General features: G+C 39.6%; 2 protein-coding genes and 3 long non-coding RNA genes across 5 annotated transcripts in view; all 5 read right to left on the bottom strand.

Annotated features, from left to right (window-relative positions):
- The window catches only part of LOC102080463 (uncharacterized), a 9972-nt gene extending 8476 nt beyond the window's left edge, over positions 1-1496 (bottom strand). The window contains exon 1 of the mRNA XM_019354615.2: positions 1460-1496. The gene's annotated coding sequence lies outside the window, so the exon portion shown is untranslated. The remainder of the gene's footprint in view (positions 1-1459) is intronic.
- A 25015-nt stretch (positions 1497-26511) lies between these two features.
- LOC109199329 (low affinity immunoglobulin gamma Fc region receptor III) lies at positions 26512-31345 on the bottom strand. Its single transcript, XM_019354635.2, has 7 exons — positions 31217-31345; positions 31082-31110; positions 30642-30676; positions 30316-30579; positions 29991-30236; positions 26851-27045; positions 26512-26756 (listed from the first exon to the last, which is right to left on the bottom strand). Exons 1-7 carry the CDS (start codon positions 31343-31345, stop codon positions 26737-26739), a joined length of 918 nt encoding a protein of 305 aa, XP_019210180.2. The 3' UTR covers positions 26512-26736.
- A 297-nt stretch (positions 31346-31642) lies between these two features.
- LOC109199335 (uncharacterized) lies at positions 31643-32298 on the bottom strand. Its single transcript, XR_003219407.1, has 3 exons — positions 32203-32298; positions 32083-32118; positions 31643-31743 (listed from the first exon to the last, which is right to left on the bottom strand). It is a non-coding gene; the product is annotated as an uncharacterized LOC109199335 (long non-coding RNA).
- A 1939-nt stretch (positions 32299-34237) lies between these two features.
- On the bottom strand, positions 34238-35967 carry LOC106098964 (uncharacterized). Its single transcript, XR_001225288.3, has 2 exons — positions 35501-35967; positions 34238-34706 (listed from the first exon to the last, which is right to left on the bottom strand). It is a non-coding gene; the product is annotated as an uncharacterized LOC106098964 (long non-coding RNA).
- Positions 35968-36943: 976 nt separating this feature from the next.
- On the bottom strand, positions 36944-38828 carry LOC106098965 (uncharacterized). Its single transcript, XR_001225289.3, has 3 exons — positions 38692-38828; positions 38445-38546; positions 36944-37042 (listed from the first exon to the last, which is right to left on the bottom strand). It is a non-coding gene; the product is annotated as an uncharacterized LOC106098965 (long non-coding RNA).
- Between the last annotated feature and the right edge of the window lie 33261 nt (positions 38829-72089).

Here is a 72089-nt window from a genome sequence, read left to right as displayed (position 1 = left end):
TACAGTTTGGTGATTTGTCAATAATTAGTATACTTTATTAGGAATTCAGATTTTTTCCCCCATTTAAATAATTAGTCAGTGAATGACCACACATGCACTGAGCAGTTATTTGCACAGATAAAAAGGGAGGGTTGGGAGGTTAAGTACAATTTTTTTGCTAAATCAAACATGTGTATTAATACTTTGGCTGAAAGCAAGATTCACTTTTTGAAACCATGTGGAGCAACTATTAGGAAAATCAAACATGGAGATTTCATTTTTATATGGACACAAATAAGATCATTGTGCAATCTTCAGCTTTGCCTGTGCTTGACTATGATACTGTTTATATGCAGACTACTCCTAAGATTGCCCGTTCACCTCTGATCCTTGATTGAATTTAACCATAGTACTTAAAACATCACATCACAGGACACTTTAATAGTATTCATACCTCTTATTAATACTAAACCCGGAAAAACTTCCATCCATCCATTCACTTTCACTTATACTTTTACTTAAGTATTTTACTGCGTATGAATGGAATGAGCTACAAAAAAGCTTAAGCTACGTTTTCTGATTTCACTATAAAATTTTAAAATGTTATATTTATCTGGAACTATTCCTGCTCATGATTTCCTTCATTTTCATGATGTGTCTCACTATTATGGGTCTGTCTACAGTTTGTTAGTTGTTTTTACTAACAATTGGGACATGAATGTGTGGTTGAAGGAGGAAGCTTTCACTGTCGTGATGTCACCCCTGTTACATCTTGTCCACACTGTTGTTTGTATTGATTTATTTTTTCAAAATTAAAATTGCAGAATTTGGACAAGATGCTATTGCATAATATCCTGAGTTGGACCAACATATTTTGGACCAACTTTAAGAAGCGCTCTTTAATATAAAATAATAACATTGTAGAAAATGTAACATTTTTTAAATACATTGTTTCATTTTGAAACAGCTGAAATTAATAATCGGAATAACCCTGCCATACTCTGGGACAGCTAGTGGTATTGGGGAAAAAGGGGTATCAAAATGTGACATGTTGCAGAGTTAGCTTTAGAAATTTATGGGTCACATCATCACAGTTTAAAACTGTGACTGTAGAAGTGTTTCTGCCTATGCATTTCAGGTTTTGTCTTTTATTGTCAGTTTTCAAATTGACAGGATGGAATTACAGGTTTCTCAGCCCACAATTTAGACCTGGTCCTGCTGGAATGGGTTCAGCAAAAAGCCCGAGGCAGGTACAGACCTGGAATTTTGTTCTAACCGAATATTGCAAACAGCACAGTCAGAGGCAGCCTACCTAAAAAAATGAAGAGATGCTTTATCACAACTGCAGCTAGAAGCAGGGCAAAGGTGCTGTCTGATATGAGCTGAAAACAGCCAAGCAAACTGCACACAAAAGTACCAACGAATATAATACAGTGATCACTGTGTATGAGCAGGATTTGAGGAGAACAAGACAGCTTACCTTTTAGTTTCTTCAAAATCTCGACTGAAAACCAGCTTTAAATGCAGTGAAAGTTTGTTGCTAACAAGGACACCAGATCCCAGACAGAGAAAGGAGTGAACGAAAAAGAAAGAGAGAACCACCTGTTATATAGCAGAGAAGCACCGCCCAGATGTTAACACAGAGGTGAGGTACCTGCCAACAGCGCTACTTCTTCTTTATCGTTATGTCTTTGTATTTATAAAAGTGTTGTGTTCAAGTCACACACATTCACATTATAGATCCCCCTTCCCTTTTTTTTTTAGAAACCTTTGTGATTTTTCATGGTGTCCTGTTGATTGATACCATACTAGAATTTCACTTTTCTCCCTGCCTTCTCAAAACTGGAAGTTATTGGCAGTCATCAGTATTTATTCTGGTATACTTGTAATTACAGTGCACTTGTTGTATTCAGGCAATTAGGTATGAACTCGCTCCCACCTCCTTGATTCCATATCAGGAATTAATACCAAATACGCTGGGACATCTCAAAGCAAAACAAATCTCTCTTAGTCCCAGTATTCATATGGCTTCTTTTCCAAGTTCTTTATTAAAGTTTATTCTTTCTGTTTCGTGACAAAGAACAGGCAGAGTCCATGTGGGTTTCATATTTTCTTTTTGTTGTAGCTGTCTGATAAACTCACATTGTTATTGATGACACGTTTGCTAAGTCTGAAACAATTTCCATCCATTTTTCAGTGCTGGGCTCAATTAAGATTATTACATTATCCTTGGCATCATTTTAAGACAAAGGCTCCAATTAGTAGCACTGTGACTCATTGGATACCATATCTGCACATTATGTTTTTATGGAGAAAGTGTTAAAAAAACATAAAAACAAACAACACACTAACATTTAATTTGAAAACAATAATACATGCATGAAAATCTAATTTACAGCACTGACAAAGTGTTACGTATGCGCTTTATGTCTGTAGTGTTTTGGTTGCTTCTGCTGAAACAACTTCAGTAGAAGATATTCAATATGATTAACAAAGTTGGGTGTCCACACTGACTGTCCGTCTGGCTGGATGTTAATGGGGACTTTCCTTATGCAAATTTACTAGGCTAACACCAAATAAGGTTTATGTCACAGATGCCCTACAATCATTTTATTTTTACAACAAAGTAAAATAATCCTTGATGCTACATTAGAGTTGTTTCAATAAAAAATTGAAGGATTAAAGGTTACATTCAATTTTACCAAAGCAGATTAACAACAACAACAAGAAAAGCTACAAACAGTAGCTGTAAAGATTGGCACCGTCTCTGTGATGTTTTCATGAAGTACTGTGAGTTCTTTACAGCCCCATTACAAAGTGAAAATGTAACCAGTTTGAGTCTATATGGAAACAGAGGAATGCTGTGATGTCTTAAAACAAGTTATACAATTGGACTCGCTCCAGCAATGGTGTTAAATTCAGCTTTTGTCATGATCCGGGTAAGTGTCTGGTGGTTTTCCACTTGGGTCCTGTGTTTTTCTGTGCCTGCCACCTGTGGGCGGAGCCAAGGGCATTCATCTGTTTTTCCCATGTACAATCCATCGGAGGCAATCACCGAGGAGATACTTACACCAGCTCAGTTGTCTACTCACTGCAAGTTCATCAGCTGGTGGTAACTTGCCCTTTTTGTCTCTTGTGGCTCATGTTTTTGTCCGTGTACCCACCTTGATCTCCTTGTATCTCCACTTTACTCCCCAAAACTGATTTAATTCAACAACAACACAATTTTCTGGTTGCTAGTCGTTTCTGTAAGATTCACTGCATCACCCTTCAAAAAGACTCACTCTACGTCCCCACATCCCATTATCTTGTATGTCTGTGCACAGTAAAGGCTGTTAAAATTGTATTGTTGTATCCTTTGAGTCTGCTTTCGGGTCCACTCCCACATGCTGGTCCCTTGACAGCTTCACTCAGGACTACACTGAGACAAACAGACATATGTCAGTCTTTCTACATAGAGGAATCCTCTGTGTGATCAAAAAACCAGTCCATAGAGATGTTAGTCAGCCTTTGAAGGAAATCATGGTTTCTGAGCACAGCTCTTTTCTCTGAGGTTTTATTTCCTGTTCTTGTTTCAGGGTTCTGACTGTGTGGCGAGCTAAACTGAGTATAAACACATCAAATCACTTATTGTTGGTGACTTTTCATTTAACGGCTGTTACTCTTAGGTCTGAAATAAGTCAAAACAAAATGCTCAGGTTGACTTTTGAGCAAAGAAACGTTTACATATGTTTCTAAAGTGTATTCAGGGCTTTTGTTAGAGCAGCAGGAACTGAACATGGTACAGAAATGTGTGACTGAGGTGTGGAAATGTCATCAGTGCTGACACACGCACTCAGTGGAAAACAAGGCAGACAGGCAGGTTTTCATTGCAACACACTAAATATAATTCATAGGTTCACTAAAAAAGTTGTGAGACTTCTTATAACTTCAACAGTGTTCCCAAACTATTCTCAGATTGTTGCAGAAAAAATTCTCTATCTTAGTTTAACCTTACAGGAGCAGTTTTTGATCCACAGTGGGTACTGTGATGTTGAGGTTGGTGAGAGGAGGGTGGTGGCGTTTCTTCAAAAGTCCATCAATCTCATCAAGAGAGGAGAACTTTTTTCTTTTGTTTTTAACAAATATAGATGAGCAAAAACAAAAGTAGTGTCAGGTTTGAGACAGTAGCTCTGGAATTACACTATGGTATGAGAAAAGTATTGTACAGTCATTTAGATTTATTTATTGACCATAGAAACATAAATATATACCGCAATAAGTCAAATTAGATTGTGCCTATGCTTTAGTTGGTCTTTATTTTGTTATAGCCATCAGTCTGTGGCAGGGAAGAAGCTGCTCCAGGCATGAGAGATCTGTATTCTTTCACTGTGTTACAATGGATGTAAATGTGAATCTAAAAACAAAATAGAGCTTATAGACATGTATACATTCTCTTCTTACATACATATATTATTTGTGAGATTAAATGCATACTGAATGCATGTAAATGAGAGCAAAATGTAAAATGCATAAATGAAAATGCATGTATGTTAGAGTGAAAATGTGTAAATATGTACATTAAAATACATGTATAAGAGAGCACAATATTGCAATGTGTGTGTTAAATATGTGTAAACATGAGAATAAAAATATCTAAATATAAAAATTAAAATAAAACTATATGAGAGTGAAAGTATATGTATGTGAAAGAAAAATATATGTACGTGAGAGTGACAATACGTGTGTCTGACAGAAGAATGTATGTGTGTGAAAGTGACAATACGTGTCTGACAGAAGAATGTATGTATGTGAGAGTGAAAGTATATGTGTGTGAAAGAAGAATGTGTGTGAGAGTGAAAGAATGAATTTTGGCTTGTACGGCCCCTCATACAAGAACAAGGACGAGCACTGTCCATGAAATATACACACATTGTTACATTGTGCTACATTACGTGTATTTACACATTCATATTTTTTTATTCATGCCTGAGTTTCATTCATGCATTCCTACATACAAATGCATTCAATGTGCACTTAGTCTCCTAAATACTTTACGCATTTAATAAAAATATGTTCATTTATGAAAAAAACATATGCAGCCTGTAGCTGCAATGATCTTACAACTACATTTGTGTCCATATAACAATGAAATCTCCATGTTTAATTTTCTTAAAAGTTGCTCCACATGGTTACAAAAAAGTGAATCTTGCTTTCAGCCAAAGTATTAATACACATTTTTCATGGTTGTCTCGCTGTTTAGCCATGTGATAGATTGGCGACCTGTCTGAGTATAGCCTGCAGTCTGGGATAGGCACCAGCACAATGGCGGCCCTGACCCACTTTTTTCATCTAGTACTCAGTCTGACTTTATGCAGTCAAAGCTATAGGGACTGCCTATACAAAAGAGTTGGAAGCACAAGGAGGCTACACACAAAGAAAAATAATCTGGAGACAAAACTCTTCAAAACCTCTTCTGCCGTCTATATTTAATTTAACTTCTATTTGCTTCTTTTGCTACTTCTGCATTATCTATACAAAGTAGAACACCTGCTTTTCAAGTACTTTATCAATGTTTAGTCTTGCTGTTTCGTTGCAAAGAACAGGCAGAGTCCATGCATGTTTAATATTTTCTTTTTGTTGTTGCTGTCTGATAAACTCAGATTGTTATTGATGACACATTTGCTAAGTCTTCACATTATGTTTTTATGGAGAGAGTTAAAAAAAAAAACATAAAAACAAACAACTCACTAACATTTAATTTTAAAACAATAATACAAGCATGAAAATCTAATTTACAGCCCTCTGACAAAGTGTTACGTATGCGCTTTATGTCTGTAGTGTTTTGGTTCCTTCTACTGAAACCAACTTTTTAATATTCAATATGATTAAATAACATAAAAAATAAAATTTAAATAACATTTTTTATAGACTTGCTTGATAAACATTACAAAGAAATAACCAACTGGGACCTTGAATGACACAATTTACCAAACCAATGTTATAGATTAATATTCTTCACGTTTCAGCACAGTTGCTTGTGTAGTTTCCCACATTCTTTCAAAATAAAACATCTGTGGTGTTGCAAACAATAACTAGTTTCTTTTTTTCAACTAAATATGTGAGATTATTTACTCAAATCTTGAATTCAACAACTGAATCCTGTATTTCATTAGATTTTAAATAAATATTGCCACTATATCCCTGTTGAATGATAATAATAATAATAATGGATTGCATTTATATAGCACTTTTCAAGGCACCCAGAGCGCTTTACAATGCCACTATTCATTCACTCTCACGTTCACACACTGGTGGAGGCAAGCTACTGTTGTAGCCACAGCTGCCCTGGGGCAGACTGACAGAGGCGAGGCTGCCATATCGCACCATCGGCCCCTCTGGCCAACACCAGTAGGCAGTAGGGTAAAGTGTCAGTGAATCCGGTTGTAAAACATCTACAGGGAAAAGGTTTACAGCTGGATCACCTTCAACAAAATCAGGCTCATATTTTAATAAGAACAGTTTTAGAACAACAGGACTATTGCACTGGGTGAGCAGAAAACATATTTTTTTATATAAATAACAATTAGATTATTTCCATGAGCCACAAAGGCTGAACTAGATGCTTTCAATTCATCAGCTGTAACATGTGTCATAGCAAGGCTGCTTCCTTAAACAGAGACACAAACACTTTGTTTAACTGTTGTTGTAATTTACGTTTATCTTTCATCACATTTTCATCCTGTCTCACTCCACCTATCTGATACAAGTAAAGATGGTAATGACTAATTAAATGATTAAATGCATAAATAGCCTATTTCAAATCAAATCAAATCAAATCAAAGTTTATTTATATAGCACATATTAAAACAACAGTGTTGACCATAGTGCTTCACAGTCAGTCAAAACACAAGACAATTAAAACAAACAATAAAATAGGACAACAAACAATAGGTAACAACACAATAAGCTAAAATCAGCCAACTAGTTAGAATCAAAGGCCAAAGTAAACAGATAAGTTTTAAGACGAGATCTAAAAGACTGGATAGACTCGGCCATACGAATATGTACAGGGAGGTTATTCCAGAGTCTAGGTGCCACGATCGCAAAGGCCCGGTCTCCTCTCGACTTCATTCGAGACCTCGGTTGTGCAAGGAGCAAGTGATTGGATGATCTAAGCGCTCTGTTGGGATTATATAGGTGGAGTAGGTCAGAGAGATAGGTGGGCGCTAAATTATTCAGAATTTGAAAAGTGAACAAAAGAATTTTAAAATCTATGCGATATTTAACAGGGAGCCAATGTAGTTTGGCTAAAATTGGAGTTATGTGTTCATGGATTCTTGTACCTGTTAAAAGACGCGCAGCTGCATTTTGAATTAACTGAAGCCGATAAAGAGAAGAGTGTTGGAGGCCCGAGTAGAGGGCGTTACAGTAGTCCAATCTGGATGTGATAAATGCGTGAACAAGCTTTTCAAGTTCCTTTAAAGGAAGGAACGACTTTGCTTTGGAAATCTGACGCAACTGGTAAAAGCTGTTTTTCACCACAGTGGAGACCTGTTTCTCAAGTTTAAAAGAGCCATCCAGGAACACTCTGAGGTTTCTTACAGTGGGCGAGAGATGGCTAGTGAGAGGGCCTAGGGCATTAGTCAACTGGTCTAGCGGGGTATGACTACCAAAGACTATGATTTCGGTCTTATTCTCGTTTAATGTAAGAAAATTATGTGATAACCAAATTTTTACTTCATGCAAACAGTTGAACAGAGGTTGCAAAGAAGCAGACACATCGGATTTCAGAGGTGAATAAATCTGGATATCATCGGCATAACAGTGAAAGGAGATGTTGTATTTTCTAAAAATTAATCCCAACGGCAACATGTACAAAGAGAAAAGAGCAGGACCGAGCACGGACCCTTGAGGCACACCACAATAAATAGGGGCAGAAGCCGAGGAGTGTTGCCCCATAGCAACAGAGAACGACCTCTCTGAGAGGTAGGATTTAAACCAAGATAAAACCGTACCTTTGAGACCAACAACATGTTCCAATCTTGATAGAAGAATGTTGTGGTTAACCATGTCAAAAGCGGCAGTCAAGTCAAGTAAAACTAAAACCACGGAATAGCCAGAGTCAACAGTTAAGAGAAGATCATTAAAAACTCTAAGTAAGGCTGTCTCTGTGCTGTGGCGAGGTTTAAAACCAGACTGAAACTTTTCATTTATACCATTTGCATCTAAAAATGCCTGAAGTTGTTTTGGAACGACCTTTTCCAATATTTTGGAAATAAAAGGGAGTTTGGAGATCGGCCTGTAGTTAGTAAGACCATTAGGGTCAAGATTTTCTTTTCATAATAGGTTGCACAACAGCATGCTTAAAGACAGACGGTACACAACCTGATGACAATGATGCATTCAGCAGAGATAAGATACAAGGACCAATAACATGTAAAGCTTCCTTAAAGAAACGAGAAGGAAGAATATCGTGCGGGGAACCAGAGATTTCGAGATGATCAATTATATCTTTTAAAGCAGAATAAGACACTGGCTGAAACTGTTGAAAGACAGTCAAGCATTCAGAGGCTGGAACTGGGTCTAATACTAATGAAAAATGAGATGGATGAGAAGCCCTTAGAGCTGAGATTTTATCAGAGAAATACTTTAAGAATTTATCACAAAGAGCAGGGGAGGCATCCCTAAAAATGACAGTGCAAGGGTTTATCACAGAGTTAAAAGTATTAAAAAGGGCTCGGGGGTTGTGGCTATTAGTCATAATAATGCTAGACAAAAAGGCAGATTTGGCAGCTTTAACAGACTTTTGATACTTAGATAAACAATTATGGAGGATGTCCAGAGAGACGTGGAGTTTGTCTTTCCTCCATTTTCTTTCAGCACGACGACATTCGCGCCTAAGGGCGCGAGTAGTATCATTTAGCCAGGGTTGTGAGGGTTTGGCACGTTTGATCCTCAGAGGTGCTACAGAGTTAAGAATGTCAGCGCATGTAGTATAAAAGAGGTTAGCAAGTTCATCCGTTGATAAAACCCCATTACAGTTAGCATCAGAGAGGGGAGAGTCAAGGAAAGCATCAATGAAGTGGGCGACTGACTGAGAGTTAATCGTGCGCGTTTGCCGCACAGGACCATCACTGTTCAAATCCACATCGCTCACTACAGTATTAAACAAAACCGGGAAGTGATCAGAAATCCCAGAGTCCTTTATGTCCGTGATGCAAATATCCAAACCGTAAGAAAGTACCAAATCAAGTATATGACCTTTAGTGTGAGTTGGTTCACTTACCCACTGGGTGAAATTGAGGGTGCTGATAAGAGCGAGGAAATCCTTGGCTAGCGAATTGTCCTCACAGCAAACATGAATGTTGAAGTCACCAACAATTAGTATACGGTCATAACGTAGCACAAGGCTCCCCAGTAGATCGGCAAACTCTGGAAGAAAATCCTTGATATGTTTCGGGGGGCGATACACCACAGCGCAGAGGATGGAGGGGACACAGTTCACTTCCAATAACTGCACCTCGAAACTGGGGTACAGAACAGGTGGCAGCTGCCGATATCGAAGTTTGTCTTTAAAAACTGAAGCTAGCCCTCCACCTCTCCCAGTGGTCCGGGGTGAGCTAATAAAAGCATAGTCAGGTGGGAGCAGCTCCGAGAAGGGAAAAAGTTCGCCGGGGCGAAGCCAGGTTTCCGTCAGGAATAAGAAATCCAGTCCCGACGATAGAATAAGATCATTTAAAATAAAAGTCTTATTCGCCAGTGACCTTGTATTTAGCAAGGCCATACGGAGAGTGGTCACACTGTCACTGGTAGAAGAACGCCGCAGCAGGCGAAGGTTGCCGAGATTCGCACCTCCTCCTCTATTTAGAGTGAAAATGTGATTTGGGGAATAATATGTTAGATTTGTACCCTAAGATAGATTTGGTCAGACAGACAATAGATAAGGATAATCAACTTAACAAAGAGATAAATGCTTACACAGAATTCACACAGATTCACAAAACAAAAAACAGTATTCAGAAAACACGACCTCTGACTTCGAGGTTACTGTCATTCAAACATATCTGACATTGTTTAGGACTTTTAAGTGATGCAGCTATGCTGTCAGTTTGAAAAATCCTACATTACCACATTCTCAAGTTGTTGTGTTAACAAAGTTGGGTGTCCACACTAACTGCCCGTCTGGCTGGATGTTAATTAGGCCTTTCCCTATGACTTTTATTTTTACAACAAAGTAAAATAATCCTTGATGCTACATTAGAGTTGTTTAAATAAAAAATTGAAGGATTAAAGGTTACATTCAATTTTACCAAAGCAGATTAACAACAACAACAACAAGAAAAGCTACAAACAGTAGCTGTAAAGATTGGCACTGTGTCTGTGATGTTTTCATGAAGTACTGTGAGTTCTTTACAGCCCCATTACAAAGTGAAAATGTAACCAGTTTGAGTCTATATGGAAACAGAGGAATGCTGTGATGTCTTAAAACAAGTTATACAATTGGACTCGCTCCAGCAATGATGTTAAATTCAGCTTTTGTCATGATCCGGGTAAGTGTCTGGTGGTTTTCCACTTGGGTCCTGTGTTTTTCTGTGCCTGCCACCTGTGGGCGGAGCCAAGGGCATTCATCTGTTTTTCCCATGTACAATCCATCGGAGGCAATCACCAAGGAGATACTTACACCAGCTCAGTTGTCTACTCACTGCAAGTTCATCAGCTGGTGGTAACTTGCCCTTTTTGTCTCTTGTGGCTCATGTTTTTGTCCGTGTACCCACCTTGATCTCCTTGTATCTCCACTTTACTCCCCAAAACTGATTTAATTCAACAACAACACAATTTTCTGGTTGCTGGTCGTTTCTGTAAGATTCACTGCATCACCCTTCAAAAAGACTCACTCTACGTCCCCACATCCCATTATCTTGTATGTCTGTGCACAGTAAAGGCTGTTAAAATTGTATTGTTGTATCCTTTGAGTCTGCTTTCGGGTCCACTCCCACATGCTGGTCCCTTGACAGCTTCACTCAGGACTACACTGAGACAAACAGACATATGTCAGTCTTTCTACATAGAGGAATCCTCTGTGTGATCAAAAAACCAGTCCATAGAGATGTTAGTCAGCCTTTGAAGGAAATCATGGTTTCTGAGCACAGCTCTTTTCTCTGAGGTTTTATTTCCTGTTCTTGTTTCAGGGTTCTGACTGTGTGGCGAGCTAAACTGAGTATAAACACATCAAATCACTTATTGTTGGTGACTTTTCATTTAACGGCTGTTACTCTTAGGTCTGAAATAAGTCAAAACAAAATGCTCAGGTTGACTTTTGAGCAAAGAAATCTTTACATATGTTTCTAAAGTGTATTCAGGGCTTTGGTTAGAGCAGCAGGAACTGAACATGGTACAGAAATGTGTGACTGAGGCCACGTCCACACTAGCTCGGATAGATTTGAAAATCGAGTTTTTGTCTGAAAACGCTGCGCGTCCACATTATCGTTTTCAGTTGTTTTCACAGAGTTGTGCGTCCACATTGAAACAGCCGAAAACGCTTACGTTCCAGTACTGCGCGTGCGTGAAACGCAAGACGATTCGACCTGCCTCATTTCTTTCAGCTGGTTATTTACTTTCCAGCTCTTTGAAACACTGCGGCAAAATGTTGAGGAAAAGCACCGAGTTTTTAAAATGGACTAACAATCAAGTGGAGTTATTGCTGTGAGTAACACAAAAGTACAAAGTTGCAAAAGTGAGTGAGAATTAAAGAATTTGAAGAAAAGCTATCTGGAGCATGTACAGACTGATATTAATCTTTAATAGGACTGTCAAAATTGAAAGCAAACAAAACAACTGCTGTATAATGCCCTCCGCCATCTTAGTTGAATTGGTCACACGACTGCATCACATGACTAAAATGTGTCATCGTTTTCAAAAAGTCTCTGTTTGCTGACCACAATGCGACGCAAACGCACCGTCTTCAAATGTATGCGTTTTCGACATCGTTTACAAAACACTGCGTGTTCCTTCAGGGAAAACGCCATCTCAGTGTCTGGCGACACTCTCGATGGAGGACATTGAACGACATCTACCAATTCGGAACCACAGTAACAGAGTTCTGGCTGATTGGAGCTGGCTCTTATTGACCATAGAAACATAAATATATACCGCAATAAGTCAAATTAGATTGTGCCTATGCTTTAGTTGGTCTTTATTTTGTTATAGCCATCAGTCTGTGGCAGGGAAGAAGCTGCTCCAGGCATGAGAGATCTGTATTCTTTCACCATGTTACAATGAATGTAAATGTGAATCTATAAACAAAATAGAGCTTATAGACATGTTTCCTTTGAATTAGATTCTAATCATGTAGAGTTTGGTCCACACAGAGGTTTCAATCAGCCCACAAAAATGTTTATTACCTTCACTGAAAACACCAAATATATTGTGTGTCTAGATCATTGTGTAAAAATTCAGGACAAGTTCAGACATGACTGTATCTATAGAGTCCATAGGTAACATGTATACATTCCACCATGTGACGCAGCAGCATTTCATTCTACTAGAAATATTTGTTTTCGTGTTAACTGCGAGCCTGTCTGCTTCACTCTGCAGCTGCTCCTCTCTGTCCCACTGAGAGGCTGTTTGTACACAGTAATCAAAGTCTCTGTGGGCAAACTTTAATAAAGATGACACATGCTTATGTACAGATACTTTAACAGCACCCGTGGCCTCACACACACACACACACACACACACACACACACACACACACACACACACACAGCCCTTTCAGTCTCTGCTTGATTCGATGATGCTGTGCCACCCAGCCTCTCTGACTCTGTTGGGCGCCTCAGGAGTGGGTCATCTACAAACTTCCCTTAGGGAAGGCACTGAATCCAAGCAACCCTGATGTGTTCATCTGAGTGTGAATGGTTGATAAAAAGCAGCTTAGCTTAGAAAAAAAATTGCATGTGAATGAGCCATGTAGTCTAAAGTGCTTTGAGTGCTCAGAAGGAGTAAAGTGCTATATAAGAACCAGTCCATTCAACGTTTACATAGGACAAGACCTCTCAGGTGGATTGGACTCAAGCACAGGTTTAAGCATGTTTATGTACAGCAGACAAGTGGAACAATAGTTTTAATCACAAGGCAACAGGTACAGACAGACAGGCAATTCCACAAAGTAGTAATACGATGGCACTAGTCCAATATGGCGGGCAACCAAACCGGTTTCACAACCTGTTTGACCGGTTTCGTGCGTGTGCGTGTGCGCATGCGCGTTCAGGTGTACTGGGGGTATGCAATTTCATGTGTGGAAACACACAGGGCGTCAAAGGCGTTATATGAGTTCATGTGTTTTTAACTGGGTTTTAATTTAATCAAACCATAAGGTTTTTAATTAAACTATTTTTATCACTTTGGCATGTCTCAACATTCAGTTATGCAGACATGTGTGTTCTTAAAAGCAATTCTTTGTTTTGCAGGCTGAGTGGAAGCCGTTTTGCCTCGCAGTGCACCTCAACAAAGCGGGAATGCTTTTTATTTACATCTAGTCAAAAGTGTTGGTAATAGTGTTTTAATCACACTAATTTTGTGATTCTGACAATATCTCAGCTTGTAGTGATGCAAACATTCTATTTTAAAAATGGCACAAATGGGAATTTCTTCTGAATGGACAATGTCAGCCTGTTCACAAGCGTTTCATTTAATCAAACCACTAGTTTTAATCTAACTAGTTTTTACGCATCTACTGGGGTTGTGGGACCTAATCAGCCAGGGTTTCGGGTGAGCTCATTGTGAAACCTGGCCCCACCTTGTCATGTGAGTTCCTGAGGTCAGATGGCCCAGGATGTGAGTGGGCGTTAAGGCATCTGGGGAGGGAACTCAAAACTGGATTATAGATGGCAGACAGTTGGTGTCGTAAACCACCGCCTCCGTTCAAAGATGGTCGCTCACAGTGGACATAGATGGCTTCTTTCACTCCTCTTTCAAACCATCTGTCCTCTCTGTCACAAATGTGAACATTGGCATCCTTGAAAGAGTGACCTTTGTCCTTTAGATGCAGGTGGACTGCTGAGTCTTGTCCCGTGGAGGTGGCTCTTCTATGTTGTGCCATGCGCTTGTGAAGTGGCTGTTTGGTCTCTCCGATGTAGAGGTCTGGGCATTCCTCACTACACTGTACAGCATACACCACGTTGTTCAGTCTGTGTTTTGGAGTTTTGTCTTTCGGGTGAACCAGTTTTTGTCTGAGTGTGTTGCTGGGTCTGAAGTACACCGGGATGTCGTGCTTGGAGAAAACTCTCCTGAGTTTCTCTGATACACCTGCTACATAGGGGATGACAATGTTGTTGCGTCTGTCTTTCTTGTCCTCCCTCGCTGGTGTCTGATCTTCTTTTGTGTGCCTGACAGGTTTGTAGCTTAACCCGATTCGCTGGAACGTTGAAGACAATGTAATTACACAGCAAAGCAAGACACGAGTAGGCAACATCCTTTATGTTTTACATGCACGGGAGAGAACTGGACAGGCGCCGTTCCTTCGCTTGACCCCAGTTGCTCTCGTCCGCTCTCCCGTAACACTGCTCTTTTATTGTGGTTACATGAATATGCATAGGTTCATTAACATATGACATCTTACATAGGTATACATGTGAACAAAGAATACCTTGTGTGTGTGTCTATGTGTGTATATGTGTGGGGTCAAGATGTGACCCCTTGAAGACTCCCCAAAGCTGGTGCCAGGAGTGTAGCGGTCCATCTAAACAAAAGGGTCTTATGCTTAACCAGATACAGAGAAGGTGTCCTCCTATACCATAAAACAACAAGACAAGGCACGGCCTCTCCCATGCTCCCAGAGTGCTCTTGAATGCACACAACGTGTCTCTGCAGACTACTAAGGATCAAACCTCCTATCACTACACAATCGATTATATACTTCTAAGCATATGGCATAAATATTCCCAAGCATAAATGACAATCAACATTACAAAAACCTAACATTCCCCCCTTTTTGGCAGTTATGCTAGAAAAGTCCCCAGTTATGATCACCTCATGTCTGACAGTGTCAATGCAAACATTTTTATACTCAGCATCTGTAAACGTACACAGTCTGACAAATATATTAGCAGTTATCCAAGTTCTCATTGATCTCATTCAATGGTAAACTGCATCCTACAAGTGAACAAATGAATTGTTAATGGTCATAAGAGAAATTAACATTTTCAAAAACACTCCAGCTTGGTGGTGCTCCTCTGCAAGACATGTAAATCACATGTCCCTCTGCAGAGTGGTTTAAGTTCTGCAGGGCGTCATAAATGTCTCTTCCAGTTGTTTCCATCACTGTTCATAGGACCAGAGTCCAAATGTATGTAGAATAGACATTCAAACATACCAGCTGAGTTTATTGTTTGTCAACATGGGTCTCAGCTATCTTGAAAGCTGCAGACCTCTTCAGCACTCTAGTTTTATGGCCTCTGTCCTGTGGGGGATATTTATGACTCCTCCATTGTCCATCCTCTGCAGGAAAACCCTCTGTGAAAAGGATGCTGCATCCAGTTATCTTACTGCTTTTATGATCCCAGCAGTCTTGAGAGTGTCATCGTATGCACAGTACAGTGACACAGCATTAGGTGATGTTCATAGGAAACTGCTGTCATCACCACCATAGCTTCTGGTTCGTGTGCTTTTCACAGAATCATGATGCCATCCTTGGACTCCCCCTGCTCTGTCACTTTTGGAGCTTGGCACGCTCCCCTCATCCTTCAGGTGCCCGTCTGTTGTCCACAATCTCCTCTGTTGGCCTCTGGAAAGCTCCCTTGGCACAGCTCTCATTCCAACGCAGCTTTGTGGTCCTTGCTGTGGCTGTGGAATCTGATCTCATGATGGGCCCCAACCAGCTCGACCTTTGACCTCAACCACTCCCTGGACTGTCAGCTATGCCTGGAATGGTTTTTGCTTCTCACTGGGCCTCAGAAGATTTCTCAGGAGATTCCTTTCAGCAATACTCTGACTGCTGCACCTGTATTTCCTTGCTAGGAGGAAAAACTTCTATCTGGAAAGCATGTCAATCATCATCAAACCACATTCTTTAGTTCAGTGAGCTTCATTTATGGACCATCAAAGCCTCATCTGAACATGGATGCACCACTTTGCATAGGTTTAATACCCGTAAATGAACTGTTAATCACACAAATCACCGCAACAAACATAAAAACATAGTTTAGAGAACATAGAAAACATAATTTCATGAATTCTGGACCCCTCCTCTTGACGCATGGACACTCCCATGAGTCAACTCATCAAACCTAGATTCCAGTCTTAAAGAAAAAGGTCAGCTAGATCATGTCCCAGGCACCCTCAGGGCTTCACCTCCTCTGGAGTAGCTCTGTAACCCTACAATAAAAGATGTTAGTGTGTTTTGCACAGTAAATGTGCTCAACACCTGGCTCCACCTGGAGCCATCATACACACCATCATGGCCTGGAAAACAAGATCTGGAAGTGAAATCAAACTTCACACTTATAAACAATTGTATCATAAGAGTAATAAAGCACTCAGCATCAGCAGGACAAGTACCACGTGCAGGTTTTCTCAAACCAGTAAACTACAATTATTGCCATAATTTGCCTCAGACATGGATCATCCCATGTACTCAGTTAACATTAGTGTAATCGGTGACTTCCCTTAAGCAAAGTCACTCCATGTATTTAACACTAGGAGCTCAGTAGTGGCCAGCTAATGAGCCCCATATTAAACTATTCCACAAACACTGCATCTCTTAGTTGCTTTCTCATGCTACTTGTCTGTCTCTGCTGAATCCTCTACATGCACTCTTAGAAAAACAAACATTAGCAACACACATGGACAATCCTGGAGGTCAGGCACAAGTTGACAGGGTCCAGAGGTGCTATAAAAAGACCATAAAGTTAGCCATCCATAGCTGCAGAAAGGAGTGACACTAGTTTCAACACAGGAAATGTCTCACATGTTATTCACATCATCAAAGTAACCTTCACATTTCCCCAACAACACAGTGTAACAGCATCACCAACTCATAACCTGTAAACACAGTTTTCTTCACTCATAAACCCAGAAATCCTGTATTAGAAAACATCAACCAGCCATCCTGGTATAAATCACATGATCAAATCACATGAAGAACTGTAATGCTGTAGAAAAGAAAATGCTGCACAGGTGCATACACACTTTGTCACAGTTACCTCTGTGAGCAACACAATAACACCCCTGGTAGATGCACAGACACAGAAAGTGGCATTTAAAAGGTTAAATCATCACGCAACCTCAAATGTTGCTGTCATCTTTCTGCTCCTGTAAAAAGAAACACACATAGATTCATCTGCACCTTTGTCAGGTGGGGGTTAACTTCGCATAGTGATGTCAGTCAGTCTGTCAGCTTCTGTCCGCTTTTACCAGTCAGTCAGTTTTATTTTCTCTCACTCATTCATTCATACATTCATTCATTCTTTCTTTGCTGACAGTGGAAATTATCGTCGCATTTTCATTTCCACTCTCAGCAAAATGACGTCATTTCAAAAAGAAAAAGAAGAATTTTTGATCGGATTACCTCGCTTAATCCTTTTTGGGCAGGGACCTATTTTCTAATTGTCCCAAATAATTGACTTTCTCCAGAGCCCATTTTAATGTGGAGAAGCTCACTTGCAACAATTTTCTCGACAACGTGTCGTATAGCGCTTCAGTTCTAATCGTGCAGATCTGCTTCAAACGAGATCATCAAACAAAACTTTCAGTGCACTGTGAAAGTATCAAAATAAAAAGGCCTCGTTAAGTCATGACACACGCTCCTCATCTCAGGAGGGTAAATCATACCATTCGCATGATTTATCAAACCATCATACTAATTGGCAGGCTCAACTTCACAACAAAAGAAAAATCATCAGCTAGATAAACTCCAACCCAACCATCAGCCACACAACACACAACATAAGCCTCATGTCTCATTAGCTATGAATTTAATCCCTATGTCTGTGTTTTTCACTCATTTAGGCCACAGACCCATCTTATTCATCTTTTCTCTTTCCCTGTCATCATAAAACATGTGACATGTTGTCATGCATTTCACAAAAGAAGTTTGTTCTCATGTATTCAGAGTTGTGTATCTGGGTGCAGGATTCACTCGCACATCACAAAACTCAGTGTTTTAGAGTCTCCACTCTAACAAACTCCAACACATCCCATTCATTTGTGCTAGCATTCAATCACCTGTCATTAATCTAAGAACGATCCACTAACTTGGATAACAACTCATAACCCACTAAGATGACAGGACAACAGAAATGCATGTTCAAAATATTATCACAAAAATAGAATTTCCCCCATACAGTAAATTACTTGTGCTGCATCAGTCAGGCAGAAAGCATCTCCCAATTTACTATATTAACAACTAAATTTATTGTCTGATCACTGGTTGGTCAAACCAGAATCTTTTTTCCCACAAAAATTAAACTGTTGTCCTGTAACCTAGAGAGTCAATTGTCAGCATTGGATAAATTCAACATTTGATAACAAGCGTCTGTTAAATTTACACTATTTTAACACTGATGAGAGATAACAAGCTGATTTTCATTGCATGTGTGTTTGTGTTATTAGGCAGGTTTAATCGATGTCTGTGGAGCTGCATCTCCAGCAGGGCATGTTCTTAAAGCTGCCTTTCCTACACACTTCTCTGCTATTAATTGATAATTTTTAACTAATGTGCTGTGAGTCCACTGATCTTTGCATCACACCAGGTGATAAACAGACTCACATGCTCAAGATGGTGTCTAATCTTCATGGGCTCTCTTGTGTTTGTGTTAGTAGGGTTAATGCATGTTCTGCTTGTGTGTGTGATTTTGTATATGTTTCTTTTTTTAGTGTTTCAGACTCTTTCACAATTTTCCAACTTAAGCAGTCAGTTTTCTTTTCCCCAGGTTTGCTAACCCAAATTTTGATTTCCCACATTAAACAACAGCTTCCCTCTGTGTCCTTACTTACTCTCACCCTGTTGTCCTCTCCCACTTCAACAGTCCAACAGCCGGCAGTTCTTCTTCAGCTTTGTCCTGTGTTCCACTGTCTCTTCTTGCCAATTTACTCAGAAAGTGGCAAATGTCAAACAGTCTCCTCAGTTCTCCTCAAACGTTCTTTTAACAAGCACAGTGAAGTTGCAGCTTGTTGGAAACACAGTGTCATTCATCCAGTCAGGATGATGGTTTGCTCTTCTTCTCCGATGCTGTTTGTCCACACTGCTGCTGCTTGTTGGGTCTCTTTGCTCAGGACTTTGCTGCTGTCTCCATGTTATTGCTCTTTGGAACTGCATTCCTTGTCTTCAGGAAGGAGTGAGAGCTCGCTTGTGAGGTTGAGGGACACATGGTGCTGTACATAAGTTAGCCAAAAATTGGCCTGAACATTTCCAATGGTGTTAAACTACAACTTTCTTCCAACTGCTGCATGTGGAAAATTGATTCAGGTCTGCTTTTCACCTGAAAGTGACAAAACTAAGATATTTTCATTATTCTCATCACTGCTTAACCAACACACAGAACTCTCTGTTGTTTGTGAACTCTCCTTTCTTAAAAGCAGAAAATGAGATTGTAGTTGTTCTTGGCTAATAAACACAAACCTTTTTCCTATTATTTTCCATCTACAATGTAAATTCTGTCTCTTTTTTACTCTCTTTTTCTCTTTACACTAGCTGGTGACCTGCAGAATCACCGCTCTCACAATTGGAGACAATTACGTTCACACAGTGCACACACACACAGCGACGTCAGGCACATTCACACTCACTTTTTTCATCTGCGTAAATAAATCATATGGCTGATGATATGTGCCATGGTGATCCATAAGTATGATCACAAGTTTATTTAGTTAGTTTTCAACCCAACAAAACAAATAAACACAAACATGATGCTGATGCTATGAACACTCTACACACATGAGTCAAGATACAGGAAAACTGCTGCGCATCTGAAAGACGAAGCTGAACTCACGGATACGCTACATACTCCAGTTATCATAGTTCTGTTTCTCTCTCTTTGATGAGTTCTCAGCCAGCTCCTGATCTGATAATGTGTAGCTTGCTCATCAGCTCAGAAGAGACAGCAACGCAACCTCACACAGTGGTTGCGTGCTTTGCCCACAGTGGCAAAGACTTACACTTTCATATTCAACTCAGCTTCTCCATCATGTAGTTTTCAGCTGTTTCACACAGGGTTCAGCATATTAGTTGTTTTCATAGGTGTGCTCTATATCTCAACAATGGCTCATATTAGGATGACAGTTTTCAAACAGGTCAAGTGCCTCTATGCACGTCATTAGTTTAAATATTTGCCTATTTTACTTCATCTCATATGTCATGGTACTGAATTTGAGCAACCCTAAGCTTAATGCAGATTACTTTTAACAACTGGTTAAATTAATGGTCTGGAGCACAGGCTGTTGTTGATCAGGGCAATCATCTAAACATTTTGTGTCAGCAAAGGGTGGGGGAAAGCCATTCACCAGAGCATATCTTAACTGCTGCTGATGTGAGCTGGCCTTCTCCACACGCTTTTCAAGGCTGCTGTGTTTTCTGACAACTTCTAACATTTGAATCTCTTCCATGTATAAGCCTGCGATTAACCGCACAGCTCAGGTCCGCATGAAACCCGCGCGACCGTGCTCGCGTGAACCCACGCAGCTAAGGAGCCGTCACTCTTTTTTTTAAATACTTTGCGCTCCCAGGAGCGAAGTCCAGCATAAACGTCTGTCACGCTCGGACGCACTGTTGGTTGCTTAGGAACCCATGATAACAACAACAACCGTGTCCCAAACCACGCCTGCTCCGCAGTCAATAACACAAACACAACAACACAAAATAGGCCTACTGTCCACCACAAATGGACTCCGCGGAACTCGCCCCACTAAGACGGCGAACCAAAAAAGTTCGAACTGCGCAACTCTGTGACTTAATGCTTCTGTACAACAACTTCACTGAGCGGTTTTGTACATCGCCCCACACAGCCGGCGAAGACGTACAGTTATAGAGATGTACTCCAAACTTACTCGGTGTTGCTTAGCGTGTAATATCACCCTCGGATCCGTCATTCGTCGAGGAGAGAAAACGGACAGCTCATCCACCAGCCCGATGACAAATTCTCACGTCTCGCTGACGTCAGGGTTCTCTCCTCGGTGAATGCCGACTCCAGGGATCCGACGTCGAAGGACCAATTAATGATAGGTTTGTAGCTTATCCCGATTCGCTGGAACGTTGAAGACAATGTAATTACACAGCAAAGCAAGACACGAGTAGGCAACGTCCTTTATGTTTTACGTGCACGGGAGAGAACTGGACAGGCGCCGTTCCTTCGCTTGACCCCAGTTGCTCTCGTCCGCTCCCCCGTAACACTGCTCTTTTATTGTGGTTACATGAATATGCATAGGTTCATTAACATATGACATCTTACATAGGTATACATGTGAACAAAGAATACCTTGTGTGTGTGTCTATGTGTGTATATGTGTGGGGTCAAGATGTGACCCCTTGAAGACTCCCCAAAGCTGGTGCCAGGAGTCTAGCGGTCCATCTAAACAAAAGGGTCTTATGCTTAACCAGATACAGAGAAGGTGTCCTCCTATACCATAAAACAACAAGACAAGGCACGGCCTCTCCCATGCTCCCAGAGTGCTCTGGAATGCACACGTGTCTCTGCAGACTACTAAGGATCAAACCTCCTATCACTACACAATCGATTATATACTTCTAAGCATATGGCATAAATATTTCTAAGCATAAATGACAATCAACAATACAAAACCCTAACAGTGCCTCTTTGCTGACTTTATAAACGCCCAGTTAGGATAACCGCATGTTTTGAGTGCTTCCTTTACATGTGTGTGTTCCTTCTTTTTCCCTTCAGGCTTAGAGGGAACATGTTCTGCCCGGTGGTGTAGGGTCCTGATTACCCCAAGTTTGTGTTCCAGAGGGTGATGGGAGTCAAAGAGGAGGTACTGGTCCGTGTGTGTGGGCTTCCGGTAAACTTCAATGTTGAGGTTGCCATTCTCTTCAATGTGCACAGCGCAGTCCAGGAAAGGCAAAAAGTTATCCTTTGTGTCTTCCCTGGTGAACTTGATGTTTTTATTCACAGTGTTAATGTGCGCAGTGAAGGATTCCACTTCTTGTGTCTTGATTTTGACCTAGGTGTCGTCTACATATCTGTACCAGTGGCTGGGTACTCTTCCTTTGAAAGAGCCAAGAGCCTTCCTTTCCACTTCCTCCATGTAAAGGTTGGCTACAATAGGTGACACGGGGGAGCCCATGGCACAGCCATGTTTTCGTCTGTAGAAGCCTTTGTTGTATTTGAAGTATGTAGTGGTAAGGCAGAGGTCTAACAGTGTGCAGATCTGATCGGGTGTGAAGTTGGTCCTGTCTTCCAAGGAGCTGTCTTCTTGTAGTCGTTTTCTGACAGTCTCCACTGCTGTCTCCACCGTGGTGGGTATGCAAGTGAAGAGAGAGACTACATCAAAGGACACCATGGTTTCATCTGGATCCAGGGCAAGTTTCTGGACCTTGTCGGTGAAGTCGGTGGAGTTCTCGATGTGGTGTGGGGCGTTCCCCACAAGAGGTGCTAAGATGGTAGCAAGGTGTTTCAAGATGTTGTAAGTGGCTGAGTTTATGCTACTGACTATAGGTCTGAGTGGGACCCCTTCATTGTGGATTTTAGGAAGTCCATAAATGATATGTAAGATGGTCAGTGATTTTGTCCTTTTCAAGGTCTTGAAGGCAAGCTATAACTTTCTTTTTGTAGCTGCTTGTGGGGTCTCACTTTAAAGCTTCGTAGGTGTTGTTGTCACTGAGGAGAGTAGTGATCTTTGTGTGGTAATCAGTTGTGTTTAGGACCACGGTGCACCTTCCCTTATCAGCTGGTAATATAGTGATGTTGTGGTCTTTGCTCAGGGAAGCAAGTTATTAGTTATTTAAGTTATTAGGCTTAGCAACACACCTATTAACGTTCGTTTGAAACGGTTATCAACATTAACAGACTGAACTGGACTTAATAACAGGAGTGCATATAATTTTAGTCAATTATTCTGGTGAGTATCAGCTGCGCTGGGTATGTAAATCGGGCCATCCAGCTGCGGTGCTGATCGTACGCCACTCGTGCCAAAAATCCATACAAATGTCAGTTGATCAAGGAGCAGATCTGCATCAGATGAGATCAGCTGACTTTGCGTGTGCGTGCGCTGTGCACAGCGGTGTCTGTGAAGGTTCTCAGTCATCCAGGTCATCGTAGTCAAAGAAAAGCATCTGGACTTCTTTAACTTGCTTGAAGACGTTTCACCTCTCATCCGAGAAGCTTCTTCAGTTCTAAGGTCAAATGGCCGAGAGTCCCAGATTTAAACCCAGTGGGAGTATCCCCCCAAAGAGGGACAAAAGGACCCCCTGATGATCCTCTAATCACCTGAGCCACAGTGGTGTGTACTCTGTGTGTTAACAAGAAAAACGCATATAAGAAAGCAGTGCGCAAAAGCAGGGTAGTGACAGAATTGATGCGCATTATTGATATTTGAAGCATGTGTACCTGCACATGCATGCTTATTAACACACGGGTACTGTGGAATATATTTTTTACTCACCTAAAGTGCTCGTGCTCTCGTCCACTCCCCGCAAAACAGCAGCTGTTCGGCGTCTGTGGCATCGGTGCTCTCATCGCATGCGATGGAGTAAAAGCTTTATCAGACAGGTGCAGTTAAATGTTGGCTGACAAGTCTTCAATGCGTCGCACAACTGTATTTCTGGACATGCTGACATTGTTGAAGTCCTGCAGTTTTTCCGGGCACATTATGTCGGTGACTTTAACGAGGTCGTGTTTTATGAGGTCTCCATCTGAAGAAGGCTTGCAATGTCTTGCGATGAGTTGGGCGACCTCATAGCTGCTATTGTAGCCTTTTCTTGGACCTTTCGAGCACGAAAACAATACTGTTGCTGACCCTGCAGGATAGCTACCCTTTGCTTTAATTTCTGCACCAGTGTAGGATGCATAGGCCTGATGTTTGGTTTCATAATGACGTCGTACATTATACTCTTTCATAACTGCCACAGTTTCAGTGCAGATCAAACAGACACACTTCCCCTTGAATTCTTTGAAGAAATATTCACTCTCCCACCGTGTCTGAAATTTTCTGCACTCACTTTCTACCTTTCGCTTCTTTGGTTCTGCCATGTTTAGTAACTTGGGGTAAATTTCTTCTGTAATTCTCCTTTTTGGTGGAGCAACTGCCTTGATCAACAGTAGCTCCCCCTGGTGTTAAAACTAAGAAGTGCAATACACTCAAGCAAAAGTTGAAGTGAGGGCCATTTTCTATTCTATTTATAAAATTACTTGCGGGCCAATTAAAAATGGACCGCGGACCAACTGTTTGGACACCCCTGCAATACAGGAATTATATAGAGTGTGGGGGAGATTACCCTCTTCATGACCAAGGATGTTGTTAAAAAACAGTTGTGATCAGGAAGTCACGCACACACAGACACACAGACACACACACACACACACACACACACACACACACACTCTCTCTCTCACACACTCACTCACCTGCACATGCACACACATACACACACTGTGCCTTATCTTTTGTAACCATGGGGTTTTTTTACGAGGGGAGGTGCTTGTGTAAACTATTGTGTGTATTGTAACTGTTTTTTCAATAAAAGGCAGTGAACGGAGGCCTGAGTCGGGGTCATTTTGTGGTAGGATTTGAAGTGCGTTCCTGAGATACCGACGGGCCTCCCTTGCGCAAGTGAAATCGATTGATCGCTGTTGTCTTGCTTTCTTTCCTTCACGGGAATAAGTCTCTGAGTCAGCGGGATCTGAGTTTAGACCCGACATTTATGGGTCTGAGTTTAGACCCGACGCCAATTTTGGTATGTTATGTCATTTTTTAAATAAATCTACTGGGCACTGTAATGATATTAACAACATATAATTAGTGCATAAACATACATACCTAAAGGCTTTGACTTTGGCATCCAAAGCTCCAATAGTGACTATAATAAAATGTGATGTATTGCTGCTCTGTGATATACTTTTTAAACTATTTGTTTGTTTATCAAAGCTGTTGGAAGGATATATTAAGTCTTTGAATTTACATTTACATTTCATTATATGTGAAAATGTACTTTTCTTTGTTTCCGTTCTAAGGATGATCTTACTAACTGTAGTAGTGAAGACAGCTGTAAAGAAAACCCTATTTCAGTAAGGCAGCTGCACTCATCTGCTTCACTGAGTTTCACCATTTCAACAGCTTCCTCCCCCCAAAAAATGTGCTCCCAAATTTCCCCCCTCTTGCCTCATACAGTAAAAGGTCTTGAATTTTGAGGCCCAATCATATCCCTCCAGTATAGGACTTTGCTGCTGTCTGAACCTGAGGTTTCATCATGTGCTCCGACTGTAGGTGCACCTTCAAAAACAGTTATTCTGAATATTCTCAGTCAGTGTTTTTCTCTGTGCTATCAGCAAACATCTTGCAAAATTCACAACATGAAATAATGAGACATAATTTAAATTTATTTTCTTTTGTCATACACAGAAACGATTAAAGGCGAAAGAAACTTGTGAATAAAAAGGATGAATCATTCAGTCAGCCTACCTCCAGTGTTTGCATATTACATATTCCAGCTGTGACCACGCCTCTTTTATGAACGATCCTCCTGTGCATAGCTCCACATGCAGCCTTCTCAGTTCTCTAGATGTATTTTTGGGAGCTGAGACACACCTTAGTGGACCACAGAGACAGAGTTTTGAGTCATAGGCAGGAGAATAGAGGAGGAGTTATAGTCTAAACATGTTTGCGCGTGGCTCTTGTGGTCCTCCATACCAACCTAGTATCACGGCAAAAAGTATAATAGACACACTGGTCCACTGCGACCATTTAACGGTTTGCCTCTCCATAAAGTGAAATGGACACATATGCAGAAGTTGCAGTGCTAGCAGGGGTAGAATATATTTAAAGCAAAGAACTCAGTAGTGAGCAAAAAATGTATGCATTACATTCCAGTGTCCTGAATTGGCTGTAATGATTAAGCTAGGTTGGTTATATGTATTTATATGTAAATGTGTTAATAATGTCTGTTTAAAGGCTTTCATGGAATTTCTTTCCATGTTGGCTTGAAATAAAATATCAAATATCTCCCTCTGCTGGTACAGCAGCTTACTGCAACTTTTGCATGCACACTCAGTCACAGCTCCAATACTCAAGTCCAATCATGTTCTTGTCGGCCTCCTTTGAGCCAATCAGCTGCCACTCTGTGTGGTTTAAATATCAGTGCTCTTCTGTCATTTTCCATTTTAGACTCTCATTTGAGTAGCCCATCTCCTCCACATCTCTACCTTGTAGATACATCAGTCAGAGCTTCATGTAAACCACAGTCTTCAACAACCCTGTATCATGTAAACAATTTTAACATGAAGAATTCAGGTCTGACATGGATAATGACTTTATTGATCTTACTCAAAATAAGAGTGAGTAAACATCAGTCATGTGTGGTTGGTACACCAAAAACGTCAGAAAGAGCACGTCCTCCTTCACTTTATTTACTTCAGAAAAACAGAGATATGGAGTCTGTGCAGGCAGATGTTCCCAAACACTTTTAAAAACTTGATCATTATAAAACATGCAGGAAAAGCAACCAATTAATTAACAGGGTGAAACATCGGTAGACATTTAATTTTAAGTTTAGGTAGAGAGGTTCAGATGTGGTGCTCTGTGGTGATGTAATTATCATCAGCCAGTCTCTGCTCAGCCTGGTGGGGTGGACTCTATACCAAGAGAACGCAGAGTTTATGAGTTTAGACAGAGACAGGAATTAATCATCAGTGTATTTATTGATCAGTGAATGATTCAGAGAGTTACCTTTGGCTCTGTGTTGATATAAAGACACCAAGAGGAGAGTGGAGATCAAATATGGACAGAAAACCACCAGGCGGAGGACCAGTCTGAAGTTAAGATGGCAGGGGGGGCAGCCAGGGGTTGGAGCTGTCGTGGTGGATAGCGACGTGAAAGTGAACAAAGCTGTTGTGGTGGGTGAAGCTGTTGTTGTAGGTTTTTCTGCAGAGAAAATCCCAGCTGTTTGGGTGAATATGTCCATGAAATTAGAGGTTTAATCAGATTAGGACTGGGCGATATATCGAGTTTATATATATATTTTTATACGAGATATAAGATGTGACAATATCGTTTATATTGATATAGTCTTTGTTACATTATAATTATACTTGTGGAGCCACAGGTTTGCCTCTCTTTCGTCCACTTTTGTCTCTACGCAACGTTACTCTGCCTCGCCTCTCTCCTTCACTGAACACAACTCCCCCTTCCCCATCGCTTCACCTGCAGGCATGGACACGGCAAATCTCCCTTAACGAGTTAACGCGCATCGCCCCGTGCGTGGGACTGGACGGTGTCAACGTGTTAGCAAGCTAACCACGCTAACGAGCTAACCACGCTAACGCCATGCATCCTTTCATTTTCTCAAAAGTTGACAGTGCGCCTTATGTATGAATTCTGGTAGTGCTTGATGACCGCGAACCGATTTTATGTGGTACACGGCGCTCAGCTATCTGTCAAAGAAATGTTTTAGTACAACTTTGGTAAGCTATGGAGCTGCACTGCTATGGCGTTATTTTTGTGCCACTATTCTGAGCGCACGTAAAAAAAAATTTGAGCACACGTAAAAAAAAAGTTTGCAGGTGCAAGTGTTGTATTTTGAGGAGAAATTTATTTTGAGCGAAGAAAAGCTGAATTTGAGTGAACAAAATTCATTGTTGCGTGCAAAAAATGTATTTCCGTGTTTGCTATTATCCATACACACACACACAATAGCAGCCCCTCTCGCTCAGTTTTTGCATTTGCGCTCGCTCGTAGTGTGTTGCTCGCGCTCTCAACATTTCTGCCCGTGCGCGCTCAACTCTTTCTGTACACCGTTATATTTGTGCCACAAAACCAGCCAATCACAGACTTGGATGCAAAAAAAATCTGATTGGCTCTTCTGGTCTCCAATCAGCTCGAAATGACGAAATGCAATATCCCAGAATCCATTTCGTCCAAAACTCAAACGAGGCAGTGGCGGAGGAACACAGAGTGGCGGAGTTTGAAATATTACTCTTTCTGGGTCACAAAATAAACTTTTAAGATATTTTCATGCGGGAATGGTGCTGTGTAAACTTCAAATACCTGCTCGATTTATCAAGACATCACATATTTGCATAACTGCTCTAACGTTTTCAGAGATGCCTGTTACCCACCAGCTGACCGCATAGCTGGACTGGCCATTGGGCATACCGGGCATTTGACCGGTGGGCCGATGGTGATTTTTCATGTTTATGTTTGTTTGTTTTTGTAACGGTATAAACAATGAAAGGTGGTGGATTAGCCAATTGGTCATGATCAACTCTGGGCTGGGACAATTACAATACATCTGTATTGAGGGGAAAAGGAACGCGATTAGTCCCGTACTTGAGCTAGAATGAAAAAAAGACACAAAGCTGGAGTTATTCTGTTTTTACGTTGCAAAGCTCCATCTTCTTCTCTCATTCTCTCTCCCTCCCTCCCTCTCCTGTTGCTACTTCAATCATGAAACTAAACAACAGCACGTTTAAGCTTGATAAGCTGTTAGAATTTATTTAAAATTAATTTCTAGTATCAGCTGATGTTTGCTGGAGCCACAGCTGTAAAAGCTGCTGCTCATGGTATCGGCTTGGAAACATGAAGGTGATACAAATCATGCATATATACCAATAAGACAGTGTACATCACTGTCACAACAGCGTTTGTTTTAGTTCAAAGGCTTTATGGTTTTTCCTATAATACCTGGTGGTGTAGTCGGTGATTTTTTTTGTCAGTTCAGCCTTATATAGTATGTTTAACCCGAGTTCCCACCTGGTCGTTAGAGCACTTTTGCAAATATGTGATGTCTTCATGAATCGAGCAGATATTTGAAGTTTACACAGCACCATTCTCGCATGAAAATGTCTTAAAAGTTTATTTTGTGACCCAGAAAGAGTAATATTTCACACTCCGCCACTGCCTCGTTTGAGTTTTAGACAAAATGGATTCTGGGATATTGCATTTCGTCATTTCGAGCTGATTGGAGACCAGAACAGCCAATCAGGTTTTTTGCATCCAAGTCTGTGATTGGCTGGTTTTGTGGCACAAATATAACGGTGTACAGAAAGAGTTGAGCGCACACGGGCAGAAATGTTGAGAGCGCGAGCAACACATTGCGAGCGAGCACAAATGCAAAAACTGAGCGAGAGGGGCTGCTATTCTGTGCGTGTGTGTATAATAGCAAGCACGGAAATACATTTTTTTGCACGCAGCAATGAATTTTTTTTCACTCAAATTCAGCTTTTCTTTGCTCAAAATACAACACTTGCACCTTCAAACTTTTTTTTACGTGCGCTCAGAATAGTGGCACAAAAATAACGCCATACACCACTTGATGGATTGTCGGAGCATTACGGCTACCGAGGAGCCTCGCGGAGTGATACGTACTGTGCTTCAACGTAATATTACCGTATTGTGTGTGTATAAGGACCACAAATGGCACCTGTTCAGAGACATGGTTATTAAGCGGATTTCAAACTCAAGGCTGTCAGTCACGCAGTAGAACCTGGGAACAGAGCAGCTGTGAAATCTGTCTCTTTGTTATTATGCTCAGCGTCTTTTAGTTTACATTTTGACTGCACAATTGTGAGCTTTTTGTTATGCACAAAAACAACATTGTTTTCTTTTACTTATGGAGCATTATTATTTAATAAATGCTCATAATTTATTTTTGAGTAATTTTTTCATATACATCTGCGCTGTATGTTAATAAAAGTGCCTGTGTGACATCTGGGACACAGCTTTGACTAAGAACTCTCTTTTTGTTCTTACTTTATGGCTTTAAAAAAAGTATCGAGATATATATCGTATATCGCCATCCAGCTAAAAAATATTGAGATATGAATTTTGGGTCATATCGCCCAGCTCTAAATCAGAGTGAAGCTCCTCACCTGTGACAGTGATCCAGCTGGATGGAGACTCTCCATGACCGCTGATGTCACACTTGTAGAGGCCTTCATCAGACCTGGAAACATGCTGGATGGTCATGTGACCTGTAGGCTGCTTCCTGATTAGGGAGCCATCTTTATAGAAAGCAGCTGGGAGGTTGGAGGGAGTGGTCTTTGTTTTACAGAGCAGAGTGACGTCATCTCCCTCCATCACAGGGAGGACAGGACTCTGCAGGATCACTGATCCACCTCAACACAGAGACAAACTACAGCATTTCATCCATTTACACACAGCTTCATCAACACTAACTCCACACACTCAGCTTACCAGTGACTGTCAGGTTAACCATGTTACTGATGGGACCCTCTCTGGACTCACACCAGTAAACTCCACTTTCCCGTGGGTCGATGTAGCTGATGTTACAGGAAGAACCAGCTGATTTCCCCCACCCATGTCCACACTGAGTCTTCTGTTGTTTGCTTGTGTTTCTCATCAGAGTCCATCCAGCAGAGCTGTCGTCCTCCTCACAGCTCAGAGACACAAAGTCATCTCTAAAGAACTGAGAGCTGCTGGGACTCACAGTCAGACGAGCTGTGAGGCAAAGGGGAGGATATATATTATTTTGGGTGTGATTTGCTTGATTGAATCAATACCGGAGTACCTGAACCTGTGGCCCATGATGGTGAAGCTGAAACACATCACCGAGCAAAGCCAAGTTCACAAATGTATTGACTCTGAAATTCTAAATATCTCCTGTTCATCTCAATAAACAAATGAGCGTCTAAATTTTCCTTTTTTGGGGATATTTGAAATTTTATGCAAAAGAAAGCAATGTGGTGCAGACAAAGCTCTGCAGCAATGCGGGAAAAGTCATGTTTCTCAGGAAAACTGAGTACTGTAACAAACTGAATAACTGGAATATTTAACCATTGATTTTTTCTGTTTCTTTTTTTTTTTAACAGATAGCATTTAAGCTGTTACATTTTCATATATTTTCATATTAAATACAAGTCCATCTGTACATCCAATGTCTGCTGCTTATCTTGGCTTGGGTCACTAAGGAATCAGTCTGAGCCAAAAAACCCAGATATACCTCTTCCCAGCCACCTCTTCCAGCTCATACTGGGGGACACAAACATGCTCCAAGCCAGGCAAGAGATGCAATCTTAAGCTGTGGGCCCCTGGTAGGACATCCCTTCAATACCTCACCTATGAGACAACCTCATACCTCATAGTATGAACCTATATTGATGGGTAAATCGTCACCTTCGCTTTTATTCTTAGCTCTCTCATCACCGCAGCAGATCGCTACAGCATCCTCATCACTGTGGACGCTGCCCCAACAGCAACCAACCATCCTGAGTCTGCCAAACCAGAGGCACTACTCGGGCATCAATTCAGTGTTGCTAAAACATGTCAGACAGGACAGCTGTACAACATCCAGAGCCTTTGGGAGCTCAGGGCAAATCTCATCCACCCCAGTCGAGGTCAGCACCTTCCCACCAACACTCTATAACTGAGTTATCTGACAGTTTGCCAGAATCACTTTGATGCTGACTGAAAGTCACGTTTCATTGTCTCACCGAACTCCTATACTCCTTTTACACCAGCCACTGACAAAGCCGCACTCCGCTTGCCCTGCCAGTACCTTTCATCTCTTCTGGAGTCCCACAGGCTAACCAAGCCTGGTAAGATTCCTTCTTCTGCATGACAGCTCCCTTCACCTCCAGTGTCCATCATCTGGTTCTGGAATTACTGCCGAGACAGATGTCAACAACCTTAACCATCCTCAGCAATAGAGTTGCAAGTCTTCCTTGTAATGCAACCAAAGCACTGCTGCACGTGGGAGATGTTCCCAGTGCACCCTCAGAACAATAGCGTCTCTGGATGGAAAATTCTCCAGTAACCCACCAAGGATATACAACTTAACTGGCTTATTTAAATAAAACATAAATCACGTAGACAGTCAGCAGGAGTGAGATAACACTGATCTGATTTTATACATTTTCTTTCGCCATGTTCTTAATAAACATGTCCCACAGTGTCCTGGGAGAGTGAGTCAGGTTTACAGTGTGACAGAAGAAGGTTACTGACCTTGGTTTGTGGTGCAGCTCAGCAGTGAGATCAGAACTAAAGAGAAATTAAACTCAGGTTAGTTCAGAGTTTCACGTTCAACAAGACAGCAGAGGCATGAAAAACACAGAGTGAACTTACAGAGCAGACACAGCAGAGACGTTTCCTCCATCCTGCTGCTCAATGATATCAGACCAACACTGAGATCAGCTCACTGTCACATCAAGTAAAACCCTCGTCTTCGTCCTTCTCCTTCACGTCTTCCTTTTTCTGTTTGACTGTGTCTCAGAGTTGTGGTTTGTTCTCCACTGAACTGCATGAGAAAGTTTCAGTTTTTGGTTGAAACAAACCAAAAAGAAAGTTTAAATGCTAAAACTGAAAGGCACCATAAAGTAAAGATGGGCTGCAGCAAAATCTGCAACTGGCAGCAGTTTTGTTGACACTGTCTTGTCAACCACCCATTTTTCAATTAAAATAAAAAAATGTTTTTTTACGTTGACAGAAACAAGTATATATTTTTTTTTTCTGTAGCTGATAACTGACCTGCTCTCAGTACCAAGAAGTTCCAGCTTCTCTGTGTTTTAACCTTTGATACGTGGACAGAAACTGTGTGAATACACGAGGTCAGACCACATGTCTTACTCTGGCTGAGGTGCTGCTATGAGATCTCTTCTTTCTGCTCTCACACTACCAGATTTTTTGCAAATCCTCAAAACATTATTTCTGCATGCTATTACAGTTTTAATATGGCTGAAATCCAGCTGAATGTGTCTGAGAGAAACTACATCACACACACTGAACACCTGTATTTGCAGAGAAAACCTAGAATCAGTCAGTATCTCCCCATAATGTTCAGATGCAACAGTGTGACATGCGGCTCTTTATATCAGAAATACAAAATGGTTATAAATCAGTTATATAATGACTTTTAAAGGAGGTCCTGCTTAAATATCACATAGAGCCAGCAGAAAACATGGACTGTATTACTGAATATCAGCAATGACTTGTAGTCCTTTTGTCTTATTTTGATTGTGTTGATTTCATTTAATTTTATTATCTGATGAAACATTTAGGGTCTTCACTCCCGAAGCTGTGAAATAAAAAAAATAAAATAAAAATGAAAACCTCTAATCTAAACATCTAATCCTCTGAAATACATTCTGGACAAACCTGTTTGTCAGTTATGTCTCAAGTGACATATCAAAAACGGTTAATGGTGGAGAGGAGTCAAAGCGATCTGTTGCATTGATAGTGGCCTGCTTGTTGTTTGTGAAACAAAAAAACAAAACAAATAAAAACAAAACAAAATATAAAGAACAACAGATTCAGGATTCATAACAGCCTCCAGCTGAAAGCAGCTTGTTTGAAATGTCTCAGCCTCCTGCTGCTGTTCCAGTTTTTTAAGTTTTTATTCCCACATTTGAAACATTCCTAGCACAGGGAATAATAAAAAGAATGTCCAACCCACCAATCCTTACCCTCAGCAGGCAGTAGGGTGTCATCCAGAAACTTATCCTATAGCTAAACGCGGAACAACATTTGATAACAGCTGATTTCCTTTTGTTCATTTTACCCCAGTCAAAGAGGAAATGAGGTTATAATATTTTCTTAACTTTATATTAAGGTTACATTAAAAAAAGTCAAAAACATCAGATAAAAATAGTCCCATTTAAACAAAGATAACAATGTTCATATTCATCCAGTAACTGGCATTCATCACATGTGGGAGAGACACAGAAAAATGTACAAGAGTTTGTATGTTTTATCTTCACTCAGGTAATCCTTCATCAACAATAAAACAATTTAACGCTCAGTAAAATGTCATTAATGGTGAAAAAAAGTTTTAATAACTAATTATAATCTGATCATAACATTTCAGACATTAAATAGTTTACTTAATAGTTTTTCTTGTTGTCATTTACTAAGACCCAGTATTACCAATAGATGGCAGCAGAATCTGAAGGCCTTCATAAAGCAGAACACTTCATCACTATGTTTTTTTCTATGTTCTCTATCACCATGTCTCACATTTAAAATACATGTCATTCCATGGAAGCATGCTTAAGTGTGGTTTTATGATTGCTTTATGATTTCCAAGCTCTTATTATGAAAGTTACTGACACTTCCCACGATCAACTGGATCAGGGAAGGTGTCCTTAGGTGGCTGTTGCTGTGATTTTTTTTTTTTTTTTTTTTGGTATACAAATAAAACGGAATTAACTGAGCTGAATTTTAATATTTTGGGCTGGGATTTGTTGGTTCGATCAAACATGAAGAAACGTTTTCTTTTTTCACAGTTTGCGATTTGTAAGCACAGAATGCTTTTCAATGGTTGAAATAAAAATAATAATAATACAGTTTGTTAAGTTTCTGAAAAAGCTGATGTGTAAATTGCTGCTTGGTTTCGGAGTAACCCACACAATATAGCGATGCTCATGCTGTTTATAGTCTGTGGTTTCAGTTAATTTGTTTGTTTCCTGTCTGAACTGAAGACAGATGTTTTTCAGTTAGCCACGGCAAATCAAATTTTCCATCAGACATCTTCATGAAACCCAGAGAACGACACGAGAAGAGCAGCTGGGCTCCACTGGTTGGACTGGTTGATTACTTCAGGTTGGAGTAAATGACCTCTGGCTCCAGAAAATCTGAGCACACAAACATGCACAGTTCAACCCACAGCTCTGCACAAAACTAAACCAATATACAATTAAATTACAACAAAACAGCAAAAAACTGTTGAGTATCATCAAAATGAAACATTAGTTATCAGAGCACACACAGTTTAAATAATATAAATGTTATTTTTGGGGGCAGGGTGTTCATATTTTTAAAACTTTTTGTCCTTATTGACACGGTGAATGAAGCTCAGTACTTCCTCCAGGATGTTCACATTAAAGTTTCTGTCATAAATTTACTTTTAATTTCAAAGAAATCCAGCAGGAAGTGTTTAGTTTGATAGTTTATGGAAAAGAAGCGTAGAGCCTCAGCAGAGTGGTGATTGTATTTCTGTCACGCAGAGTTTAATTTTTAACTACCCACCCAGACACAGCAGGATACACTTCCTGGTCAATTTAAAGGAACATTTCAAACTTCTAGAAAGCAAATTAATGGTAAATGATCTGTATTTGTATAGTGCTTTACTTAGTCCCTATGGACCCCAAAGCACTTTACACCACATTCAGTCATCCACACACTGGTGATGGCAAGCCACAGCTGCCCTGGGGCGCACTGACAGAGGCGAGGTTGCCAGTCACTGGCGCCACCGGGCTCTCTGACCACCACCAGTAGGCAACGGGTGAAGTGTCTTGCCCAAGGACACAACGACCGAGACTGTCGGAGCCGGGGCTCGAACCGGCAACCTTCCGATTAAAAGACCAACTGCCAACTCTTGAACCACGATCGCCGCATCAATCATGTGTTAATGAATGAAGAACTGTACCTGTGGGTCTGTTTGCTCTGAAGCCCATCTGTTGATAAGTGGTTCTCACTTCTGAGTAGATTGTAGCTGGATCACTTTCTGCACAATGAAGCACATTTTTAAAAAATGGCTGCAGGTTTTTATAAGTCATACTGGCAGCCTTGTTGTTTGACTGTTACAATGAAAATTGACATAACAGAAAACAAAACAGATAACAGTTTGGAGATGGAAAAGAAATGGAAACTAAAGCTTTTCCTAATTTGACTGACCCTGATGTTTGACCTATGACCTGTGACCTTGAAGAATTATATATGAATGGTGTATTTTATTATCTTTACCCATATGAGAGCAGAATTGGCTGAAATCTGTAAGCTGTATAAATTAAAGATTTTAACATTTATTGGCTAAACTTTATGGCGTCATTGTGACGTCGTAGGGCATCGCATTGAAGTCATGACTCATGTCAACCAGGCCCCAGAATAATGTTGTGAAGTTTGAAGAAGATCCATAAAAAATTGTGGGTAATATACCGTTTTTACTGATTTAGATATTTTGTGTGGCCTTGAGCCGATAATAATTGGTCTAATTACATCCAAAAACAAAGACTTGTCAAAGAAGAGAAGAGTCTCAGCAGTGTGGTGATTCTATATCGGCCTCTGTGTGTAGCTTTGCTGCTGTTAGAGAAGAAATGTGCAGATCAGGTCATTTTGGTCATGTGGTGGAAATGATTCTAGCTGCGCTGATACCATTTAAAATATAGCAGCAGCACTTCTACGTGGGACAGCAAGAGTTAGAAACTTAGTTTCACCTTAAAATATAAAGTCTTTAGCTTGAGACCAAGAGCCTGTAAGGCTGGATTCAGGGTAAGAATTCACCTGAAGATGTCATAGATGCCGCCTGCATCTCATTTATTCCAACAAATATAACTGGTTGCTTCTGGAGGTGAGAGATCTGACCTATTGTCCCGTTAAACATGATTTCTATTGTGTATATATTTCCTATTCTCTTGCTTGAAGCCTAACGTGCAAACTGCTGACTGGAAGAACCACAAATAAAATTAAAAACCTTCACTGGGTCTTTATATTTCAGTCATCTGCAAATTAGCCAACAGCTAACACTGTCACTCTGTAGAGGTTAACAACACATGCCCCCACAGGGCTGACAGCACTTTTACCTTTTGGAGCCCCTATATCGGCTGGCCCACAGAAAACCCAAGTGGGCTCCACAAAGGCTTGAGCAGTTTTGCCCTTTTGGGCTTCCATAACAATTTTCTGTGAGCAATGCATAGAAAATTCATAGAGAGATCCCAAAGGGCAAAACTGTTATGGGCCCTGTGTGGGCACAGTCACCTGGGGTCCACGATACAGCCCCACTGTGAGCTGTGGGGGTCTGCAGTGACCCCACGCAGGTCCCACGGGTGCTTTTTTAGGGGGACAGAGACAAAGCGGAGTAGTTGTACTTCACCTCTTATCTTGGATTTTTTTTTCTTGTCTTTGATGATGATTTGTCCATATGTGACGTCGTCCCTCCTCACTGTAGAGTAGACTGCAGCTGGGTCGCTCTCTGCACAATATGGATGCATAAATGCATTAACAAGTCAGGAAGTGATGCAAACTACAAAACTGTTTAACTTTGTAAGAGGAAAACGTGCCGAACAAAAACCTGATTTAAATGTTGGTAGAACAGCAGAGGAACGAGTTAAAGGGAAAAACAAAGTACTGATGTAAGTTTATTCAATTAATCACATAAAATAAAGCAATACCATTTAATGAAACTTAGAATGGTTTTCCATTCATTGTGAGTGTAACAGTGTTCCCAAGGCTGTTTGATTGGATTTGTTTCCCATGTTCAGTGAGTTTTGGTGAGAAACTGAGTTTCCGTAGAGTTCTGAGGAAAACTCGTTTAATGTTTAAATCAAGTTCTCTCTTTCCTTTTTGTCACTTTTTTAAAGTAACACTGGATTTCATAAAGATACCAGCATTGATTGACTGATTATACCTTATTGATTCTGAAGGAAATTGGGTACGTTTAGGTTGCTTGTTTCAGCCAGCGCCAACATGAGCACTCCTTTTGACCATACATAGATTACACAAACCTCACATTTGGAAGAAGGTCAGAGAGGTACAAGAAACAGTGAAATACATAATACATGAGGAAAGAGGAGGAGAAAAAAAGAGTTGCTCCCAGACTGACCTCCTAAGTGAGAGCAGTTTGACAACAGAAAAAAAACACCTCAGCACAAAAAAGCACATAAATCTTCACATCTTACAATGTAAGATGTCCTACCCTGGATAGGTCAGCCTGCCCAGGGTAGGAGTAAGCATTTGGAGGCGTTGGGAGGAGCAAAAGTCAAGAGTCTTCCAGCCTATGCAGGTGGCCTTGAAGGATAAGGACAAAGAGTCTAAACACAGTTTTGTTATCAAGGAGAGAATTTGTTTGTTTGTTTGTTCCCATCAGCTTCAGCCTTGGGCCCCAGCAGGCGCCAATATGGTAGCCGCATGAGATGAAGATGCTGGTTGTTTTGGATTGGACTGCATCCAATTTTTACAGCCGGTCTAATGTTCATCACTGGTCACCAGGTCTCTCAATCTCCCGTTGGAGAGTCGTGAGCTTCTCCAAGATCGTATCCGTGTTGCATTTAATGAGCACAGTCTGAGTACTGAGTACTTCACCCATCCATCGTGTATCCGGCAGGGAACGTCCCACCAGGACAGTTGGGCTCTCCCGAACCCAGGCTTCTCGTCGAGAAGATGGTGTCAATTGGATTAAAGGAGCAGTTGATCAAATCCATAATTCCTCTTTTTAGTTTTAGAGAACAGGAATCAGAGACTCTTCGAGGGTTAGAAATAGACGAGACTAGACAAGGACATGAGAAGCCAAGCAGGAAAGGTAAGGGAGGGAGAGGGAAAAAGATGCAACCACGTCACTCATGTGCAGCATGGACCCTCAGCATATAAAACACTACCTGGGCTCTGTCTGACTGGCTGCTGTTGACAATTTGAGATTGTGATTTCGCTGTATGTGACACCATCTGTGATGTCATCTTCTCTAACTTCTGCCCGGTCAGCTGAAATTAAGAAAATGAACAACAATGTCTTTTACTGTTTAAAATCTTAATGCAAACGTAAGAAAAGTGTTGTACATGTTTGTTATTACAAGTTTAAAAAAATAATGTTTGAAAATAATTATTTAAAAAAGTGTAATAGTCTCACCTTTGGATTTTCCACATACCCATTGTTTCACCACCAGAACCACTAATACCAGCAGAACCACAGCACACACCGATCCAATAGATGACAAGACAGGAATGAGTGATGGAGAAGGAGTGACGGAGGTCGATGTATTTGGAGGTGTGGTGGGGTGTTTCTCTGAAATAAAGCAAACACAGTCATTAAGTTCTCGTCATATTGTGAATGTTGAAAGCTGCAGAAACACAGACAGGTGAGTGTGTCACCTGTGACAGTGATCCAGCTGGAATTAGACTCTCCATGACCGCTGATGTCACACTTGTAGAGGCCTTCATCAGACCTGGAAACATGCTGGATGGTCATGTGACCTGTAGGCTGCTTCCTGACGAGGGAGCCATCTTTATAGAAAGCAGCTGGGAGGTTGGAGGGAGTGGTCTTTGTTTTACAGAGCAGAGTGACATCATCTCCCTCCATCACAGGGAGGACAGGACTCTGCAGGATCACTGATCCACCTCAACACATAGACAAACTACAGCATTTCATCCATTTACACACAGCTTCATCAACACTAACTCCACACACTCAGCTTACCAGTGACTGTCAGGTTAACCATGTTACTGGTGGTACTCTGATTGGACTCACACCAGTAAACTCCACTGTCAGCCATGTAAGTGTGGTTGATGTTACAGAAAGCCGATCTTCCCTTCACATCTCCACACTGAGTCCTCTGTTGTTTGCTTGTGTTTCTCATCAGAGTCCATCCAGCAGAGCTGTCGTCCTCCTCACATCTCAGAGACACAAAGTCTCCTTCAAAGAACTGAGAGCTGCTGGGACTCACAGTCAGACGAGCTATGAGGGTTAAAATGAAAAACTTTAAAATGAGTGACAAATCTTCTTTGCTTAATCATTTATTTCAGTCATTTTATTTTTGTCACAGACAAAAATAAGGCAGGCAGGAATTGGACCCAAAATACAGGACTGTCAGGCAGAACGTGAACTTGAACACAGTTTTATTCCAGGCTAGGGAGTGATACAAAAAAGAACTAAACTAAACTGGGCGTTTGAAACCTAGAAGAACATAGGGAGATGCACACAGCACGTGGGGAAGAGACGTTGATGACGCGACAAGTACTGACTGACAGGGACTAAAATGCACTGGCAGGAACATGAGGAACTGAGGAGCAGGTGAACACACAGCTGAGACATATTAGACAAGACAAGACAAGGAAGTAAAACAAAATACACTAACATGAGACATGACCTTCAAAGTAAAACAGGTAACATACACTAAAAAATTCAGAGATACAACACCGACAGAGAACGGAAGGAACACAGAGTACAGGGACCAGAGTGACATGAGACACGAATGACTGGGGAACAAGAGAATAAAGACAAGGGCAGAACTAAACCTAAAAGCTAGAAATCACAATAATTAAAAGAGCACATCCAAGGAATCAGAACCAAAACCATAATATAAAATAACAACAAAACACAAGAACTGAAAATGCTGGGTCGCAAAGACCCAGAACTGTGACAATTTTTGACATACTATAAAAAATGAACCTAAACATTTATCTGATTTAATCTGTGACAACAGAAGGTTACTGACCTTGTCTTGTTGTGCAGCTCAATGACACTCAGGTCTGATTTGAGGTGAACATAAAGAATAATCCCACACAAACAGCTGATAAGCCCAGAAACTCGTCTCTCATATATCGGTTCAAAATAATCTTGAGTATAAAATGTTCTAGGAACGTGTTTCAGTAAAGATGGGTAAAGGGGAACCAAAGGTAAAGTTTGTGTGGTTCAAAAACATCTGCCAGCTAACAAGTTTAAGTAGAAACATGATCAGCTATAAAAAGCGGATCCCTGGATGGCTGACTCATTCAGAGATAAAGAGGGGGAAGAGTTCACCACACTGTGAAAAACTGTGTGGGCAAGCACTAAAGCAATTAATTAATATTTTTTTCTCCAACTAAAAACCTCCAAAAACTCAAAGTGGCTTTGATCGTTTTCATAACCACATTCAAAGATTCAAATAATGAAGAGAACTTGGTGCACACAGACTGTTAAGCAGTGGAAATCTCATATCAAGCAAATATTGGCAACATTTGGCCTTAAAACTAAACAACTCAGAAACTCTTCTCAGACATTTACAGACATCACCTTCAAAACCAGGGCTCATGTCTCCCAAGGCCACAGGTCGGTCAAAGATTTGGGTTTATACTCCGTTACAGTACTATGAATAAGTATTTGCCCCTTTCTTGATTTCTTATGTTTTCCAAATTTGTCACACTTTTAAGTGAAGTGAAGTGAAGTAGGCTAAAAGACCTTAAAGAGCTACACATCATGCCATGATCTAAGGAAACTTAAGAACAGCTGAAAAACAAAGTCGTTGATATCTGTCAGTCTGCAGGTAGCGATGTCATTTCTAAGCCTTTGGGACTCCAGTGAACTTACTTGAATATTGTATATTGTATATTGTATAGCTTTTTTTGTTATACGTAAAATTGTATTGTATTCATTTAAATTTTTACTCTTTAATTACTTTACTTGCATTTTTTAATCACTCTCTTATATTTAAATGTTCATTTGTTGTTTCATCTAGGGTTTGAGAGTAACGGAATTTCTATTCTCTGTATGTCCTGTACATGTGGCAGAATTGACAAATAAAGCTGACTTTGACTTTGACTTTGAACCTTAACCTTTCACGAAGTGGCCAGCCTACCAAAGTCTTTCCAAAAGTGCATCGACAACTAATCCAAGAGGTCACCAAAAAAATCATTAACAGAATGTGCAGGCCTCATTTGCCTAAGTTAACACTAAGAAAGAGACCAGGAAAAAATGGCATCCATGGGAGAGTTTCGAGGTAAAAACAGCTCCTGACCAAAAAGAACACAAAGGCTCATCTCATATTTACTAAAAAATCACAAAAAAACATCTTAACCACCGAAGACCTGAACTCTTTCATGGCATGCATTTTTAATTTTTCTTTTCTATTTGGGTTGATTGGGCCTAAAGAATCTAAAAACAAAGAATTACCTTTTTTTTTTTTTTTTTTACTTAATTTTTGTTTTTGAGAAAATGAGATCCACATATGAGGACATTTGTTTCACATTTTGATAGAACAGTGGCAGTATAATGTCCTCGTAAGTGGATATCAGGCCCTTGTAGAGAAAAATTAAGTATTTTGGTCTAGACGTCCCAAAATGTGATGTCCACATATGTGGACACCAGGTCCTAGGAGGTTAATGATGTCCAAGACCTTTGAGAAAATATTCTTTTGACTGCCAGTCTTGGTAGTGACCGAAAGAACGAGATTGCGGATACAAGTGGCGGAAATGGGCTTCCTCCGAAGGGTGGCTGGCCTCTCCCTTAGAGATAGGGTGAGAAGTTTGGCCATTCGGGAGGGGTTCAGAGTAGAGCCGCTGCTCCTCCACATCGAAAGGAGCCAGTTGAGGTGGTTCGGGCATCTGACAAGGATCCCTCCTGGGCGCCTCCTGGGTGAGGAGTTCCGGGCATGTCCCACCGAGAGGAGGCCCCGGGGCAGACCCAGGACAAGCTGGAGAGATTATATCTCTCGGTTGCCCTGGGAACGCCTGGGTGGACGGGGTGGCTGGGGAGAGGGAGGTCTGGGCTTCTCTGCTTGGGCTGCTGCCCCCGCGACCCAGCCTCAGATAAGCGGAAGAAAATGGATGGATGGATTCTTTTGACTGCTGAAACAAAAGCTGAACTTTTAGGACAGTTTTGGTCTCATTACATCTGGCATAAAACTAACACAGCATTTCATAAAAAGACAACAACTTCAAACGTCATGACCTGGGGCTGCTTTGTTGCTTCAGGACCTGGACAACTTGGTGTAACTGATGGAATAGAAAATTCCAAAGGAGAATGTCCATCCATCAGTTTGTTTCCTTAAGCTCATGGAGCCTGGTTCTGCCGTAGGTTTCTGTTAAATGGGAATTTTTCCTTTCCACTGTCACCAAAGTGCTGATTGCTGGGGTTTTCTCTGTATTATTGTAAGGTCTTTATCTTACAATATTATGTGCCTTTTGGTGACTGTTAGGAGATTTAGCGAACTGAATTGAATTGAAAGCCTTTGGCGCAGCCTATTCAAAGTTGTGACTTAAATCCGATTGAGATGCTGTGGCAAGACCTTAAACAGGCCGTTCATGCTCAAAAGCCCTCCAATGTGTCTCATTTCAAACAAATCTGCAAACATGAGAGGGGCAAAATTCCTCTACAAGCATTTTGTATTTTCCCAGGTTATCTTTGAATAATATTAAAATTTGTTTGATGATCTGAAACACACATGTGTGACAAATATTCAATTCAATTCAATTCAATTTTATTTATATAGCGCCAAATCACAACAAAAGTCACCTCAAGGCGCTTCATAGGTACAGAGAAAAACCCAACAATCATATCTGCATATCAACAATATGCAAATAACTAAACTGAGGAAAGTGTAAAACACTATTTCGCATCACTGCACATGTAAGAAATGAGGTGACAGGGAGTATATCTACTTGAAAAGTAGACTAGATATGCTAAATATGACACTGCAAATCATCAGTCAATTCTATCAAAGTCATGTAACTTTCACAAAATGCTGCAACATCTCATGTTCCTGGAGAAATGACAGTGTCTGCGAAAATCGCTCAAGTGCATCCACCAAACCAGAAACAGACATCCGGTGAGATAAACCTGACCCAGTTTCCTCCTCATGTTTGCTGGTGAGTTCAAACAGAACATTGGCAGAAGGTTCTTTCTGAATGAGCAACACTTACAAATGAAGAAATGGAATTTTAAATAAAGGCATAGATAACAAAGTAGCTGTTACCCAAACAGCTGTGGCTTTATGGAGGCTAGAGAAAGCATTGGATATAAGTCACATCCACAGAGCAGTTGACATGTCGATGTAGTGAAAACGTGAAGCCAGGGTTCTTTGTTTTCATTGTTATAGACTTTTACAGAGCTATATGTGGTTTTTCACTGGTTTCAGTCTTTGATTGTTACTTTTTTCTGTTTGAATCAGAAAATCTTCTTTTCTGGAGTGTTTTCAGTATTTTAAATTACTTTTCAACTGAATCTCACCATGACACCAAATGCTGCAGACCTAATCTGCTCTGAACTCAGTTATGCCTGGGGTGAGCTATCAACACGTCCAAAACCACCCCTCACTGGCCAATCAGCTCTCCAGAAACAACAACTTTATTCCAGCATTTTTTAAAATCTTATAGGGCTTAAATCATAAACCTTAATCAGACTACACACACACACACACACACACACACACACACATATATATATATATATATATGAAAAAATAATTTAAAGTAGCTCCTAGCTTCCTAAATTGTTTTTATTAGAGTATCTGTCTCCTTCCTGCCCTCAAATCCTGTTAACACAAGTGGAGGACTTGTGTTAACAGGATTAATTAGTGTGCTCTTTACTTAATATTATGAAAAATAGTTATAGCGATGAAAATAACTGCCAAGTGCCCTGAAGAATGACCCGACCGATACGAGTATCAGTAAAATAACTCCTTAACTCTATCATATCTGATGCAGACCGTTTTTGTGACTTTTTCAGACTTCTACACCATACGTGTTTTTTTTATTTTCCTCAAAATTCTAAATGCATTTTTTAGCAATAGATTGCAAAAAAATATGCCAGATGTAGCAAATATGATAAAAATTAAAAATAAAATATACAAATTAATATTGATTTTTTCTTTTAAATTCTATCAGAAGGTTAAAAAAAACACTGTGTTTTAAAGAAAATTTATCATAATTCAAGCTTTAAAATGATGAAGTGGGCAGCACACACACAGAGCTCACCTGGCAAAGAAAAGGCCAGAGAGCCAATGAGGATGCAGGAGACGATCCACATGTCACTGCTGAGCTGCTGAGGTTGTGATCTGTGTCTGCACGATAGAGGAGGACTGAGAAAGACAGGCTTAGGCTCTGCCTTTACAAAACTCCCAGAGCTCACTTTCAGTCTGCAAACAGCTGTGAGGGAGGAGCCAGTTTTTTAGAAACACCTCTTTAACTCATTGCACTCAGACACAGGCCTGAGGCCAGCTGCTGACTGCTCTGAGTGAAGAAATTATACTTTACTTTTTGACTGTTTTGTTTTTGACACCTTCAATGAGTCTGCAGGGCTGTGAAAGAACACTTAGATCAAGGAACTAATAATATTTTCGTATATAAATGTGCATAAAATATTCTGAGCTTCAGAAAATCACTTAAACAAATATTAAAGAAAATTGATATTTCCTGATTACATTTCAAGCCCATCAAAAACAAAAAAATGTCAATAAATGGTGAAACTGGATGGTTTTCTGGAAATGATCCATCCTGCATGGCTACTAATGTGGTGCATGCAGGGCCAACACAAACGATGGTTACTCATGTGCAGAACATCAAACTGTTCAACCCAGATGCCACCTAAAAATTCATCCTGATCAGCAGATGGTCAAAAATCTGTTCTAGATCCAACAGCAACAAAAAGATAAGATAAACATGTGTTGCCACCTGCTGGCTGTATTTATACAACCCTTTGGTCCAAAGTCGGTTCAGTCAGTCTCTGATTTGCACTTGCACAGCAGCAACTGTTTAAACAAACATTATAGCTGCAGGCAGGATTCACTGAAGCGGTTCAGATGCTGCAGGAGGTTTGCTGCAAGTTTAAAAATAGATTCTGTTTCACACTTTAGAACCTCCATATAAAGTAGCTGTGATACTCTTTGGGAGAATAGACAAAGGTCATATTTTGGTGTTGTGAACAAACAGTTTCAGGCTTTTCTGAAGTTGACATCTTTAAAAATCAAACCTAAACATCAAAATCAAAACAAGTGATAAAACTGATGCTTATAGTTTATAATCATGTCATAGCTGATATTAATCACATTTGGGAGAAAAATTAAAAAAAAAAGCCATTATGTTCAGTACAGAAAAAAATACATGCTTTAGCTTCAATAGATTTGAAATCAGTCCATACATATTTTATATGTATTATTCACCATTATGGTTAAAAGTCTGAACTGTTTGGCAGCAAAGCATGAAAAGGATCATTAATATGTTTATTATTAGTAATTAGCAAACTAGTATTAGTAATTTTTTGCACATTTGTGGTGGGAATCTGTTCAGCTGCACAACATCAAACTGCATGTCACGCTCTGGTCAAAGTTTGTAATGATGTCCCTGCACTTCTTTCTGTTCTCGCACTAACAGACTTTTTGTAAAGTGTTTACTCTGCATGCTGTTACAGCACTGAAATCCAGCTGAACCTGTCCTAAAGAAACCAAAACACACACCGCGCCATGTTAAAGTAACTGCAGATGAAAACACCGGTACAGTCAGCCTTCAACCGCCAGTAATGTTCAGAGGAAATAGCGTGACCTTAATCTCCTTATTTTCCTTATTATCCATCCATCCATTCGCTTCCACTTATCCTTTTTCAGGGTTGCAGGTGGGCTGGAGCCTTTCCCAGCTGTCTTAGGGCAAGAGGCGGGGTACACCCTGGACAGGCTGCCAGTTTGTCGCAGGGCTAACACATAGACAGAGACAACCAATTGCACTCACATTCACTCCCACATTCACACCTATGGGCAGTTTAGCATTTCCAATTACCTATCCCCACTAACTTCTTATATTTGAAGTAAAAATGGTCATAAAACATGTGCACGGTTGGGTCTTATGTACTACCGTCTATGTACGTCAGTCATACGTCACCCACCTTCATCCCTGGGTGTCTGACGTGTATCTCACCTGAACGCGTTCCTCTCCATGTGTCCTCATTCTCCGTGGAGCGGTTTCTGTGTGACTACAAACTTCAAACAGAAGCTAAGTGGAAGAAAAACAGACGGGCGGATGTTAAATGTGGGAATGCGCAAACCGTAGAAACGCGTTTGTGTGATTTATTTAAATCACTCTTAAAGGGAACACCCACCCACGCATATTTAATAAGGACTGCCACAACACACCCCTGTTCACTCCTTTAGTGCATTCAGACAGCAGCTTTTAACAGCCTACAAGTTTTTTGTTTCTTTGTTAATATGACCATAAATATCAGTTAGAGCTTTTGATTGTTACATAATTTAATGAAATTATAAAATTGTCCTTCAATGACATCTTTTATTCAAGATTTCCATATTTCAGCAACATCTTGAATGCAGGGGTATTTTTACGGGGTAGTTTTGTTAGCAGAGGTCAAATATAAATATATCTACACTCGCTCCTGAGAGTGAAACTTTATTGACAGCCACAATACAGACATGGACATGGCTTTAGTTTTCTCAATTGTTAGTGTTTGTGTTACACATTTAAAAACCTGTTTGTTTGGGTTGGGGGGTTCATAAAGGCATCACTGCAATGACTGAAATATATATATATATATATATTTAAATAGTGACAGGTTGTAATCTATTGCAGACACTCTCTCCGCGTCCTCGTCTCTTTTTCGTCAAATTTTCATTTGACGAAAAAGAGACAAAACACACATTAAAAAGGGTTAAAGGTGAATTTGACACTAATGTTCTTTAAAAAAAAAATTATATTAATAATTCATTTACATTATTAAGTTTTATATTCATCGTCATGATGTGGTGATAATCTGATAATAAAAGGATAAAAGGAAAACCTTTTTCTCTTAGATTCTTCCTCTGATTGGCTGCTGGAGAGGTGAACAGTTGTACTTTGATCCCTTTAACCTCTCTGCTCTGTGTTGTTTCCTCTTTCAGACCAGAGAAACATCACAGTTGAGCCCGGACAGAACGTCACTCTGCCATGTCGAGCTCCAAACAACACCATGTCCATCTGCATAGCAGAGTGGAGCAGGGCTGACCTCGGGACAGATTATGTCCTTTTTTACAGAGAGAAGCGAATTGATCCAGACAACCAGCATCCATCCTTTGTGAACCGGGTAGATCTGCAGGATGGAGAGATCACAGATGGAGATGTGTCTTTGATTCTGAAGCATGTGACGGCTAACGACACTGGAACGTACGATCGTCTTGTCGTTAAATGCTGTTCACAGCAGAGTCCTAATATTCACAGTCCCCCCATCAGCAGCATCCACCTGAGCGTTGTTGCTCCAGCTGAGTGAGTAGAGTTGAGTGTGTGTGTGATCAGAGGTGAAGCTGCTTCCTGGTTGATGGTGCGACTTTGTAGAAAGCAGCTGGGTCTACTGTACTATGAAGAAAGTCGAACTTACCCAGTATACTGTCTGTTATCTGACTAATCCTAAGCTTCTCACAGGAACCTGTTAATGACCTTGAAACATCAACTTAAGTTTTATTTTCAATTCAATTCAATTTTATTTATATAGCGCCAAATCACAACAACAGTCGCCTCGAGGCGCTTTATATTGTACAGTAGATCGCACAATAATAGATACAGAGAAAAACACAACAATCATATGACCCCCTATGAGCAATCCGATGCATCCATCGGAGTGTGAATGTGTATGAATGTTAGATACTCAGCACTTAAGAGCTTAGGAAAAAGTGCTTGTGTGATTGGGTGAATGAATTAGTTGTATAAAGCGCTATATAAGAACCAGTCCTCTTACCAAATACTCTAGGGACAGCAAGTAGGCCTGCAGAGCGAGAGCGAAGTGCTCTAATAGGGTGATATGGTACTACAAGGTCATTAAGATAAGATGGGGCCTGATTATTTAAGACCTTGTATGTGAGGAGCAGGATTTTGAATTCAATTCTGGATTTAACAGGAAGCCAATGAAGGGAAGCCAAAACAGGAGAAATATGCTCTCTCTTTCTAGTCCCTGTCAGTACTCTTGCTGCAGCATTTTGGATCAGCTGAAGGCTTTTCAGCGAGTTTTTAGGACTTCCTGATAATAAAGAATTACAGTAGTCCAGCCTGGAAGTAATAAATGCATGAACTAGTTTTTCAGCGTCACTCTGAGACAGGATATTTCTAATTTTAGAGATGTTGTGCAAATGGAATAAAGCAGTCTTACATATTTGTTTAATATGTGCGTTGAAGGACATGTCCTGGTCAAAAATGACTCCAAGGTTCCTCACAGCATTACTGGAGGCCAAGGTAATGCCATCCAGAGTAAGAATCTGCTTAGATACCATATTTCTAAGATTTTCAGGGCCGAGTACAATAACCTCAGTTTTATCTGAATTAAGAAGCAGAAAGTTAGCGGCCATCCAAGTCTTTATGTCTTTAAGACATTCCTGCAGTTTAACTAATTGATGTGTGTTCCCTGGCTTCATGGATAGATAGAGCTGCGTGTCACCTGCATAGCAGTGAAAATGAATGCTATGCCTTCTGATGAAAACTTAATTAACTTTAGTGTGTGAAGAGGACTCTCCATTTAGAGTATTAAGCTCTGTTAGATATGATACAAACCACTGCAGGGCAGTATCTGTAATATACATGGATGAAACCCTGTCTGTGAAGCTAGCTAGCTTCCTGTCATGTTTGGGTCAAATCTGACCGATTTACAAATTTAAAAACTCATAAATATTGTGTTTTACATCTGATTGCCTCGAAACCTTATGACATCCTCCACACTATGCACTTGAACATATTAAAGCGATGAGCACCTCTTTCATTGAATTTTGAGTGTTTTAATCAACGTTGTTGCATCTGTGGTGTTCCCAGTCAAAAGTGACCACCATAGCAAATGAATGGGAATCCACCCCCCACCCCCCTTTGGCCTCTGACCCACTCAATGACTAACTGAATGACCCATTGAACAACTCACTGAACTGTATTTGGTGGTGAAGAATGTTTCTTATGTTAATCTTAGAGCTGTTAAAACGAACTGGTCAATTGTGACCGCAACACTAAAGTAAGGGGGGTGGGGGGTGCAATCAGTCAGCAAAGCAGATGTCCACAAAATGTGATCAGTGCTTTTATGCAATAAAATATTCTCTGCTATTTTGTGCAGTAAAGTATTCTCTCTTTTCCTAAGCTTAACCAAACAGTTTACCACATAACAGGTTGCATGCATATCACACCACAAACATAACTATGATTCTTACCGAAGCACTATTGAAAATCTCCATGGCACACATTGACTTGTTTTTCTTACAGATGTGCTGATGGGGTGATGTGTGTGTAGTGATTAGTGGGCTTAGTGAACCACCTGTCACCTGACTCAAAAAGACTCTCCTCCACACAATCCACATTCATAAAGTGCTCTACAAACCCAACATTACAACTAACAGCTGGATTTTCTTGTATCAGTGCAGCTTGTCAAACAAGAAAGCACCACTTACTGTTAAGAGAGAGAGAGAGCATGAAAGTATATCCTCAGTTTCTTAACTTAGACTTATTGTTACAGCCAGGAGCAGCACAAAAGTGACCCCCTGTTGACTGATTTTTTGTTTTAGTGTCCTTATTTTCCTCTGAGTTATTGGTTCTGTTACTAGTTAGCTAACATAAACTAATGTAAGTTTATTGAACACAACCAATCAACCGACTCAGTGATGTAACTTTCTGTACTGACACAAGATGGCGCTTTAAAAACTTAAACCTTAAATTCTTATTTCTTAAATCCAGCTTCACAGACAGGATTACATCCATGTCAGTTTATGAGTGCAGGGCCACATGATGTAAAGTAGCCTTTATAAGTGTAGGGTTGTGGACATGATACCCTCTTAAATCTTTACTGGCTGTTTTAAAATGTTATTGTAAAAAAAAAACACGATTTCCTGCCACAAAATCCTTGTCTACCTAAAATATCTACCATCCTCTTGCAGAGTATTTCACACTAATATTTCATTCAATAGTTCAATTAGCCTGACTTAGCTGCCTCATGTCCTTTACTCTATGTATTTAAGACACAAACTTTAATTTGGATAACCGGGTTTGAATAAAAGATAAACACAAAAACATATTTCTAATACATTAATTAAAATGTTCAAGAAGCAATTTAATTTAAGATCAGTGCAGTCAGAGAGCTTTAAGTCAGATTAAATTCTGTACATTTGATTAAAAACTAATAGTATTAAAATATCATCAATATCATTTTTTTGTATTTTATTTAACTAAAACATGGAAAAACACATGTAAAATGATGGAAACTGTTTACAGGAACAGGTCGGGTATTTAAATGCCTTCAGCAATATGGCGGCAGCAAATACGCGTCTTACTACCCTGATGCTTTGTTTCTGTGCTTCAATCTGTTGTCGTCTACTCCTTTCCTCTTTCAAGAAGTCTGCATCTGGGAATTGTTTTAGATTTGATCAACAAACAATAGATTCAGTCTTTCTGGGAGAAGCTGTAGCACATCAGCCCAGTTTAATAGTTAAAGCTCAGTCAGAGGAGCACTCAGGAGGACAGAGGAGGGAAACGCTGGTAAATTAATAAACCATCAGCAGAGCTCGAAGTTGACACAGCTAGCCTCCTCCACACATAAATAACTGAGCTCATCTTCATCCAGAGTGGATGGATTTCAGCTGAACATGTCAAATTGTTTGAAGGGTTGACTTCTGTCTGGTTCTTTATTCCCCTCTGTATATTTTTCGTGTGGAACACATGGGCCCTGCAGGGCTCTGGGGTTTTATGTACTGGCAAAAACACTGAAATTTGTAGGAAAAAAGTTCACGTTAGAAACCACAGAGCTGAATTTATTTGCAAATTTTATTTTTAAATAATTTATTTAAAACCACTTTTGTCCTGGTTGAACAGCATATGCAGAGTCTCATATAATAATCTCTCTGTTTTTCAGCTCAACAGAGCTAACTGGTTTCTGATCCTTAGTGTAGTTTTACACATTTCATTTTTTTTCTTTAAAGCAACCTGTTCAGACCTGATTCCCCAATGTGATGTTTGTGTAATGTATGTATGGAGGTCCAATTTTTCACTGCAGGCAACTGCAAGTGACACAGGCTTCATCATTGCACACTGTAAAAACTGTTAAGTTTATTCACCTAAATGATATGTAAAGTATTCTAAATTTAAGTACATCTTTGTATATTTTTGATAGTTCATTTGTTTTAATAAATTAAATGTAAATTTTTCTTCTGTTTCTTGTTGCTTTGAGATCAGCTCTGGATTAAAATTGCTTTATATTTTTGGCAAATCACAAATTGAGATAATTATAAGCACTACAGAGGACTGTTGTAACAGTTTCCAACAGTACAATTGATACAGCATCACAGTAATTATCTGGGAATATGTATAAAAACACAATGTAATAGATGCAGACTTGAAAGATGTTTTGGTAAAAATGGAGTGCAAAATAAACCCACTTCCACAGGATCGATTGTTACGTGCACTAAACACCTATCCACAGCTTGCATCCAAGGTCCAGTTAAGGGGGGGATTAGGCCTTCCCTCAGAGATTACACTTTCCCTAACTCAATATCGCACCATGCTCAGATGGAAGTCGTGGTAAACTTGCGCAGCACCAACTGCCTTTTGCAAACGTCGAAGTGCAAACTGAGTTATCAGGTTTCTCCTGTTAGGCATTAAGAGGAAATCTGGAGGAATCTGAGGCAGGCCTAATGTGGAAGTATATTTCACTTCTTCTCCCTCCTTCAAGTTACAAAATGAGATCTACCAGCTAATTAACTCCTGACACTGAGCTTTTTTTTAACACTTAATTGTAACTAGGGCATTAAAAAAATAATTGGTTACTGTTATAGCGGACACAATAGTCCACTATCTCTGAAACGTGATTCTGTACTGTTCCCTAGTAATAAGGTCCAGTCAGAGACGTGGAATGATGTCACAGTGTTGAAGGAAGAACTTTATTTACAACGAGTCCACATCCAACACACATTCTCGTTGGCGAGTAAAGATGTGGTTCTGAAATTAATACAAATAAGAAATAACATAAACATCTCTCTCACTTGTTTAGCATTTCTTACACGTCAGTATTACAGAGAACACCATACCAGATTATAAATGGACATAACCAAATACCAGAAAAAGATTATCATAATGACATAACAGGATGGCATAAACACAAAATCATAGCTTAGGATAATTCCCCCATTTGTGAGTCAACACCACCCTCTAGTGGACATAATGCTCACTCAAATGCCGCTATGTTTACACAGTGGTTATTAGCAACAGGTTCGTATGTTAGCATATTAACTACATCTGTTAAAATCTTTGTGAACATGAACGCTCCACAACAACTGAAACAACTTAGAAACGAGGGATATCCTGTGAAGCCACACTACTACCTACTTTACTTTTCTACAGCATAGCTACCGACACAGGCCGTAGTAACAGGTGTCTACATTGGTACATTAACTGCAACAGAAATAAAATATGTTCCCAATGTGATTTACTGGTTCTATGAACGCACACTTGCCAGCATTAGTCCAATTCAGTTCAAGTACATAAATTACCCTCAGCAGCGCTACTCTACAACCAGTGGCGTGTCTAGAAAATTTTTGTTGGGGGGGCCAGGTAGGGGCACAGATTTGGAGAAGGGTGGCAGATGTAATTGGCAGATAATGTTAAAAAAAAAAAATCTACCAACCGTTAACCATCATTCAATAACCCTATAAACCTAATAACTGAATGCACTTTTAACTCTTATTAGAATGAGGTTTTAACCACTACGGTGCAAAGTTTTTAGATACTGCGTTGATGAAGTACAAGAGATACAATCAGTGCTTTGTCAGTGTTTACTCAGCATTCAAGGACAGCAATATTTACATAGTATTTTTACTGACATATAGGGCACATATGTTTTGGGCAAAAACATTTTTGAATATTAAAATACAAACATTTTTAACATACAATTGCCAAATTAGCCAATGCAAAACTTTATCTGCCTATTAAAAAAAGAAGATAATCTTCTTACAAACTGGTGTTTGATTTTGAAACAGGAAAAAAGTGCAGAAACAAATGAAAAGACTAACATTTGAATGAAACCTGAAAGCAAGTAAATGCTTTCTATGCTGCCTTATGGTAAACTTTGGTAATACTGATGTATAAAGAACAACACTGGCTGATGATGAAATACAGTCAGCTGGCATGGTGACACTGTCAGTATTAACCTGCAGGGCTGCACTGGGACAAAAAAATTGGGCATTTTGACTACAGACCGGCCCACCAGGTATTAAAGCCATAAAGCCTTTGAATGAAAACAGATGCTGTTGTGACAGTGATGTACACTGTCTTGTTGGTTTACTGTATGTATGATTTCTATAAATTTTACGTCAGATAAAAACTTTGTTCGCAAGATTCAGATAATTGTTTAATAAAAGCTAGATATTTTAAATGAGAATAAGTAAGAAAAGTATTTCTTTGTCCCCCCCTTTCCCTGTTAATGCCCTACCTGGCCCCCTGGCATAACTTTCCTAGATCCACCCCTGCACAGTTACCAGCTGTCAGCTACGTAGAAAAGGATGCTGGTGTTATTTGTCTCTCAGAAACAGCTCATAACTTCCCTTCAACTCATTCATGTCACCTAAAAGGTAAACCTGTTTCTCCATCACCTGTTCAGCTCTGATGATTCAGTAAGGACATCTCCTGGTTTCATCTTCATGTTTCCCTCTCACCACATATCCAAATCGATATCATGACCAGCAGCTTTACAGCTGTGGCTCCAGCAAACATCAGCTGATACTAGAAATTAATATTAAATAAATTCTAACAACAGCTGATCAAGCTTAAACGTGCTGCTGTTGTTTAGCGCGACATCCACTGGTTTCCTCTTTCTGGCGCAAAGTGGGCGATAAATAAACAAGAGAGAAAAGCCGATCAGCTGATCATTGATCAGTTTCATGATTAAAGTAGCAACAGGAGAGAGAGGGGAGAGAATGAGAGAAGAGGAGGCAGCTGTGCAGCGTAAACACAGAATAACTCCAGCTTTGTGTCTTTTTCATTCTAGCTTAAGTCCGGGACAAACTGCGTCTCTTCTCAGCTCAATACAAAACCTGTAATATTTTCTCTGAATGAGGGACCATTCCATTTTTTAAGGAGCTGTTGGCAACTCTACTAACTAACCTTATGAATAAAATAAAGTTCACTATCAGTAACATCATAGCACCCACCCAGCTGTATAGAAACTCCATCATGCTAGCTAGTACGCAGTACGAGTTATTGTAACTGACTGTAAAAAGTCAGCACAACGAAAATAAACTCCACCTAAACTTGGTTTATATCTGACCCAGATAGACTGCAGGTCATAACTTCTTACCTGAAGGTCAGTTCACCTGACATTGCTTTATATTCTCGGACTGGCGGCTGCCTCGGGTCTCTCCTCCTCCTGCCTACCCTTCCCTCATCCACCTGCTAGCCGCCGTGGAAGCTCCGCCATGCTCGATGGCCAGTCCAGCTATGTTAAACTGTTAATCTTTCGCCGAAAAACTGTTTTCTGTGGTGCCGTCTTTTGTGCTTGGCTCTCCTACCTTTGCTAACATGATGCTCATAGCGCAGAAGCCGATGCTGCATTCACGTACACTCGGATATCTGAGCTTCACTGTGAAAACATAATCGTACATTTGATATTTCATTGGATTTTATTGTTTTGGCTTCGGGGTGGCACCTGGGGTGGCCAGTCTGGTTGGGGGGTGGCCTGTGCCACCCCAGGCCACCCCGCTGGACACGCCACAGTCTACAACTACGCTCTCAATTGCCACAGCAAAATGCAACTCTTTTCAAATTCAAATTCAAATTTTTATTTGTCACATACACAGTCATACACAGTACGATATGCAGTGAAATGCTTATACAACTGCTCGTGACCTAAAGAAAAAAGAAAAGGCTATGAATAAGATAGGAAATAAATATGAAAAATTAAAAAGGGTAAATTTAACTAGGAAGGAATAAAATAAAATATATATATATGAGTTTGTTGAAAATAGAATAACTGTACAACACAAATTAGAATGAAGGGCAAATTTAACTGGGAAAGAATAGGATAAAATATATATGGATTAAAGTTTAAAATAAAATAACTGTACAGCAAAATACACAATACACAGTATAGAAATATATAAGAATGTATGAAGAAATATAAATATATATACAATAACAGCAGCATTTTACAAGTATTAAATGGAAATGAAGAAATATAATGTCCAGTGTTGTGCAAACCACATTGTAGGTGTCTTGTGCAGTGCAAATATGCTTAAAGTGATTAAGTGTAAACAAAGTCCAGACTGTCCAGTGTGTGTATGTAAGAACCATATGTGTGGGTCAGTACTGTGTGGTGGTGTGATTGAGAGACCGTATCGCCTGCGGGAAGAAGCTCCTCCTCAGTCTCTCTGTGTTGGTCTTCAGGGAGCGGAATCGCTTCCCTGACCTCAACAGAGAGAACAGTCCGTTGTTGGGATGGCTGAGGTCCTTCACGATCTTCCTGGCCTTGGTCCAGCACCGCCTGCTGTAGATTGAGTGCAGGTCAGGGAGCTCGGAGCGGATGGTGCGCTCAGCTGATCGCACAACCCTCTGTAGAGCCTCTTATTGTCCCCTGTGGGAATCATGCTCCTCCCCAATGACTGTACAGTCATTGCTCCTTCAATGCAGTGAACGCATGACCGGGCAAGGACAACAGTTATGTTTCTGCAAAGGTTAATCCACCAGTGGGCACAAGGGCTTTAATCAAAGTGATATATTTAATGTGAAAATATAATTGCTGTTGTTATTTAAGAATTTTCAAATTTACTGTTTTAAAAAGAAGCAGAAAAAAAGTTAAAAAAAAAAAAACCAAACAAAAAAACCCATTATTATTTCTTTTTGATGAAGATGATGAATTACACTTAGGTATTTGCATTCTTGAACAGTGAATCTAAATATAAAACGACAATTCAGTTTGTGATTTGCCTGATTAAGTATATTATGAGCTTTAACCTCCTAAGACCCGAACTCTTCCACGACATGCATTTTTAATTTCTCTTTGATATTTGGGCATATTGGGGCCTGATGAATGTAAAAACAAAGAATTTCCAGATTTTTTTTTTTTTTTTTACCTTATTTTTGTTTTTAAGAAAAATAAGAGCCACAAATGAGGATATTCATTTAAAATTTTGATAGAACAGTAGCAGTATAATGTCCTCGTAAGTGGATATCAGGCCCATGTAGAGCAAAATTGAGTATTTTGGTCAAAATAACCAAAAATGTGATGTCCACATATGTGGACGGCAGGTCCTAGGTTAATTGAAAATAATTTTTCTTACACTTCGAAATTAGCTTAATTTTTTTCTTTTAAAAGTTGTTCAGTACTATAAATGCAGATTTTATTTATTTTAAGTGAACCGTGAATAGATTATTGACTGAATTAGTTTAAACTTATTAAACTACTGAAGTCGCTGAAGTGCGTTTCTTTAATCAAGATGTTTAAAGAGTCTAAGATGTTTATTAGTCTAATTATAATGCATTTTTTTTTTTTTTTTTTACTTTATTGGTATATTTTGTATGATTTTTTGATATGCTTAACTTTTGTGAGAACTTACTTTTTTCGTATGCGACAGCTATTTTTTTTACTTCATGTTTGAACGAATTTCATTGACAAACGTCAAGTTAAATGTGGTTTCTGATTGGTTTAGAGTATAACACTACTGGTGGACTGATTAGATTGTGAAACACAAGTTTGTTTTCCATTAAAAAAAATAATATTGACCTCAAACTGGAGATACATTGATGTTTATTGTAAGATTAAACAACAACAGCAAAAAAAAAAAAAAAAAAAAAAAAAAAAAAAAAAAAACATGCGTTTACGTGTCTACCTGGTTGCAGTGGTTGTCTCAGCTACAAGAAATTACGTGATCCCTAAAGGTAAAAGGAGGCTGAGCGCACCTGAGTGTTCACGGAAGTAACGCGTTGTGTTACTGTGGAGTTTTACCATCTAGATTACATGTCGACTCAAGGTTTGTTCTTGCTTTAATGACAGCTTTAATTTGACTCCACAGGATTGAGAAACTGTGTCACTAATTTTACGTGTCGATGTTTACCTCATGCTTCCTGCATGCGGTATACTTTATGTTAATGTCATACGGTGCGAGCTGTTGTTTCTTCAGCTGTTTCTTTGGAAAAACTGCATTTAAGTGAAAGGAGATGACCGAAAACTTTGAACATTTTTACGTTTAAGTTTGAACTAATTGGACTCGGTAGATTTAATTTAATCATTAATTTTATATTCCGTTTAGTTTTTCGGACAGCTGAAATGTCTGATGCAACGTCTTCATTCTGGCTCCGGTTGATTTTGCTGGCCATTTTCATCCCTTCTTCCTCCGGCGGTGAGTTAAACTATTTCCTGATATAGAAAATGACTTTGGGCCTATAGCCCGAATCTTTTTTTAACCAGGAAGACTCTATTGAGATTAAAAATCTCTTTTTCAAGGGAGACCTGGCCAAGATAGGCAGCAGCGGTATCACACAGCAACAATTTTTTTTTTAAAGTTCTTTGGAATGTTGTGGAATTGCACCACCAGCCGCTGTATTGTTCAAAGGCCTCATTGAACACACACATGCAGAAAAAAAATCACAACTCACTGAATTCTCGACTGATTTCTTTGCAGAGGTGAAATGAAATTCATTGGAATTCTGGCGTCACTGTCTGGAGTTTACTAATGATTATTAATGATTAATTATGATCATAGTTATGGAGGAATAAACAACCCCTGAGAGGCTGAGCATATTTTTACATATGTCAACATGACGATTCAAGATATTTAAAATCTGAGCTTTCATACAAAAATATTTATTTTTACGTTAATTATAATTTTCAAGATTTGTTTAAAAAGTAGAATATGTGCTTCCAAAAAACAAACGAGTCATACCTTCCTCCTAACCTACACAAAAGTACATTTTCAGGAATTTTGGGCTAAAGTCCTAAAAATTTATGTGTATCTGTATAATATAATCATATGTGAGTCTTGAATTTTGTGTGTGATACAGTATTTCAAAGGAATAAGCCATGACCTCTGCTACTTGTATCACATATTCTACACATGTATTATTTTCCTGGTAGAAACATCAGTTTTATTTGGGAATTTAATTGCTCATAAAATTGAGTCAATTCATATAAAGGGTGCATTTAGCTGTTTTTTAAATCCTTTCATTATTTCTAATACACCACTGGTAAAATAAACATAGTATGAGTACTACTTTTACTTTCTTTTTCTTTTTTCACTTTGTGCTCTAAAGTCTGCAAAATGCAAAATGCAAAACAATTGAGGCATTCCTCCATCGTTCAAACCAGTGAAGTGTCCTGTAAGAATCTGGTTTGAAGCTGAGCTGCAGACAGCTTATTTGGGCTTTTTTGAGCTCCAGAAGACTTCTTACTTGATGAAAAAACATCTATGTGGAGACACTTATAATAATTCAAGACACTTTAACACAATAGTAGTTGATTTTATTGGGTTCAGTTGTCTCGAACTAGCAGTAAGATTATAAGAAGGATTACTTATTTCATAATCTATTACAACAAACTGTTCCCTAATGGTAAACTAACTCCTCAGATTCAGAGCAGTAGTCCCTGTCAGGGTTTGCTTGCTCAAAATGAGGCTATAAGTGGAGACTGCACACCTACAGTAAACACAGTTTGTGTTGGGGGGGGGGGGGGGGGGGGGGGAAGAACTCAAACTAAGTAATGGCAGGGTTTTTTTTAAATAATGTTGTGGATGGATATCAGCTGAAGATGTGGAAATGTATCAAATGACTTTTGCTTGGGTTTTTAATCCCCTTGTTGAAACTTCATAGCTTTTGTGTTTGTAAAAATGGGGACATGCCTGCAGCATGCTGGACTTTGAGTATATCACCCAAAACAGTGAAATTTGCCATATTTTTACAAATTGTTTTATTTAAGATAAACTGATGTGATTGTGTCAAATGTAAACTCACTATTTCCGTTCAGCAGGGGGTTAGGTTACTCAGGGCTTTCTCACTCTAGGTTTTCACACTGTGGTAGGCTGGGGCAGAAGTCAATATTGCCTTTCTCTTTTTTCTCTCATTCAGACCAGATAAATGTGACTGCTGTGTTTGGCAAAAACACGACTCTGCCATGTCAAGCTTTAAATGGTAATAAAACCATTATTGGCCTAGAGTGGAGTAGACCTGACCTGGGGGAAAAATATGTCCTTCTGTTCCGGGAGAATCAACCTGATCCTACCAAACAGCATCAGTCTTTTAAGAACCGGGCGGATCTGGAGGACAATCAGATGACAGATGGAAACGTGTCTTTGAATCTGAAGAATGTTACGACTGCTGATGCTGGTATATATGAGGTTCGCATAAGAAGAAAGCGCTGGAAGAGAGCATATCTGAGCAGTGATCCCATCTGCACCTTCAGCCTGAGAGTTGTTCCTCCAGGTGAGTGAGTAGAGTTGAGTGTGTGTGTGATCAGAGGTGAAGCTGCTTCCTGGTTGTTGATGTGTGTTTCTAAAGATGTTGTTGATGAGACTTTGTAGAAAGCAGCTGGTCTGAGTGATGTGATCAGAGTGCAGTAGATAATGTCTGACAGCAGTTTGAAGAGGAAATGGATTCTGTTCTGTTCTTCACTCATCACCTACCTGACAGCTGACACCTCACACCTGTTTCTCACCTGCAGGTCAGACAGGAGGAGACACAGAGGATGGAGGGAAGGAGGATAATGGAGACAAGACTGGACGGGTATTTGATCTGACAGTTTCTGCTGTGGTTGTTGTTGTTGTTGTTGTTGTTGCAGTTGTTGTGCAAAGAAAATGTGCCCAGTGTAAATATGGGCCACTACCCTCTAAACACGAGTGTAATTAATAGTAAAAACACAAGTTTATCTACAGTATACTATACTGTAAGCCTACATTACATTGCACTGTGACCCTACAGTACACTAGACTGTAAGCACAGGTGTACCTGCACTATACAATTGGTGTAGGTGTATCGTCACTACACTCTTAGCACATGTATGTACACCTGTAAATACATGTATACTACATGTTCTCACATGTGTACATACATCTGATGTTCTCACATGTGTACATACACTACATGTTCTCACATGTGCACATATACTACATGTTCTCACATGTGTACATATACTACATGTTCTCACATGTGCACATATACTACATGTTCTCACATGTGTACATACATCTGATGTTCTCACATGTGTACATACACTACATGTTCTCACATGTGTACATATACTACATGTTCTCACATGTGCACATATACTACATGTTCTCACATGTGTACATACATCTGATGTTCTCACATGTGTACATACACTACATGTTCTCACATGTGTACATACACTACATGTTTTCACATGTGTACATACACTACATGTTCTCACATGTGTACATACACTACATGTTTTCACATGTGTACATATACTACATGTTCTCACATGTGTACATATACTACATGTTCTCACATGTGTACATACATCTGATGTTCTCACATGTGTACATACACTACATGTTTTCACATGTGTACATATACTACATGTTCTCACATGTGTACATATACTACATGTTCTCACATGTGTACATACATCTGATGTTCTCACATGTGTACATACACTACATGTTTTCACATGTGTACATAAACTACATGTTCTCACATGTGTACATATACTACATGTTCTCACATGTGTACATATACTACATGTTCTCACATGTGTACATATACTACATGTTCTCACATGTGTACATATACTACATGTTCTCACATGTGTACATATACTACATGTTCTCACATGTGTACATATACTACATGTTCTCACATGTGTACATACACTACATGTTCTCACATGTGCACATATACTACATGTTCTCACATGTGTACATAAACTACATGTTTTCACATGTGTACATATACTACATGTTCTCACATGTGTACATATACTACATGTTCTCACATGTGCACATATACTACATGTTCTCACATGTGTACATACATCTGATGTTCTCACATGTGTACATACACTACATGTTTTCACATGTGTACATATACTACATGTTCTCACATGTGCACATATACTACATGTTCTCACATGTGCACATATACTACATGTTCTCACATGTGTACATATACTACATGTTTTCACATGTGTACATATACTACATGTTCTCACATGTGCACATATACTACATGTTCTCACATGTGTACATATACTACATGTTCTCACATGTGTACATATACTACATGTTCTCACATGTGTACATATACTACATGTTCTCACATGTGCACATATACTACATGTTCTCACCTCACATGTGTACATATACTACATGTTCTCACATGTGTACATATACTACATGTTCTCACATGTGCACATATACTACATGTTCTCACATGTGTACATATACTACATGTTCTCACATGTGTACATATACTACATGTTCTCACATGTGCACATATACTACATGTTCTCACATGTGTACATATACTACATGTTCTCACATGTGTACATAAACTACATGTTTTCACATGTGTACATATACTACATGTTCTCACATGTGCACATATACTACATGTTCTCACATGTGTACATATACTACATGTTCTCACATGTGTACATATACTACATGTTCTCACATGTGTACATAAACTACATGTTTTCACATGTGTACATATACTACATGTTCTCACATGTGCACATATACTACATGTTCTCACATGTGTACATACACTACATGTTTTCACATGTGTACATATACTACATGTTCTCACATGTGCACATATACTACATGTTCTCACATGTGTACATATACTACATGTTCTCACATGTGTACATACATCTGATGTTCTCACATGTGTACATACACTACATGTTTTCACATGTGTACATATACTACATGTTCTCACATGTGTACATACATCTGATGTTCTCTGTACCAGTGCGTACACTGTAAGCACTGGTGTATCTACAGTACACTATACTGTATGCCTAGAGTACACTACATTATAAGAATAGGTGTATGCACTACACTCTAAGCACAGGTGTATCTGCAGTACAGTGCACTACATTATAAGCCTGCAGTAAACTATATTGTAAGCTCGGGTGTATCTACAGTGCACTACACCATAACCACAGGTGTACCGTTTGTGTACAGTCTGTTTTTAGACTTTCAACTGATTAAAATACAGTTGTTCTGAGAGCTGTTTTTCTCAGTCTGTTATGTTTAATTTGTTGATTGTATTATTAATTTTACTGTCTGTGTTAGGAGCTGCTCTTCATTAAATGGCTCTTGTCAAACACTTGTTGTTGCTAAAAAATTAGGAAGCCTGTGCCTGTGAAGACTTTCACAGAGATTGTAAAAAAAAAAAAAAAGTAGAACAAATGCAGCTTTCTGGTAGCTCAGACCTGTAATGTGTAATTTAACCTTTTTGTAGTGTAGTGGTTCTCAAATGTCAAGTCTTTGCAGGTGGAATACAAACAAGGATCTGCTGATGCTCTGACCTGACTGTAAAACTTTACCTCCTTACTTTTATTGTTGAAAAATAATTCAAAATGATTCAGCTGCTAAGTAAGGCACAATAGTAAAAGTTTGACAACCACTGATTCAAAACCAGAGCACTTAGAAGTAATTGTACTTTGTACAGTTTTTACAGTGCCACTAAGCTTGAAATAATTGAATTTACCATCATTCAGCTAAAATTGTGTAAAATCTGTGTTTTTATTGCTGTGAGTTCAGATATCTGAGAATAAAATTGTTGTATTTATTTGATATGTTTGTGTATTTATTGAACGTCCTGGAAGAAGAAAAGGAGCTGAAAATAGACTATTAACTTTACTGAAGCACAATAACTGCAACTCACCAAAAGGAGCTTCCTTCTACAAACAGTTGCTGTAAACATAAGCGCCGTGACTGTGATGTGTTTATGAAGTACTATGAGTGGTTTAAAGCTCCATTACAAAGTGAACATGTAACAAGTACAAGTTTATAAAGAACCTCGGAGGAATGCTCTAATGCTTTACATGTTTAAAATGTGAACTTGCTCCAGCTTCATTCAGGATTACACTGAGATCAACAGACTTATATTCGGTCTTTCCACATACAGTTTGGTCCAGTCAGCCTTTAAAGGCAATCATGTCTTCTGATCAGATCTCTTCTCTCTCTGTGGTTTTATTTCCTGCTGTGTTTTCAGGGCTCTGAATGTGTGCAGAGATAAACTCAGCATAAACAAATCAAACAGGTTTACTTGTTGTTAGTGACACAGAATTTTAAAGGCTGGTACTCTGAGGTCTGAAGTAAATCTTACAAACTGTCATGCCTGTAAAAACCAATCCAATCTTATTCTGCAGTCAGATGAGTGTCTGTAGCTCAGGTTGAGTTTTGAGAGAGGAAACATTCATGTGTTCAGGGTTGTGTTAGTGTTTTTTAGAGCAGCAGGGACTTGGTACAGAAATGTGTGACTGATGTGTGGAGACGTCAAAGAATGGCATTCATACATTTGTCAGTGCTGACGCACAAACCCAGTGAGTCATAGGCTCCTATTGTGCATTCAAAAACAACGTGGACAGGCAGGTTTTACATACTAAAAATAAGTCATTATGTTACACTGAAAATATTTCTTCAGTGCTATCATGTGACATTTTGGACATTTTGCAGTTTACGGATTAGTGCAGATAAATCTGTACACCTTTGCAACTCTTTTAAAAAAAAATATAATAGAACCTTCTAAAACTTTAGAATAGTTTGAGACCTTTGTTAAGTTTGTTGCAGGATAAACTTTCTCTTATTTTGGTGCTTCCATTGTTTCTTGGTCTATTTAATGTTTATTAAATGTTTTTTTTTTTTATAAAAACATGTAGGAAACATTTAAAAATGTTGTGGGAACATTCCCCGTTAATTAGGAAGACAGGAGATTGAAATCGTTTCTACAGGCTGAAGAACAACTGGATTCAGCATCTGCACATTCCTTAAGAGCAGCTCAGTCTCAGACTATCAGAGGAAACACTGTTAAATATTTTGTATGTCAAAATGTTGATTACAGATCTTAATTAATTCTCTGCAATAAAAACAAGTCGAAAAAAATCAGTCATTATTTACTGAAGTGGTGGTATGCAGGCATATTCATTCATTCTTTTATTTTGTTTCACATATTGTACAGCAGTAATTCATTTCCTATACACAAACCTTCCTTTCATTTAAAGCAACACTCTTTCTATGCATGAAAAGGAGCAGGAAGAAGAATAAACACTCATACCTATACAGTTCTTTCTGATCCATACATAACTGCGGCTCCGATCTATATCTCGTCTCCATGCATAATGGTGACACCGCCGGAGTAGTATCACAGTTCCATATCTGACTTGCAGCTTCACACTAATGCTCTTCCAGTCTACTGTATCATACCTTGCCATTTTCCCCCTTGACATTTGGAAATGGTGTCTTTCATTTCCAAATGTCGGATAGTTGTTAGCAAACACATCATAACAGATCTTCATCCCTGGTAATTGTCCAAATCATGAAGATCCCTGATCATTACGACCTTGGCTTCTTCTGGTGTTCCGTTGAGCTTTATCATCACTTTGCAATTTCTCGTCCATGTTGCTTGGATTTTATTTTCTCTTTTGTGAGATGTTCATTCACATATTCTCCACTTCCTTTCAGTTGTCTGGACTGCCTCAGTAGCTCAATTTTGTGTTTTCGATTCACAAATTTTACTACTATTGCTGGAGGTGCCCTGGCATTCTTTATGGGAAGGGTATAACACGCTGCGACGTTGTTGCTATGCAGGGGAAGTTTTTTGCTCGCAAAAACCTCCACTACCTGACGCTCTAGTGTTTGTTGCTCCTCCACCGGGGGCTCATTTCCGCCAGACTTCACACCATTCTCAGTCTCAGTGACCCTCGCGTAGCTCCGGTGTTTGGTTTCCAAACCGGTAATAATCACGTCCTCCAGTCGTGCCTGCTGTTCTAAATCGTCCACTCTCCTTTCTAAGAGCTGGATTGTTTTATCTTTTTCCTTAATCAAGCTTTTTAATTCGTTGATTTAGTCCATTAAAGTCATTAACATTGCTTGTTGCTTAACTACCCTCTCGACGTCTGTTAACAACGAGTTGAGCGACAGCTTAATCTCCTCCAAATCTTCTTCAATTTTCCTCATCTTTGCCATTTTCTCCTCTTTGTTTGTTTGTCTTTTGTTTCAAGCAAAATCTATTTGACTTAGAATTAATCACAAAACCTTTTCTGAGATGCCAATCTGGCTGTAACTGCGCTCGCCATATTTGGAAGCATTCAGCATTCTATTTGTATTCACTTCTAAGACTATTATAACTGAGTTATTACCACATTGCTCAAAATATCTTTGTGGGAAAGAAAAATAGTTAAAAATGGTTAAATCAACCTCTTTTTTATTTATTTTTAGATACATGACAACGACTGTGATACCTACATGTTTGGCTGACGAGTTATTTACAATAAAGCAGTTGAAATCACAAAATTTAATTTGACATAAAACAACATGGTTGACCTGAAGCACTTTTAGTTAAGGCATAGAGATTAAAAATAAAAGTACATGAATCCTCTGAAGAGGGAGTAAAACCTGTGAACAGAACTAAGATTTAAATGCAACACACGATAACAAATTAATGAATAAAAGATGCATACAGCTCAGTGGTCTCTGTTTGGACCCAACTCTGACGTAAAGAGTTGCACTTTGACCTTTAACCTCTCGGCTCTGTGTTGTTTCCTCCTTCAAACAAGAAAAAAAATCACAATGTCATGAAGAATAAGGACGGAATTTACGGAATATTTCTAAACTCAGACTAATGGTATCAAATCTTGAACTTGAGATGATTATTCATGCTTTTATTTCCTCTCGTTTAGACTATTGTAATGGCCTTTTTACTTGTTTTAACAAATCAGCCTTAAATCGTCTTCAGACTGTGCAGAATGCTGCAGCACGTCTCTTGACAGGCACCAAGAGAAGATAGCATATCACTCCAGTCTTGGCCTCCCTTCACTGGTTGCCTGTAAGTTTTAGGTTTCATTTTAAAATTTTAGTTCAAACATTTAGGGCCCTACATGGTCAAGCTCCTCAATATTTATCTGACCTGTTGAAACCACATTCATCTTCTCGGGCTTTAAGGTCATTAGATCAGAGACTGCTGGTGGTACCGCGCACTCGTTTTAAAACTCGTGGTGATCGGGCCTTTCAGACTGTGGCACCACGGTTGTGGAATTCTCTTCCACTGTCTCTTCGCTGCACGGACTCCATTGATTCTTTTAAAAAACAGCTGAAGACATTTTTATTTAGAAAAGCATTTGATTAATTTCCTCTTTGCTGTTTTTATAGTTTGATTGTTTTACACTGTTTTTATTGCTGTTTTATTTACTGTTACATTGTTTTATATCTCCATTTCCTGTGTTGTAAAGCACTTTGTGATTTTTATCTGTGAAAAGCGCTATATAAATAAATTTTACTTACTTTTACTTACTTAATTCAGAGGCTTAGTAAATATCACTATAAATATAAGTTAGATGAGCCTGATAAAATCTATGAATATCCTTTTAGTAATTATTTGAGTTTGATAAGTTGATGTCTAAATGTCTAAAATGTTAACTTATGTGTTTGTGTTAAATTAAGGTATTTACCACCTACTGGTGATGGTCAGAGGGCCCGGTGGCGCCAGTGTCCGGCAGCCTCGCCTCTGTCAGTGCGCCCCAGGGCACACATTCAGGATGACTGAATGTAGTGTAAAGCGCTTTGGGGTCCATAGGGACTAAGCAAAGCACTATACAAATACGGGCCATTTACCATATTTAATATTAAGTACAATTTTGATTACGTTCAGTTTACAATATTAAGTAAATGGAACAAAAATCGAACAAAATTTTGGATTAACTGACCATATGTATTATATTTCAGTTACACTGACCAAGCATGTCAGTGTTATTTACTCAATTTTTTCATGTTTGTGTAACAACTACAATTATTCATTTCAACTTAATATGTTTAAGCTTTAGTTATTCAATTGATCAAGTATATTGAACAGATTTGACTGGTTTCCAATCTACTCAATATTTTTAAGTGTAAAAGTGCTGCCTCAAAAATTTTAAGTAAATGTCAGTTTTAGTTTTTAGAGTGTTGGAACAAAAAGTGTGTCATTTATTGTGACCAGTTTAAAAGTTTAAAACTCAAATTTGAACAGACAATACAGATGGCACCTAACACTGCTGCAGAGAAATTAGTGATGTGGGAGTGTGCATGAGAGGAAAAACACTGCACTGGTAGTTTGATATTAAACGTGCTGTGTGAATTTGTGTGTAAGCAGCTTAGTCAGAATGACCGAAAAAGAGGAAATATTTTAGTGAGGTTTAAGCTCACTTAAAGCTCATTTATAGCCTGGGAAGAAATCCGGCACAAATGTTGGTTTTGTAAATTAACTATCTGGCGTTAGCTCTGTCATTAAGGCACAGGAGAATTTAACGGATTCTAAATGTTAATCCCTTAAATTGATGTTTAGATCTGCATGAGGCTATACCAGCCTCCAGCTGAACCTCAGCATGTTTGAAATGCCTCATAACTTTTCCAGCTGTTGTTTACAAGCTCTCATTGTGGTCTTTAAGCACAGGAACAGAAAGTAAACAAAACGGCAGAAAAAAAACATATCCTGAATATACCATTTCACTCTTTTTTGGGGGTGGAGGGGACAACCTTGAAAAACTAGCAGGGATTGTTTAATCCAATGTAGCACCTGAAGTACTTTTGAAACTTCAGTTAAATAAAGTTGGTACATTAGTATGTCAATGGACTTGACTATAAAACCATTCTTACTTGATAGGATTTAATATGATGTCAGTTGTGCAGTAATAACAGCTTCAACTCTTCTGGGAAGGCTTTCCACAAGGTTTAGGAGAACGATTATGGGAATTTTTGATCATTTGTAAGGTCAGACACCGATGTTGGAGGAGAAGGTACTTGTACTTGATGTTTATTGTTGATAATACACTACTGACCAACCAAACGATGGCAAAGGTGTAAGTGTGCCGTATTAGACCTGACCAACTCTCAGAGAATCACTGACGTATGTGTCAGTTATCACATATTAATTAAGCAAAGAGGAAGCAAGCAGTTCAACAGGCCACTGTTGCTTTGGCATTTTTTTTTTTTTTTTTTACATTTTTTTGTTGTTGTTGGCAGTGTTAACTGGCTTTAAAGTAAAACTTAAAATCCATGTTACCTTTAAGAGCTTTATCTGTGGTAACATTAGTAATACACTGTAATCATCATGGACAATCCTTATTCAGAGCTACATTATATAAATCTGCATTATCAGTCACTCAAGACTGCTTATTTCAGCTTTTTCTTACTACATGGAACATTATATAACATTTTTAATGTAAATAACAAGTGATTTTAGAGCCTGAAATTTTTATTTCTTGTTTTATTTGTGCTGAAAGAGACTATGAAGTCTGTATTTTGTTGTATTATCTTCAAACAAACTAACTGTGGAAGATACGAAGCGTGTCTGATATTTGTGTAGCAGAGGAGCAACAGTGGGTTCACAAAATGCTTCTTTTTTGCTTTGTTGCGTCAGCTCTCCTCACTGACCTGTAAAACATCCCCATAAAGACAAGGAGATTAAGGATGTCATGATGAACCAAATCCTCCAAAACCTGAAATCCTTCAGTCAAAAAGCCTTCACATCTCAAATTGCTCTTTGATATTCAAAATATATATAGTACCTTCTCCAGTGTCTTCCATTTGTGTTACTGATTCATAGACAGCAGCATTACCTAAATAAAAAAAATAAAAAAAATCTAGCAACAATTATTTTAAAGATATTAGTTTTAATAAATGTCACATTTTCAAATATAAGTGCATGGACCGGGAAACTATTGTATAAATAAATCCAGAACTATGCAATATTTTCATACTGTGAGTCTCTCTGTTAGTCTTTTCTTTTTCACCTCTCCAGGCTCTCTCCCCCCTGCTCCCAACTCTCACTACAGATCACAGTGTCTCCTGCAAACATCATAGTCTACAGATAGTCCTGCCTGACTTCATCAGTCAGCCTGTCCATCACCACTGCAAACAACAAACGGCTCAGATCCAATCCCCGATGTAGTTCCACCCCCACCTTGAACCTATTTGTTACTACTGCTCACCTCGCTCATTGTCTTCATACATGTCCTCCACCACTCTCACATACTTCTCTGTCAGTCTTGACCTCCTCATGCAAAACTAATGCAGTTCCTCTCTTGGCACCATTAAATATGCTTTATTTAGATCCACAATGACATTCTCCGAGCTTTTAATTTTAACTTCTAACTCAGCCTCAGTTCAGATTAAAATGGTAATAATAACTGGTTTCAGTACTGACCAGGATGAAGGCGACTGCATTCATGACTTTCATTCTGGCTGTGTGAGATCATTAGTAAAACATATGTTGTTTTATGCCCGTAGTCAAGGTAGTTGAATTATGATAACAGCTGTAGGACATATATTATCCTTTAGTTTAGATGGTGTGCTGTGTATGTAGTTTAGTCCTCATTATACTTTTGGGTTAAAAGAATATAATCATTTTGTAGTTCATTAGATAAGTGTGCATCACTCTGTATCCTTGATCTGCTGTGAATGTCTTACACTGTTTTCTTGACATGCTTTACTGCTGAATCATAAAAAGAAATGTTATATGCAGGAGACTCTGTGTCTAGGACAGGGGAGATAGACCACATTCCATACCCCCACCTTCTTTAGAGCAGAAAAACAGGGAGCCAAGGTCAGGAGCCAGTCTCGCTAAGAATTAGAAAAACATGTGAAGATGTAGCTTTTATGACTAGGTGGGGGTCGCCAGAAGCTATAAGCGGCTGTGAAATCTGCCACCATTTTGAGACATGCTGTGACCCTCTGCAAGCATCTCTCCCGTCCGGACGTTCTTATGCTCTTAAGTGTTGAATTATATGGAAATAAAGTATTGTTGATTGAGCATTTATACACCGAGTATTGTCCTTCCTTCAGCCCAAAGATTAAAAGAACTGGGAGATTTTAACAACTTGGTGCCTGGTGACCCGGATCTTTGGCGTGCTGAGGAGGGGCAGATTTGGCCTGTGGTGAGATCGTGGGGCGAGGCGAACAGAAAGGACCGGTCCACACAAAAAAGGTAAGCACAGCCTGTTGTATTATAAATACCAAATGTGCATATTGGGCTTTCCAAATTAATCTGTTCGCTGAGTTACACGTATTTTCACATTAAATTTGTCGGTGTCTGGTTTTTGGCACGAGATACTAACAACATAAGTTGAGGCTGAATTCCAGTGTGTTAGATAAACTGCTTCTACCAAGAAACTAATAACATACTACGTTGAGTCTAGTTGCAGCCCACTTTACCTTCCACATTTAACTTTGTCTAAGACTGGCTTCTGTAGCAATAATACATTAGAATCTTTTGGAGACGCGGCCATAAGTCCAGTACATTGAATAGAGGTTTTGAAGTTGGTTTATGGTGTCGGTTGAGTCCTCGTTGATGCGGCCATGAAATTAGTATGAAATTAAGGTTAAGCAGATGCTGGCTTACGGTGTCGGTTAAGCGCCAGCAACGCGTAACGCGTAACGCATCCGTAGGTTTTGGTTTATGATGCGGCCGTGTTCTGGTGATGCGGCCGTAAGTACAGTAGTGAGGGGTTGCTGGTTTCAGCACATTGAATAGAGGTTAGACGGTGGTTTATGGTGTCGGTTAAGCCTCGAGGGATGCGGTCATAATATTAATAAGTAAAATTTTTTACTTAAGTACGAAAAAAGGTAAAGCAGACGTTGGTTTATGGTGCGGTTTTGAGCCTCGGGGACGTGTGCATCACTTCTGTTTTATGATGCGATTTTGCCCCGTGGTGGCGGCCATAAGCGCAGTGAAAGGGGTACCTGGTGTATGGTGCGGTTGTGCTTCAGAAGAGTTCTAACAGTTGAGCTCAGAGGTTTCTGTGTAAGTTTCCGCTGGTGAAAAGCGCTCTCTGTGGGTCTCACTGCTGGTGAAACGCGCTGTGTGTGTGAAGCGCGCTCTGGGTGTTCTGTGTGTGAGGCGCGCCCTGGGTGCAGTTCTGTGTGTGAAGCGTGAACATAGTGACAGTGACGGTTGATGTGTGATTAGGAGGACACTAGAGTAAAGACACATTTTAGGATCAAAGGTTGATACCTAGTGTACCTGTGGAAATTAATTTTGTTCATGGTGTGGCAACCCCCCTGTCTGTGGACGCACAGGCCGGTCCAGCGGCGTCTGGGTGCCGAGGTGGTGACTTGGGAACTGAGGACTCCCGCACAGCTACAGAATAACACTGGAACGGCCGTGTAATCACGGGTTCACATTTATTCTGGACTAGACCAAGACACATTTTGCGATCAAAGGTTGAGCTCTAGAGTAGTCAAAGAAAAAAGGTTGAATTCCTCGTTTCAGTGGTTGAAATTGTTGTGTGCCTGTCCCCTGACGAGTGTGAAATTAAATAAAGAGGGAATTTGGAGCCACATAGAGATAGACGGGCATAATTGGGTGTATTACTCTGTGGTGTAATAAAAAAATAAAAAAAAATCAGGCACGGGCAAGTAT

Source organism: Oreochromis niloticus, linkage group LG3, assembly GCF_001858045.2.
Source record: "Oreochromis niloticus isolate F11D_XX linkage group LG3, O_niloticus_UMD_NMBU, whole genome shotgun sequence".
Lineage (NCBI taxonomy): Eukaryota > Metazoa > Chordata > Actinopteri > Cichliformes > Cichlidae > Oreochromis > Oreochromis niloticus.
Note: the sequence above shows the minus strand (reverse complement) of the source record. Positions and strands in the feature narration are given on the sequence as shown.

Excerpts from the sequence above, each read along its gene's own strand:
- LOC109199329 (XM_019354635.2), bottom strand. The coding sequence starts at position 31,345 with ATGGTTGGTTGCTGTTGGGGCAGCGTCCACAGTGATGAGGATGCTGTA. Across the intron at positions 30,677-31,081 it reads GAAGAGGTGGCTGGGAAGAG|CTTCACCATCATGGGCCACA; the intron begins GTATATCTGGGT and ends GATGTGTTTCAG. Across the intron at positions 26,757-26,850 it reads ATATCAACACAGAGCCAAAG|AGTCCACCCCACCAGGCTGA; the intron begins GTAACTCTCTGA and ends CTCTTGGTATAG.